Source organism: Mytilus galloprovincialis, chromosome 5 (genome assembly GCF_965363235.1).
Source record: "Mytilus galloprovincialis chromosome 5, xbMytGall1.hap1.1, whole genome shotgun sequence".
Lineage (NCBI taxonomy): Eukaryota > Metazoa > Mollusca > Bivalvia > Mytilida > Mytilidae > Mytilus > Mytilus galloprovincialis.
Genome location: NC_134842.1, coordinates 43,218,324 through 43,290,412, shown reverse-complemented (window position 1 = coordinate 43,290,412; position 72,089 = coordinate 43,218,324). Strand labels below are relative to the sequence as shown.

General features: G+C 32.9%; 2 protein-coding genes across 4 annotated transcripts; both read right to left on the bottom strand.

Annotated features, from left to right (window-relative positions):
• Positions 1 to 14,760: 14,760 nt before the first annotated feature.
• On the bottom strand, positions 14,761 to 31,886 carry LOC143075861 (uncharacterized). The gene is made up of 3 exons (XM_076251449.1): positions 31,729 to 31,886; positions 19,530 to 20,538; positions 14,761 to 16,578 (listed from the first exon to the last, which is right to left on the bottom strand). Exons 2-3 carry the CDS (start codon positions 20,526 to 20,528, stop codon positions 14,845 to 14,847), a joined length of 2,733 nt encoding a protein of 910 aa, XP_076107564.1. The 5' UTR covers positions 20,529 to 20,538; positions 31,729 to 31,886; the 3' UTR covers positions 14,761 to 14,844.
• Positions 31,887 to 34,928: 3,042 nt separating this feature from the next.
• Positions 34,929 to 64,877, bottom strand: LOC143075860 (uncharacterized). Of its 3 annotated transcripts, none has more exons than XM_076251447.1 (3): positions 64,761 to 64,877; positions 55,863 to 56,895; positions 41,928 to 44,390 (listed from the first exon to the last, which is right to left on the bottom strand). In XM_076251447.1, the coding sequence occupies exons 2-3, from the start codon at positions 56,883 to 56,885 to the stop codon at positions 42,327 to 42,329; spliced, it is 3,087 nt and encodes a 1,028-aa protein (XP_076107562.1). In that variant the 5' UTR covers positions 56,886 to 56,895; positions 64,761 to 64,877; the 3' UTR covers positions 41,928 to 42,326. The 3 variants fall into 3 exon arrangements, 2 of the variants coding, with proteins under 2 accessions (XP_076107562.1, XP_076107563.1); XM_076251448.1 differs by lacking the exon at positions 41,928 to 44,390 and adding an exon at positions 48,413 to 50,904; XR_012978436.1 differs by lacking the exons at positions 41,928 to 44,390; positions 64,761 to 64,877 and adding an exon at positions 34,929 to 36,349 and having other exon boundaries at positions 55,863 to 56,001.
• Between the last annotated feature and the right edge of the window lie 7,212 nt (positions 64,878 to 72,089).

Sequence of the window (72,089 nt, the reverse complement as noted above, 5' to 3'; positions counted from 1 at the left end):
CCGATATCATCTGTGAAACGGTCATTCCATAACGGTCAACCAACTCGTGATGGCGTCTGTAAAAATTACGACGGGATGATTTTAACTTCACCATTTGAACTCTAGTTACATTCTTCTAGAAATATACTATAATGTCACACATATTTATATTACTACAACATCATATACCGGTATAGTAGTTACTATAAAGCATCTTTATTGACTTATGCAAATACCAATTGAAGTGCAGGCAAGATAATACAACTACCCGACAAGTAACAGAATGCACGACCAGCAATGAATTAATGAAGGAACCACAAATATTCACTAGTAAACAATATAAACCAGTGAGATGGCAGACATGTTGTGAAAAATATTATAACCCTACTGCAATGATAAAAAAACCCAGCAAAAACAACAAAAAAACTAATTAAAATAAAACAAAATCATAGCTTACTTACATTTATGATGCAACCGCAAGAGGTATACACTATAAGTATCTTGCATATTATTGAGAATATAACAAAAGTACATAAATATATCTTAAAGTTCATTTAAGTATATGAACATAAATGAATATATTTATTGAAACACACTTAAAAATACATGCTACTTTGTAAATAAATTTATATATACTCCTAAGGTAGCAATTCACAGTAAGGAGTTCAGTTTGGCGTTTTGGCAATGGTGAACTTTTTGGATATAACAGTTTTTGTGCAATAAGATTGATATTAGGATAGCTGAAGCATACTATAGCCTTCAAGTGGGTTTATGTGACCTTCAAGATTATTTTGTGCATGTTTTATAGACCGTTTTTGCTCATTCGTATCGCCAATGGGTCAAGGAATTATTGTAGTGTTTTTTAACAAATAATTGACACTCGAAATATTCAATTGAATTTTATGGAAAATGAGGTGAAATGTATATGACATCTTAATAGATAAATGTAATATAGTTTCAGCTTTAGTACTGTTGAACAGACAATTTTCTACTGTGTTTCCATTTACATCCGTGTAATCTGCAAAGAGTTTAATTGAAAAAGTTGGTAAAAACTTCTGTATTGTATAGATAAAAATTGAGGGATCAGCTTTGTTTTCACCTATAAATCCTCCTGACCACCCTTCTGTAAAGAGGTCGTCCTTTGCACCTGAGGAATCACAGCATACGGTTGTCCAGTAGTGATCAGGTACATTCACTCTTCCATCACTAATGGACCTACTATTGCTTGGTAGAGCGCCAGTGATAAAATAACGTCTTGCTTCTACAAAATTGCAATCCCTTTCTGTGATGCCATACAGAGTGGTTTCAATAACATTCCATATTTCTTGATTAAATTAAGAGACTTGAGGTGCGATATTGGTTAAAGTATTTGTCGCGTTTCTACTGCCTTCCGTTTCGCAATGGTATAGCTGTGGATTTAAATGTCCCCTATCAAAACCGCTACCCGTGTAATCGACATTTACTGCTTGTTTACTCCCGAAAGTTGCTACATTATTGTTTGCTTTGTTGATTTCTATCATATTTCGATTTTTTTTTGCCGGCTAGTTGAGGCTCAACAAACCATGCCTTATACCGGTTGCCGCACTTGTCAAACGACAATGTGTATGCGCTATAGTGCGGAATTCTGTTAGTTGTGTCATATTCAGTAGCGTAATAATATCGGTTTTGGAGTCGTTGACAGATTTGGGTTGAACCGATCAGTCCTTTCAACATTGTGCAGTCTTCTGGTAGAAAAACTCATCAATACATTTTGCAAAATTGTGCGATACTTCTAGTTTTACAAAATGAAAAGATAGGAAAATAACAACGGATCCAAATATATTCATCATTGTGAACAATGTATCGCCTGAAAAGAACAACAAGAATTATTAATATTGGAAGAATGGTACATGGAAATTAATCAGTATCTAGTTTTCTTATTATTTATGTGTATATACCTTTTGGTTTCGGAGTGTCTATTCGTCCGGCTAGCCGGACGAATAGTTAAAAATCTCTATTCGTCCGGCCATCCGTCTGCGGATGCGCAAATATTCAATATCAATAAAAGTGTCATGTGTGTCGAGAATACCGCGGGAGTCAAGACGTCGCAATTTACCGTTATGTATCTAGGGTTGACGTCAGTGTGCGACGTCGCCTTAGCTGTTGTTATAATGAAGTAAACGTCAAACTGTATGGTTGTATTGTTTTCTATATACGATATTAGAAGTTAGCCTCGACATTTATGGTGCCGTGACCAAAAGGGAAAATGGATACAAAGCTGAAAGCCGTTCGTTCTGGACATAAAGGAGCAATTACAAGACTTTGGAAGAATTTTGGAGACATACGAGACACTTCCGAGATAGAAATTGAGGACGTCACAGCTATTTTAGATTCCGTGTTACAGAAAAAGAATATTCTTAAAGATCTGAATGATAAAATTGTGGACGCAAGCTCGGATGAAGACGTGGTGGATGAAATTCAACAAACAGATGAGTACATGTTCGATTTAGATTAAAAAATTCGTCAAATTAGAAAACTCATTAATCCTTCCCAGTCGAAAAGTCATAGTTTACCCGTCAATACTACCGTTTTTCAAGCTAGTAACGTTACTCCCTCTGATACACCCATGCATACCTTGATTTCACCTACAGCAAATAGTATACCCGCAAGCGACTCCTCTCAATTGAACCCGCACGCCAATTGTTTCACGTCGACATCTCATGTACAATCGACAAAACTGAAACTTACGTACGAGGTCTAGAGTCACTCGGACAGACTACAGACACTTATGGTTCACTACTAATACCCGTTATTCTGAACAAGTTGCCCGCAGAAATACGCCAAAACCTAGCAAGACAACACGGACCGTCAAGTTGGAATTTGAATGATTTGAGGAAGAGTATACTGAACGAAATTCAAATCATGGAGGCAGGACAAAATACAGGTACTTATCTTGATTCTATAGACCACCAGTTTGCAAACTCATCTATAAGTACATTTCACACAGGAAATAATTCACCACAAGGAAACACAACACACAACGCGAAGAAAAGCCAGCCCCGGAATATTAAGGAGAGACCATGTGTTTTTTGTAAAGACATACATCCACCAACATACTGTACCAAGGTTAGTGATCCTAAATCCCGCATATCTATAGTCAAACGAGACAATTTGTGCTTTAATTGTTTAGGAAATCATCATGCTAATGAGTGTAAATCTAAAAGAACGTGTAGACACTGTGACAAGAGACATCATTCCAGCTTATGTAATGTAAGTAACCATGGTAACAGGGAAACTCAAAACAACCCAGATATACAGAATAATCAAAGTCAGAATCAATCTACATCTGTAAGTCTCATCAATACCACTGAAAACAAGGAAGATACGAACATTTTACATTCATCGACACAGATGCGCACAACTGTACTATTGAAGACGGCTGTAGCTCCTGTATGGTCAGGTAGTATATGCACGGATACGAATATTTTATTTGACGAAGGTGCACAAAGATCTTTTTTAACAGATGATCTAGCGAAAAAATTGAATTTGAAAACTGAAGGAGTTGAAGTTGTACACCTATCGGCATTTGGAAAGGACAACACTAGCACGAGAGAACTACGTAAATCCACCGTACACATTGAAACAGGAAATAGACGTAAATTTCCAATTGAAGTTCTAATTGTACCTACAATAGCAGTCCCACTTCAGAATCACATGCACAACGTTAACCGAGATATGAACTATCTAAAAGGATTGAGACTCGCTCATCCAGTTACCAAAGAAGATTCTTTTGAAATTTCTTTACTTATTGGTGCCGACTATTATTGGGATTTTATTGAAGACGAGGTTATACGAGGAGATGGACCGACCGCGGTAAGATCAAAGCTTGGGTATTTGCTATCAGGACCCTTACAGTCAGGTATAGCACGTTCGTCTACGACAGCTGGCATCTTTAACTTACTAGTTTCGCACAAATCAGAAGAATTTAACTTGGAAGCGTTCTGGAAACTTGAATCGATAGGCATAGATTCATCCGAAAATCAAGAGAAAGAGACAAATTATTTGAAAGACTATCAGGAGTCATCAATTGAATTTCTAGGAGATAGGTATTCGGCGAAATTACCATGGAAACAAGATTACGAAGAATTACCGTCAAATTATGATGTCGCAAAAAGGAGAACGGAAAATGTTATCAGAAGAATAGGCAAAGATGCGACCATGTTAAAGAAATACGGAGATATTATAAAGGAACAGGAACTTCGCGGATTTATTGAGAGGGTTGATGAATGAGAACCGACAATTAACAAGGTACATTATATACCACACCATGCCGTTGTTAAGAAAGATTCCAGTACAACACCAATACGCATAGTGTATGACTGCAGTTGTAAGATGTATCAAAATCAACCTAGTCTGAATGATTGCTTAATGAAGACTCCTCCAGAGTTAAACGACTTATCCAAGATCTTGGTAAGATTTAGACTTCATCGTTATGCTATCACTACCGACATTGAGAAGGCTTTTTTACATGTAGGACTCAACAAAGACGACCGAGATGTAACACGATTTCTATGGTTAAGTAACCCATCAGACGTAACCAGTCCGTTAATGACGTATAGATTTAAAGTGGTACTATTTGGAGCAACTTGCTCACCATTTATCTTGAGCGCTACTCTCTTAAAACATTTACAGCAAACCGACAGTCATTTTAATTTTTTTTCTTGATTGTAATTTAAATTTGATATTTACTTTTCGCCGCTCGGAGAATGTCGAGAATACCGCGGGAGTCAAGACGTCGCAATTTACCGTTATGTATCTAGGGTTGACGTCAGTGTGCGACGTCGCCTTAGCTGTTGTTATAATGAAGTAAACGTCAAACTGTATGGTTGTATTGTTTTCTATATACGATATTAGAAGTTAGCCTCGACAATGTGACGTGGAAAGTGTCCCGGATGAGGTGTCGGATAACACACGCGCGTATGCAATGGACGTGTTGAGAATTGGAGATCGTGATTCATATTTAAAGATGTCATAGAGAAAACCAGAGAGAATGTGATTGTTTTAAACAAATGTATATAGGAGTGATTCCAGAGCAATCGCGTATACATGTTATTTAAACTGTGAGTATGATAAGCCTGAAATTAAGGTGAAATTGAAGATTTACCCCCATTTACCTTATGGAGGCAAAACGCATTCGGAAAAAATACTAGATCAAACTTGCTTGGATGCATTATTTTTTAGTTATACTACAACGCATATCTATGAACATACTGATATGCCCGGACTGGGAATAAGACACCAGGGTTTAGGTATCCCCTTTTTCTGTTGTATCTTATATATATTTTTTTTCTTAAAAAATCTTATCGAAAACACAATCCTACTTTTGAGGACAGGTTACACGTGCCTGCCCTTCTCAAATTTCATATGAATTAAAATCCCGAACAATTTAAATGAAGAATCGTGCATAATCATATGAGGACCTTACTTTAACCAAACTTCACTGAAACTATAAATTCAGGATCTTTTGAAATCATAGATGAAGCCAATAATGATTGGCCCGACTATTTACCTTACAGGAACTTCAATACCCAAGCTCCTTTAGAATATTAGAATAAAAAAAAATCTGAATCAAATGTATAGTTTATTTTTTTTATTAGAATGAGTTTTTTTTTCATAAAACGAGGTTAGACAACATATTTTAAAACAACCCGTGCTTCATTCAAAACCTTTACAACACGATGTTATATCTTCATCATTATATATTTGGCCTGACAAATAGCGAAAAACCGTAAAAATGCTATTTGTCCGGCTTGCCGGATGAATAGACATTTTTAACTATTTGTCCGGCTAGCCGGACGAACAGCCACTGCCTTTTGGTTTTGTATGATCTCGAACAGTTTTTGTAATTTTGAGACTCACCGCTCTTTAATCTTAAACATTTCTTTGTAAGGACTGTTTTTCTTACCATATCTTCTCGTCAGTTCCCAAATCTAAAGTGTTTGTGTTGTCCTTATAATACTTTGGTCAGTTTTGACTAGAACGATCAAGCGACATTTTATAGGAGTTAACCCCCCTCTCACATTCTACGAAGCGATAACCGTATGTAGGTTTTATTAATATCAAGGTTATAGGCCAAGAAAAATGTTCAAAAGTCATACTTTTACTTGTTATCGCATCCATGTCCTCTGTCTATCAGCAATTTCCTTGTTAGATGCATAGTAAAATCCTTGTGAGATGCATTTCATGTTCCTTCACTAATTTTCCAGAACTTTAATAGGATGCCAACTTTGTTACATACTCTCAAAACATATAAAAATAAACTTTTATAATACTTCAATTTGATTTTGGATTATAATATAAAATATGAAATAAACTACAGTCTCCTTAATTATCGTGAAAGGTTGTAACTGTACGATTTCATAGATCTGTATGATTTTTGCAAGCCTCTAGACCATGTTTAACTGCATATGAATGTCGGCAAAAATATATAAGTGATTTTATGTGTCTACTTCGGTAGATCACATTCGGGAAAAGTGGACGGGATTATAGAAGATGATGCAAATTGAATAGAAAAAAAAATAGAAATACGAACAGATGTATACATTGTACGTAAATATCACAAAATATATTAAATAATTTAACTTCAAATTTGTATTTTTATCAAAACCTTTCAATCGATATTTATTTGAAAATATAACCACTCGTTGAAGACTTCTTTCATTAGTATAAAAGTTTTCAAGGGTAGCCGATTTAGTTTTTGTTATACATGTTATATGAATCATAATTATTCAAGTGTATATGTAATGTTTAAAAGCGTCGAAAACAAAGTTTTGGTGTTACTTTTGATGTTGGTTTTTCTGGGTTTTTTTTAGAGCTGTTCTATTTAACTGCTACTACGTTAAAAATCTAGTAATCCCTTACAAATTGTAAATCAATAAACAGAATTTTCAGTAGATATAACATGTATAGTATAGCATCTTGAAAAAAAAGGATTTCGGGATATACTATGTTTGTACTTGTTATGACATGACAATTGGAATTTTAATTTAAACGAAAACTATTGTAATAACAATATTCCCGATCTATGATGATCTATGATGATTGGAAAACCATTTTACAGACAAGACTTTTACAGCATTTATTGTTTAAGGTGGTACCTAACACTTTCACTAAAATCAATTTGGCTCGTTTAATTTTCATAAACATTTGCCAAAATTGAAAGTATTTACCACCTTAATATCCCTTTTACCTGATTCGACATACTTTGAAAAATTGGAAATACGTTTTCAAGAATTTTTGTTTTATTCATATTTAAGCCATGTACATATTTAAATTATTGCTTTTCAACGAAAATACTAATTGCATAATTATGTTGAACATTGTACATGTCATGTTTCTCAATATAGTATTGACTTTAGAAACAGTAAAATTAATTTGCTTACCCCTATGATAGCATGGATAAACTGTGTCACTACATTCACTCTGTTTTAAAACGAGATAAATTGTGGTACATTGTAAGAAAGCACCGTCTCTTCTTATAGTTTAACCGAGAGTCACATGCCTAGAATGAGAGTTATTAATCTTATTTTTTTGGAGGCAGATTATTAAATCCTGTTGTGAATGTTTACGTACATTCAAGGAAAATAGTTCTACGAAAACAAGAGTGCTTCCTTGAACTTGGCTTCTGGGAATTTAATTGCTTTAAACGGTAAAACGATTTTTTCTCAACCTGATATGATTTAAATATCAGGAAACTTTGGACAATTTAAAGAAGACACAAAACAGCATTGATTGTTTGGCTATTCCAGCGCATTCTTTATGTAAGTACAGGTCCGTCATTGCATTTACCAGGACAATGTTACCCACATGACTTTGCTATAATGATTAAGATATAGGTTGAAACGAATTAAAAAATGGACTAATTCAAGTACACCTTCTAGGGTGCGCTCGACTTTAGTGACTCAGAACGAGGTTTTGGGAAATTTAAAGGTTGTGAAGGTCTTTTCTAAACAATAAACGTTAGCACATCATCGAAAACCAATACAAGTGAGTATCTATCTGGAAAATTGTATTACAAAAATCTCTGTATAAAAGTCTGTGGATTTTCTACAAAAATCTTGGTTTATTTGCCACGGCTTCCCTATTTCTTTTAATAGAATGCAATGAAATCATATGAAATAACACATCGCTGATTGGATGATAGAGCAAAATATAACCCCGTGAAAACATTGTCAATTGCGGAGAAGCCCAGTTAGATTATGTTTTTTTCGAGATAATAATCCTTTGATTACCCTCTCAGCTATGTGTTGTTTAATTTATTATACTGAATGTCCTATATATACATGATATATATATATATATATATCCAACGCAATCATAGTTTTGAAAATAGTTTTCAATTTAGACTCGTTTATATTTTTTCGTTTGGGCTTGTATCATATTTTCCCTCCGGCTTATATGATCCGTTCATCCTATATTGACTCTTAAAATTCAATTACGTACATGTAGAACTCTCAAGAGTATAAACCCCTTATACATGCTAAAGTAAACACAGAGTAAGCTCACATTATTAACACGTGAAATAAATAGTAAGGCAGACTTCTTCGGATGACATAGTCTATAGTTGTGGGGATATGTTGAACATACACATTTCAATGAGTGTTCCTGGTTATAATGCATGATTCAGACCAAATAGTTTATTGGTTTTTACAAAATGCCTAAATTTTGAAAATGCCTGTAACATATATATGTGCTAGCTCAAAAAGCTTTTGACATAAAAGCTCGTTGACTTTGTTTTTGAAACCACTGATATGATACAGTTTAACTCGCACAAGTGTTGTTGTTTTATCGAAATTTTCGTGTCAAGTGTTCTTTCTGTGGAAAAAAATACAAATTGTTAAACGGATTTTGCGGGAAATCTTTACCTTGACGTGAAATTCTGTGTTGAAAAAAAAATTCTATTTATAACCTTTTCAGAAGGCAATATATTTCTTTAAATACTTGAATAAGAAAGAGACCTAAATTTTTGGAATTCTGGAAAAATATTTCACTTTTGCATATCAATCCTGGCACGTATGCTGCACATTTTTACTGTTAAAAAGTTAAAACACATACGGATGTACATACATTTGCTAAAACCTTTCGTTATTTTAGATCCTCAATGCAGTTCAACTTCGTTCATTATTTTGCCTTTTAATCTTTTTATTTAAGCATCACTGATGAGTTATTTGTTAACTGCGCACCTGTCGTACACAATTATAATCCTGGTACCCATGGTGAGTTCATTTAGAGTCTTGAATTGCTAGACCCAAAACGTTTTTTATTCACCCTCGTAATGCTAAAAATGACATCTTTGTCTTTAAGCGTATATGCCAAAAATGACATAAATTGAATGCAGAGGTTTAATACTAAAACTAGTTTTCTATGTTGTGTTATGTGTACTTTTGTTTGTCTGTTTGTCCTTTTCATTTTTAGCCAAGGCGTTGTCAGTTTGTTGTCGATTTGTGAGTTTTACTGTCCCTCTGGTATCTTTCGTCCCTCTTGCGCGTCTGGCGTATTAAATTATAATCCTGATAACTATTATAAAAGGATAAATCAGATTACCCTTTCATTTACTTTTATTTTAAAAATGTCATGCTCATTGTTAATGCAATGTTTATGTAGTCACATTTATCATTGAAATAAGTTTACTGAATTTTATTTTTTTTCTTGTCTTTTACTATCATGCATATAACATGTATAAATAGTAGACCGCAATAATTTAAGTATCTGGGATCGGTTTATTTTTAACAATGTGTAATATATGTCAGCATTTACCTAAACAGGTATGTCATGTATGTCCGTGCAACGGTAATGCAGTTCTGTTTCAGAATTTGAATTGTTGGAATAACATAAATAAAATGTAGTTTTATTACAATTCTTGATTATTTAGGTTTTTATGAAACCACAGTAAATCTGTTGTTCCCAACGTTACAATATAACAATGCCACGGAATACTACCTATACCACAGAGCAATATATTAAAAGATTGCAACTAATTACTAAGAAGTATCGATAAATATCTCATATCATGACCATCGGTCATTCAACATGTTCAATTTATGTTGAGGTTTTGACATTTTATGTATAACGTCATTGTAACGTTATCACTGTAAACATAAAATTCAAAATGAATTTTCTCCAAGAAATATCGTCTCTGGTAGACGGAAAGAGTGCTTTCTATATTTTCTACGCAAGTGAAACAAGTGCAGAGAATTTAGACATTGAAGGGGACACATTTGGTTATAACAAATGACGTTGCAGAGAAGGATAATGAAGATCGAATTATCTGGTAACTTAACCAAATTACTTTTAGTACTTTTTTTTTTCTTTAAAACTTTTTATTAATCTCTTAATGAGAATGAAGGCGTCAGAGCAAATACAATGTGATTGCCTTAATAATTAAGCAGAAAAAATCCGTGCGAGCGCGGTTAGAAGACTACTTGAAATATTTATGGTGTACGTTACACAGCTGGGGTTCGTATTCCAAAACTTTTTTTATGCACTAATGAATGTTTTTATTAGTTTGTCAGTTCTTCCATAGGAGTTTGAATGTCCAATTAGTAGCTTTAAGTAGTCTTAACTCCTGTACAAAAAGTAAAATTTGATCTTAGAAGTTTTACTTATTTATGTTTAGTATGTGTCTGTAGTATGTAATTTCACGTTTCATCATGAAAAAAAAAGAAGAAAAATAAAAGTTTATATATGCTCATTGTGCACCGATGACACTGATGGTGTAGGTTTCCTCCAAGAGGGTTTCACTCCCTTGTTAACATATATATTGATATTGCTATGGTCAAAATTATAAATCAACTGTTTTTTAAAATTTTGAATTTTTCAGAAACTAATGATATTCAACACAAGGAGTGGATAACCATGCAGAGCTGTACTTGGCAAAACATTTCGGAATTTTTGGGTCTTCATTGCTCTCCAACTGCGTACTTTGTTTGGTATTTTTACCATCTTTGATTCTAGCTTCACTGACGTGTTCTTTGTTACCAAAAAGAACGTCTGGTATACAAAATTCTGATCCTGGTATCTATGAAGAGATTATTTAATACCAATTGTTGAATGACACTGCTGATGGAGGTTATCACCAGGCTAGTAATCACACCACGGTTGGCAATGGCAATTATGTGAAAGACTCTCACTTGACACAGATTCCATATATATATGTAACAATAACATCTTCATGCCTTATATATCATGTACTGTAGTACGCCGCTAGATTAAAACTTACGTGGAAAGGTAACACATGGCCAGCGAAAGCTCTTTTTTGAGAGCCCAGGTGGTCGTGTGGTCTAGCGGGACGGCTGCAGTGCAGGCGATTTGGTGTCACGATATCACAGTAGCATGGGTTCGAATCCCGGCGAGGGAAGAACCAAAAATTTGCGAAAGCAAATTTACAGATCTAACATTGTTGGGTTGATGTTTAGACGAGTTGTATATATATATATATATATATATACGTATATATATCAAGTTGATTAGTCTTTTCATTTAAACAAGGAACTCATAAGATACTGTTGGGTTGAGATAGTCAGTTCGAATGTCAACTACGGTGTTGACATGAAGTGTTGGCAGGAATTACTATTATTATTTTTAAGGTCATAATTATAAATAAACTGTTTACATAACTTTTTTTTTTCGAAAAACTAATGATTTTCTACTTAAGAATAGATGATTTAAGCCGTACTTATCAAAACCTTCTCGGAATCGTTAGTTCTCAATGCTTTCCAACTTCTTTCTTTATTTGTGTTTTTAACTGCTTTGATTCGAGCGTTACTGGCGAGTCTTGTTAACAAAACACGCGTCAGGCCTACATAATTTTAATTCTGGTATTATGTTGAGTCTATTTACAACAAATAAGACGATGCCACTGCAGTGCTGGTAGAGGTTTCCTCCACAAAAGATCGCCAGACAAGTAGTCAGCATTTTTGTGTGGAGATGAATGTATCATTGCTTGATCATAATTATAAATTAACTGTTTCCAAAACTTTTTTTTAAATGCTAAGGATTGTCTACCCGAGGAACAGATCACCTAAGATGCATTTGACAAAATCTTTCAAAATTTTTAGTCCTACATCCTCTTTCACTTCGTACTTTATTTGAACCTTTTAACGTATGAACCAGTAAAGACCCTTTTTCTAATTTAAAACAGGATGTGAATACTACACAGGAGTCACGATTAGAAAAATATAAATTGCTTTGTGACAAACAAGAGAAAAAATATGTTTAACTTTTATCACATGATATAGGTATGTCGGTTAACCAGAGGAACATGACTGTCAGATAATGTGCACAATGGTATTTTAAAGCATGTCGTCAAGTGACTTCCATACAGGATTAAACCTTCTAAAACATTCTGATTTGATGTGAATTCCGAATTTATTTACATACAAAATGATTTCATCTACTATGTGTTACTAGTAATTACTGTTCACGTGGGAAAATGTCTTAGTTCTAAACATAATGTAAATTAATCCCAGACTATTGTGTATTTTTAAAAAAATCCACTTTGCCAAACAGATAAAAATCCTGAACATTTTTTTTGTTTAAATCTTACATAATGTCAAGCGATTGTACTTTATATTGGCTAAAGAAAGTGCAATCATGCCAATTCATTTCTGTGTGAATCGAGTATATTTTGGACATTCCGAATTCGAAAGTACTTTGAATTTCTTCACATGTAAATGCGTGTTGGTATGCAACTGAAACAGCTTTGAATAAAGCAGATCTTTCCAACTGCGAACCTGACAGACTAGTTTTAAAGTTGTCAGTAAACATGCGTTCAAAAGCACTTAAACAATCAACTTGTAATTGCTGAATGGTCTTGTTTTCGTCTGCTGAAAATTAAAGTTACTTGGTAACAGTTTTGTTTTATCCATTCCAAAATTTCAACAAATACAAACAGGTCATGTCCGTCCATAAGAAGAATTTTCTGATCCCGTAGTAGGGTGTGCCAAACGAAATGAGTTTTCAGATATCGATATTTTAAAACATTCTCTGATAGAAGAAATTTTTTTTCTGCTGGTAAACCATAACCTGATATACAATCTTCTTGTCGACGTTTTATTTCCAACTTTGATTGTGCCTCGGGAAAAACATAACACGATTGGATACCTTTTGAAAGCTCCATTTGCACAAATAAACAAAGCAAAGTGATGGCTTCTTTATGTGAAGGGGCCTCTCTGGTAGCTTTAGGCCATGAGCATTATGAGTAAGACAATGCTGTAAAGCTAAAACTATAAATTAAACAAGACTTCTCGGATAAGTCATGTTTGTTCACACAAGAAGACAGATATGAAATAAACTTGAGACACGTGTCAAATCACGTGTTTGGGTTCTAAACGTTTGTGCAAGTTTATCACTAAATTCTTTAAGTTTAGGAAAGTTTTCACTCAACAAATAAAACCATCTTGAAAAAAATTAAACCATCTTGGCTGCTAAAAGCGAATAAAATATTTCATATTTTCACTTTTAAAATAATTGAACCAAACAATATCACATGTGGTTTTTTTTTATCTCGAAGCTTGTGCCCTTACACCCTGCACAATGAAACTGAGGTCAAAGTCAGATAGACACAGAAATAGTTGAATAGGGTCAAATAAATAATACGAAATTGAACAGCTTTGTACGCCAATTGGACAAGATCAACTAACAACCATTCCTTACACCAAATATAGAAGACCTGAACTACTAACATACGGACAAATGACAGACGGAATCTTTATAATATAAGAATTATATCTACAAAAAATGACGAATTTAAAAGGTCTTATACCTCTATTTCGACCATTTTACCTATCATGTCTGTTTTGTTCACACATCATTGTAAATTTTATGGAATTTGATGTGACTGTCGTAAAAGTGAGAGTTGTAGCGTCATAAAACCAAGTTGAATCCACCATTTTCTACATTTGAAAATGCTTCTTCCAAGTCAGTAATGTGACAGTTGTTGTCCATTCGTTAACATTTGATTTTGTCATTTGATTAAGGACTTTCAGTTTTAAATTTTCCACGGAATTCCCTATTTTTGGGATTTAACTCAATACCTTCGGAAATATCAAGTCCTTGAAAAGTTTGTTAAACTGCCGTGCCCCCACTTCTGCCAGATAACTCTCCATATGCCTGACAAGGTTTCTATGACATTAGTCGCAGACTAGACAAAAAATGTTAATACATTTAAACATACGTCATAGAATTTGAACTACATGTATCTTTGGTTTTTTTTTTGGTTTGTTTTGTGTGTCTATACTCTATATATACTTCAAATTAATAAATGTCATTAAGTACAGTCACTAATATCTACATTTTGCTACTGTAAATTACAATATTATGGCGTGCATTTATTATTGAAATTTGCAATTTAGATTAAAATGGGATCTAAATTTTTGCGATATTTAGAAAAAAATCGTTTTTAGTTCAAATAACAAGTTTCAAATTGCGAGTTTACATTAATGCAATTACAAACAACCCTTTCGCATTTTTCGCAATAATAAAAACATCGCAATAATTTCTGAATTTACAGTATATCAGAGAGTAATTCATACAATGCTGATGTTAAGCAATTCACTTTAATTTTCTTTACTGTTCAATATTACTTCACCCCCTTAATCACCAAACGGCATGTCAAAATTCCTAAATGACATCTAACTTATTTTATGTTGTTTTTCTACCTTTAATATCACCATTTGATGACACTTCTTCCTGAATCGATGTTAAATTATGAAAATCTGCAATATAAGCATGTTCTATAAAATGTATAACACACTCTTTATTTCCATTATTCAGATACTTTTTTTATTGCTTCATTACTTTTCAAATTATACTTTGCATAATTCAACTTTAATATGTGCTATCTTCCATTTCATCTGAATCTGTACTATCTGCACTCTCCTCGGAAACCTCTTTTTCACAATGAGATTTAACATGTTTAAGCATAGGACCATTATGACATTTTTTATGCTGATTAAGATTTTTAATACTGTCAAATGTTTTTCCACAAAAGCAATCCAACAGTCCATCATTATGTTTTCTCATGTGCACTACCAATTCATTTTTTCTCCAAAACTGTTTTCCACATAAGTGACACTGCGTTTTTTTATTTGCTGTCATATTCCTTATGCATTTATCTTCATGATAGGTTAGCTGAGATTTAAAAAGAAATTTCTTGTTACATTTCTTGCATGTCAAAAGACCTCTTTTTCTATGATTCAATATGTGTTTTTCTAATTGCTGTTTATACTTAAATACGCCAATGCAGGATTTAACCTTACATTTATAAAACTTTTCCGAATGGGTAGTAAGCTCATGTCTTTTCAGTCCTTGTATGTGTCTGTAGTGCAACCCACAATATCTACAAATATGTATCTGTGTTTCCTTCCGTTCTAAAGAATGATGGAGGCGTGTATGTTTTTCATAATCCTTATAATCTTTCATTGAAAAGTTACATTTCTCACATTTATAAACTTTTGCCTTTTTTTTCTTATTTATAGCCTTATTTAACGTTTTGTCAATACCATCAATCTCCCCATCCTCCCCCTCCTTCTCATCATCAACATACTCGTCATCTTCATCATCATTATCATTATCAATGTCATCATAAGTAACATCACCAACACCAAAAATATTTGATTGGAGTTCTGCAGTCTTTTGCTTGTTTATAAGGTAAGAATGGTGTTTTCTATGTTTAATATACTGTGTCTTATCTTTTGTTGAGAATTCACATTTTTTACATCTGTAAACGTCTTGTGTCTGCCTTATTTTTTTCTCATTCTCTTGAGTAAGTAAAATTGCATTCACTCGTTCAACAAATTCCTCAACATTATCAGTATTAAACTCTTCCATCGTGGTTTCTAAACCTGTTTTCTCAACTGGTAAATTTGCTTCTTTATTCTGATCAACTTCAGATTCCCTGTAATTGAATCCTTTAACCTCCTGAAAATGAACTTTTTTAATATGTTTGGAAAGAGTTTCTTTGGCTTTATACATGTTATTACAAATGTCACATCGAAACATTAATCTTTTGACACAATAATCCTCGTGTATTTTCAGTGAACCTTTTAGTACAAATACCTGTGCACATTTCCTACATTTCAGGACACCTTGTGATTTGTGCCATAACAAATGTTTTTGTAAAGCAGATTCTTCCACGAAACGTGATTTACATCCTCTAAGTACACATCTCAATATAGGCTTATCCGAATGTGCTAATTTTTTATGTTGAATCAAACCACATTCAGTTTTATATTCATTTCCACAGTCATCACACGGGTATTTTTTATGTTTACATAGTTTAGACATTCTGAGTTTTTGTTCGAGGTAAGAGTGGCGTTTTCGGTGTCTCTCTTGTTCTTTACTATCACCTGTAGAAAATTCACACTTTTTACAATGCCATAACTTTTCTTGATAGGTCTCATCAGATATTTCATCGTTTATTTCATTGACTATCTGTTCTTGTAACCATGGTAATGGATCACAGTCACCTTCTTCTAAGGAAATGTGGTCTGGAAGTGGTGATCCTTCTTCACAAGTTGTGATTAAGCATTCCTTTTCCATATCAACACTACCATGACTACCCTATAATCAGATAAAAACTCGAAAATTTTAAATATTTCAAATACAATTTATTCTTGAAGATCTTAAATGTTAGTGATGTTTTTTCAATTTAAACAAGTGAAACTGCGAGCTACTGCTCACTGATGATACCCCCGCCGCAAGTGGATAATATTAATGGAGTAAAAATATGCAAGTGTTCGGTAAACAGGAAGTTGTCGAGTGATGAATCTGAAAACGCATCACAGGGTATAGCTGACTTATATAAATCCTGAAACCAAATTTCAGAAATCCTTGTATTGTAGTTCCTGAGAAAAATGTGACGAAAATTTTCAACTTGGCTATCATGTGTAAAATCATACAAGTGTTCGGTAAACAGGAAGTTGTCAAGTGATCAATCTGAAAACGCATCACACGGTATAGCTGACTTAGATAAACCCTGAAACCAAATTTCAGAAATCCTTGTATTGTAGTTCCTGAGAAAAATGTGACGAAAAATATTCATGGGACGGACGGACTGACGGAAGGACAGACAGAGGTAAAACAGTATACCCCCCTTTTTTTAAAGCGGGGGTATATAACAAATGAACGTTTAAAGCTATTATTGCAATGTCAGGAAATAAGCCCAATTTAAGTCATTAATATTTGTCAACTATCTCAAATGACTACTTTATCTTTTTACAATTTATGTCATTCTTCGTAATAGTGCACACGTGAATAATAAGGCGTTTATACGGCCCTTAAAGCTTTGTAAAAAAAGTGCTATCTCTCATGTGATAATTTATCACATCACTTTCATCCAAGGGCAGTTTTTTATATAACAGGTTTCCTCACTGGTAAAACTCATTTTTAAAAGTGGAAAGAAGGAATAAACTCAAACTTGATTAAAAATAAACTAGATGCCCCAAGGAGCCTGTCGCTCTGTTAAGGCTGACCATAAATAAATTTGAGAAAGTGATTTCATTAGTTTTTTTTAAAGGTAATTTGTAGTTACCTACCTGCTTTTAAAAACAAGACTATTTTATAATTATCATGAAAGGAGTAGGTCCGGTAAGGGCCGATTTTGGCCTCAAATTTCAGGTTCCTCTGAAGAATGATTTTGACCACTTTTTAAACACTTAAGTGTCTATTTCATTTGAATCAATACGTTTATGTGAAAGATTTTAACTGATTTAGTCTTTAAAAACGATCCGATTCAAGCTCAAATACGAAAAATCTACCAAATATGGCGAAAAATGTTAATTTTCCGATGGTTTTTGTCAAAAATGAAAGTGGCCGCATCCGTGTTCATCCTCAACCTTTATATATGTTATGTATTATCATACAATACAACTTACATTTCAATATTAAGGATGAACACGAATGCGGCCACTTTGGTTTTACACGAAAACCGTCTAAAATTTAACTAAAATGTTAGAATTGTGAAGATTTCAGTAATTTAGCATGACTTAATGGTGCTAGTACCCGATATATACCCATTGTATTATCAAAAAGAGCCCATATGTATTTAGTAGAAGCATTGTACTGTCCAATACATAACTAAAAGTTAACATTTTAACAATTTGTAAAACTGCTATATTTTGGGGCCAAAAAGTGGTCTTACTTTCCTTGGATGGCATGGAAGATTTTAGAAGGATTTATTTTGGTCTCGAATTTTTTTTTAAAATCTTACCATTGAAACATGTTTGATGCAAATGAAAATGTGAACAAAGCAAGTCCAAACGAAAATTTTAATCTCAATCACAATCTCTTTCCGTTCTAATTCGAAAGCAAATTAAATTGCCCCTTCCTTATTGTGTTAACATAATTAACAAACATGGTTTCTAACTGCGTATAGGCAATATATAATATGCATTTCCATTAGATAAATGATTAACACATTTGTTTAACATCAGCTTAAATATAGTGTTCAAATGTGCCTCAACTGTTCAGGTTTTGATATATGCGGTCGTATCATACTCAGCAAAGCATTTTCATGGCGTTTAACTTGTTTAATTTATTAATCTTCTATTTCATGTATTTGTTATGTTTGAAATTGTTCAAAAGTAGTCATTGAATTTTGTTGAACAAGAATAACAAACAAACAAAGAAAGTACATGTGTCGTCCCTGAGGGTATCACCAGTCCGGTAGTCAACACTTTTTTATTTTTATTATTTATTTTTATTTTTATTTCTGTGTTGAAATGAATATCAATAATGCGGTCATTTTTATAAATTTCCTGTTTACATAACTTTGAATTTTCGAAAAACTAAGGATTTTCTGATCCCAGGTATTGATTACCTTAGCCGTATTTGGCACAACTTTTTGGAATTTTGGATCCTCAATGCTCTTTAACTTTGTTCTCGTTTGGCTTTATAAATATTTTGATGTGAGCGTATTTGATGAGTCTTATGTAGACGAAACGCGCATCTGGCGTTCTAAATTATAATCCTGGTACCTTTGATAACTATTGTACAGAGATGAAAACTTCCTATAACCATTTTTTCTTCTTCTTAGTATTAACGTGTACATACAGTAAAATATATTACAATTTATTTCTTGTGAACATGGTCATGATGGTAAATAACTGAATGCTCCTTTTTTTACAATAACCTACTGGCTTTTTTTCTAATTCCATTCTTTTAGGGCAATTAAATTCTTTATTACATGACGATGACCACAGGGACGAGTGAACGTGATACCAATTAAAGACTGCAAAAATATTTTTTTTGTTATTTAAAAATGCTTGTTTTTGACATCTCATTCCTAAACTGTTAGTACCATAACCCCCAAAATCAATCCCAACCTGCATTGTGTGGTATGTATTAAACATTCTGGTCAAAGTTCATAGAGGTCAATTCACTTAAACTTAAGTTATTGTACAAAAAACTAATGAATCTTCTGAGGATAACACCCATGATGACATGATGAAGGTAAATGCTTTGAGGTCAAATAAAATTATATAAAAAATAGTTTGAATTATCATTACTGTTACCTTTTCACTGTCTTCTCCAGCATCTTCATAGTTGTTACTTTGTGTTTGGTCTGGTTTAGTTTCCATCTCTTGGTCATGATTTGTCTCTCCACTACATAAAACCATACATTCTATACAAACTGTCTTGCTTAGATCTGTAACATTTTCCCCTTCATTGACAAATTCTTTTTTACATAGATAACATAAACTGGATTTAGTTTGATCTAGACAAGAAGAAGCAAGTTCATCTATTCCAGACAATTGTTTTGCAATGGTCAATATTTCTGCCACGTTAGCTGAGGTGGCATTGTCTTTTGCTTGTGAAGTGTTATCAGGGTGGTAAATTTTTCTTCTCTTGTTGCTTCTGGTTTCTCTTATTTTAGGCGGACCCAAAGATTTGTTAGCCTCCCTTTCGACCTTCGAATCTTGACTTCCTTTAACTGTATCACCATCAACTTTAACATCACTGCTGCCATAGTTGAGATCTTCTAAACTATCATCTGTGTTTGTACTGTCTACTAAGTTGTCATCTGGTCCATGATTGACAGATGCCACCAGTGCTGTGATCCCATCCTGGGATTCTATTATTTCCTTTTCAACTTGAACAGCACAAAATTGGTTTATGCTTTTGACATCATAAATATTTTGGTCTTGCTGATTAACATTTTCAGCAGCAGATTTTATATTGTCAAGCCCTATTGTCTCACACAAAAGTCTAAAATTTAATTCAATCTCCTGGGAAACATTTAATTGTCCTGTATAAAGGATCTGCACCAAACAGCATACTGTTTTTAATGAATAATTCTTAAGACTGACATAAACTCTTGTACCTTGACTTTCAGACGCCAATTGATTCCTCAAGTATGGACTTCTACATGCCATTAGAACAAGTTTATGAACAAATATGACGCCATCTTTGCACTCAAGGCCTGCATCACAGAATGTACCATCCTGTTGTAGTTCATACATACATTTTGTCAGGTCCTCTGCGTGTCGAGGAATGGTTAAGCTGCCTTTCATGTTTCAGCACCTATTTAAAATGATAATGTGAGAAATCATTATTAATAATGTTACCATATATAGATAGATATAGGAAGATAGCATGTTTCAGTACACACAGACAGGATATAATCTCATACTCCAAACTCTGTGTAAAAACTTGGTGTCACACCAAGAAACTAAAGCAACTATCACCAAATCTTTGGAGGATATTGGGAGAAAATTGGAGTAATTCTCCCTAAAGCTCCTAAATTGTATATTACCTTGGTGTCTTTCTTACCAACACTGTCAGAGGCGGATTTAGGGTGGAGGCTCAGGGGGGCCGGGCTCCCTTATTTGGGGAAAAAATTTGGTTGCTTATATAAGTATTCACTGAAGCAAGACTGAAGCGGGCCCCCTCTTAGGCAGTCAGTGGGCCCCCACTTATGAAAATTTCTAGATCCGCCAGTGGCCATGATTTTAAATGCTATAATTACTTTTGAAGTGTGCCAGTAGTTGTTGACTACAATAAACATTTCTTGTGTTTCCCCGTCATGAAATGGCAATCACATTGAATAATTGTACTGAATTTATTCAATCTTTCTTTTATATATTAATGAAAACTAAAGGAAGAAATCTATATTGAATTTCTAATTTTGTTACATACATTTTTATTCATGTTATTTATTCTTATCATTACATATTTTTTTATTCCGACTATAAATCAAACTAAACATTTTTGATAATTAACAAATGATGTTAGAAGGTATATGATTTTACTATCTAATAATCATGCTTTGTTGATTTTTATATATAATTACCTGCAATCAAAAAGTCATAATATCCTTCCAGATTAGAGTAATTACTTGGTGTTTCTATGAGAGAAAAATGTGCTTCACAGAGAGACACTGTGTTACACTAGAATTTGTGTTGGGAGTATGAGATTATGTCCTCCCTCTGTGAACTGTACATGTAATATACTGAGCCAAAAAAGTTTAGCAACACTTTCTAAAAAAAAAAAATTTGTTGTTTCTGGAGAAAAAAATAATTAAACATCATTGATATAATCCTTAGTTTTACTTGTACTTTAAAACAGTAGTACTTTATTCCTTGTGATGGATTTCGCGCCATTTCAGGTTTGCACGTGTAATTGATGTTTTACCTTCTGTACCTTTGCTTAACTTTTAAAACGATATCAAAAATTTCTTTTTCCCTTACGTTCAGAAACACACCATTTGTAAGAAAAAAAACATACACCTTTGAAAAAATTGCAAGGCGCATCTACCAGGCCTCCCTGAAAATGACCGGCAGGAAGCTCTTTGAATGGTTGATGCCGGAATGAGTGTTGCTAACATCGTGGCTCGATTTAATGTGCATTATGCAACAGTTTAGAGACTAGCAAACAGATTTCGATAAATTACAACTGCACAGGATAGGTAGATATTTTTTAGACCAAAAAAAAATATTGTCAAGGGAGGAGCGCTACCTTCGCTTTACGTCAACATGTGACAAGTTTTTTCCGGCCACATGAGTAGTGCATTGACTAAGGGCAGCTGCTGGTGTGCCTGCCAATCCATTATTGGTGCACTTAGGGCATGGCTGAGAAATGGATTTTGAATAACACTATACTCATTCCCGCATTTTGACCCTCCCGCGCTCCATACAAAGAAAATCCTAATGAATATGAGTTATAAACATTCATGTTGTTTTTGACATGTCATAATTCCATTTTTTTATTATCAAAATTATTTGTTGTTATGATTTTGTAATAAAGTAAAATTTCACATTTTTGTTGCTAAACTTTTTTGGCTTAATATATAAGAATAACCTAAAACATCATTCAGATTATGATCATGTACTCATGGTACTTATAGATTATTACATTGCATTTTCCATATGGCCCTGGTATCAGCCCTAGACTCCCATATCAAGCCAGAGGGCTTAAGCTCGAGGGCTTGATATGGGTCGTGGGCTGATACCATGGACCATATGGAAATTACATGTTATAATCTATTTATCACATATTTTCAAGGAGGAGAAAACAAATAGCTTACACCAAATTATGTTTGATATTTCATCAAAAATCAAAAAGATATTTAACGAAAAAAATAAATAAATGTATAACTGTGAGTTAAAAAAAAAGTTCGTATCACAGTAGGTTTACAACGTTTTGTGAAAAGTTTCAGAAATAATTAACAATAATATATTAAATTCCAGTGTGTCGACATATATTTTCTAAATTCTTCATGACATCAAAATTTTACGGGAACTTTTGTGATTTTCATTGTTGATTTTTACTTTTTTTTTCTTCTACAGCACATTTGTAACTTTCTAAATTTCTTTTCATTGTGTTCAACTTGTTTACAAATAGCCTTTGATTGACAGGTTACCGGAAGTTAAACTCGGGGGCTTGATATGAATTTCGAGGGCAGATATCGATATCGGCCCCGAGGGCTGATAACCAACATTGACTTCCGGCTATTATTGGCCATGCAAAAACGTACATATCAGTACAAAATATGTGATAATAGTTCATAAACAATTTACACTTCAATATAATCAAATATAATTTTTAACATTTATATATGTATCATGTGAACAGAGTTTTAGAAAGGTGGTGAGTCCTAGGGATTTGAGTCATTATCATTTGACCAACAAAATTTGCACAGGACAGCACAGTTGTACGTGTTTTGTAACCTGGTATAAAAGTGAGAACCACCATATTTTTCTCGGGGACCACCAGGATAAAGAGATTTCAAAAACGCTCTGTGTATCATATTATGCATTAATCGATAAGAATTCAAAGTGTTTTATATAATATCATGAATATTGGACATGTTAAAACAAATAAATAGTGTATATTTTTCATTTATTTGGTAAAAATGCTTGACTTTGCCAGACAATCTGACACTGATATAATTTTCTGAAAAACTAAATTATAGCCATTTCTGACAATGATTATAACATTGCATTAAAATATGGATAAGTTGGCAAGTTCAAATTTTAAAACTCGCCAAGCTGGCAATTGGATTTTGAATTTCATATGTTGAAATGTGAAAAGTTCCAAGAAAAACGTTTTGACACATGCACTGTACATTTCAGTTAATTCCTTTAAAGAGGCACTAGCTGTCAAATTCATGTTCACTGATTTTGATTAAATTCTCGATTTATAACAATGTAAAACATTTATCCTAACTATTAAGAGTCTTAAATTAACAATTAAGAGGGCACATGCATGAACATCGGTAGCTTGGTTTCGTGTGTATTTTTGTCTGAGCGACATCTAATTAATTATCTAGTTGACCTCTAAAGTCATCTGATGACCATTTATTATGCGATGTAAACATAATTATAGATATTAATAGATTAAGCAAACTCGTGGTAAAGGATTATTTCAGGTCTATTTAATTTAATATTATAGATAAACAATAAAATGTTTATTATCATTTTTACCTGTATAAGAATGATTTTTTGTCTATTGAATCAGTCAATCAAATGATTTATCTTTGTTCCACTTTCAATGTTGACATTCTTTTCCTTTAAATAACTTAACACATACTAATCACAAGTTATTCACTTGCAGGTGAATAATTCTTAAATCAATGTTTTGGTTTTTTTTTTAGCTTTTTTTGACAAAATTGAACCAAACTGGCTGATAAAATCATATTATTATTTTACTACATGTATACGCATTTCATTAAGGATTGAGCCAAAATAATAATATATTAGATTATTTTTATATCTTGTAGCTAGTGTCCATTTAAAATAAGTTCATAACTGTATGTTACCCGAATCAAGTGTACAGTGACATAACCATTATCTGTAATCTATTATCATGACCATCATTGATGGCGATCCGATGGATACATCTGTTGTAGGGTTGTCACTGACTCAGACGTACTTATGAATATAATTATTTTCTGTGACTGTATCTTACATTAATTTGTAGGATCCTTTACTATAGATAATTTAGCTGATCTGTAACAATAACATCTTCATGCCTTATATATCATGTACTGTAGTACGCCGCTAGATTAAAACTGACGTGGAAAGGTAACACATTCCCACCGAAAGCTCTTTTTTTTAGAGCCCAGGTGGTCGTGTGGTCTAGCGGGACGGCTGCAATGCAGGCGATTTGGTGTCACTATATCACAGTAGCATAGGTTCGAATCCCGGCGAGGGAAGAACCAAAAATATGCGAAATCAAATTTACAGATCTAACATTGTTGGGTTGATGTTTAGACGAGATGTATATATATATATATATAGACAAGGCCGTTAGTTGTCTGGTTAGAATTGTTTACATTGTCGTTTTGGGGTCTTTTATAGCGGACTATGCCATATGGGATTTGCTTATTGTTGATGGCCGTACGGTGACCTATTGTTGTTAATTATTTCTGTGTCATTTTGGTCTCTAGTGGACAGTTGTCTGATTGGCAATCATACCACATCTTCTTTTTGTCGAGCCTTCGACTTAAGTCGAAAAAGCGAGACTAAGCGATCCTACTTTCCGGTGTCGTCGGCGTCCAAAAATATTCACTCTGTGGTTATCTTGTTTATGATCATAAGATAGTATCCAGAAGTACAGTTTTCAAAAATAAAATTTCAATTTTTTTTTTAACTTATAAATGGACTTAGTTTTTCTGCAGGAAAACATTACATGTACATTCACTCTGTGGTTAAAGTTTTTAAAATTTTAATTACTTTCTTTAACTATCCTGGGTTTGTACCAAACTAGGACAGAAGCTTGTTTTTGATCATAAGATAATATCCAGAAGTAAATTTTGTAAAAAAATAAATCCATTTTTTTCCGTATTATACTTTTAAATGGACTTAGGTTTTCTGCCAGGAAACAACACATTCACTCTGTGGTTAAATTTCCAAAAAAAATAATAACTTTCTTACACTATTTTAAATGTGTACCAAACTTGGACAGAAGCTTGTTAATAGTGATCAAAAGCTAGTATCTAGACAGGAAATTTTGTTAATATTTGGTACCTGTGTATCTGTATTTTACTTATAAATGGACTTATAGTTTTTCTTCCAGTTAACATTACATACAGTCTGCAGTTAAAGTTATTAAAACATTTATTCGATTCATAAACTATCCTGTAATTTTTACCAAACTTGGGAAGAAGCTTCTTACAATCACAAGATAGTATCAAGAGGAATATTTTTATTGATTGTTTTCCTCAATTTTGTTGAGTCTTGGAGTTACAGCAAAAGAAGGCGAGACACTGCATGCACTGGGTTCCGCGGAACCCTTACAAATTTTATTTATATTTTATGTCTATATATTTTTTTACTTCTTTAAGTAAATAAAAGTTACTTGTACAAGTAGTACCACTGACTGAATAAAAATACATTGTAATTAACCATGATATAAGTCTGAGCAAATGCTTTGGAGTGATATAGAAAAGCTGTGATAACACCCTTTAGTTATCATGGTTGTTACAGGCATATTTTTTTCTGTAATAATACAGGTGTACTATGCAAAATTGGCAAGCTTTATCCAGCCCAAAATCGATCAAGCTCAAGTGGATCCGGCCCATCATGCCCATGTGAATCCGGCCCCATATCTAAAGTGGATCCGGCCCCATATCTAAAGTGGATCCAGCCCATTATAAAAAATATAATAATGAAGATATATTTTGTATGAATTGTAAATCACTGATAAAAGTTTATGAAATTAATAAGATTATAATTGGTGACAGTGAACGGTAAAAAAAAAGTTTGCCTTTGACGAATATTTTCATTAGATAAGTTTGAAACAACTACAAATGTATATGTTGAATTGATTATGTTTCCATTACAAGTTTTCAAGCCTATTGATTATATATGCATGATATGTATGAGTTGTTGTCCAAATGTTTGGTGTTGTTATAAAGCATTTGATTTTTAACCCCATCTGATGGCATCAGAAACTAGAGGCTCTAAAGAGCCTGTGACGCTCACCTTGGTCTATGTGAATATTAAACAAAGGACACAGATGGATTCATGACAAAATTGTGTTTTGGTGATGGTGATGTGTTTTTTTTTCATTTTGGTCATGTTGACTTATTTTTAGGTCATACCACTGGGATTTTCACCGGTTAACTCAACCGCTGGTTAACTCAACCGCCGGTCAACCCAACCGCCGTTTAACTCAACCGCCGGTTAACTCGACCGCCTGTTAACTCAACCGCCGGTTAATTACCATATCTATATAAATAGGGTGCAAACATTAATCCACTATTCTGCCTCTGATGAAGGTCCTTTATGGGCCGAAACCGGTCAGGCTATAAAACATCACCAGACGCTGTTAATTATGTGTATTGGTATATATATACTATATTTTTATGCTTTTACATTTTTCTCACTGATACACATAGTTAATATGGCTTCTACTAACGAAAACTCCATTTGGAGTTGATGTGTTTCGAGACTACTTATGTCAGTACACCTTTCCTATATTGCTTATTTTTAGGTCATACTTTGCTGTACATTATTGCTGTTATCTATAATAATATTCAAGATAATAACAAAAACAGCAAAATTTCCTTAAAATTATCAATTGAGAGGCAGCAACCTAACAACGGGTTGTCCGATTCATCTGAAAATTTTAGGGCAGATAGATCTTCATCTGATAAACAATTACCTCATGTCAGATTTGCTCTAAATGCTTTGGTATTTGAGTTATAAGCCAAAAAACTGTATTTAACCCCTATGTTCTATTTTAAGCCATGGCGGCCATCTTGTTTGGGTGGCCGCAAGTGATGAGAAAAGCTCACTTGGCCCTTAGGGCTAGGTGAGCAAAAAATAGAAAGATACCTTTTCAAAATGTAATTTGCACAAATTGATTCTGTCCATATAGATTATTCATTATTTTATTGTTTGGCTGAATCGACATTGGGCCGGATCGACTTGGGCCAGATTGACTTTTGGCCAGAACAACATGGGGTCACATACATGTAGGTTTGGGGCCAAAACAACCAAATACAAATTAGCAAATTATGAACTGTTATATCTTTCTATAGTTACAAACAAAATGTAAGTAAACATTTTTACATAAACATAAAGACAATATTATCAGATTAATACATGGCATTTTTTCATATATCACACATGTATTATCAGCCCTAGGTTCAATATCAGCCCAAGAGCCACATAACTCGAAGGCTGATAATATATGCGATATGAAAAATGACATGTTATGATCTTTTTATAGTATGCTTCAACAATTGCGAAAAATAACAGATTGATATATATTGGTCCTTTTACGTGGTTCCGAAATAGAAGTTCAAAGAGTGAAACATCGGTTCACTGATGTTGGACCCCAAATTTAGTACATACGATATAAAATCTTTCTATCATATGCCTCAACAGAGAAGAAAAAAACATTTTAATATGGACAAATCGACAAAAAAAAATAACAATACATAATGAACACTTTTTGGAAAAGTCCACTTTTTTTAATGTAACCTTCTAAATTATGTTTGAAACTTAAAAGATAGATTTTATTTATGATTTAAAAAAAAAAAATTTTTTAATCATTTAATGCAATATACTTTTCAATATCCAAATAATTGTTAAGTACACTTGATAGATCCGTGTTTTACTTGCTCGGATACTAATAATAATAATTAATAACTATATTATATTTCCTATCTATTCTATATTCTCAAAACTACATATGTACAGTTATGCTACAAATCTACAACTCTCAGTTTAGACTACACGTGCTGTTCTTATCTATAGTCATGCATATTCATTATCTATGAAGGCGTGTCAATATCGTATCATACGCGATAATGACCAGCCAGTACACACTGTAATGATTTCATTAACCAGTATTAAATAGATAAACATAACACACTACTTTGTAATGTTTTTCACTGAAAATGTAGCATTGAGTTGTACATTGTATTTTCCACAATTTGCCCAGTATCACTGGAATGCAATGCGATAAAGTTACAGAAAGGCATGTGATAACAATCGAAGCATGTGATAAACTTTTCATATCAGCCCGCTAAGCAAAAATTTGAAAAATATGGAATTTACCTTAATCAAATGCTATTATCATACAGTAAAAATCATATGTCATTTAGTCTAAGTATATGATAGTTAGTAATATCATTAGAACTTGTAACTAATTATATATTGAAACATGTAACATGTAAAAAAGAAGATGTGGTATGATTGCCAATGAGACAACTATCCACAAAAGACCAAAATGACACAAACATTAACAATTATAGGTCACCGTACGGCCTTCAACAATGAGCAAAGCTCATACTGCATATAGTCAGCTATAAAAGGCCCCGATAAGACAATGTAAAACAATTCAAGCGAGAAAAATAACGGCCTTATTTTAATATGTAAATAAATGACAAAAAACAAATATGTAACACATAAACAAACGACAACCACTGAATTACACTACAGGCTCCTGACTTGGGACAGGCACATACATAAATAATTTGGCGGGGTTAAACATGTTAGTGGGATCCCAACCCTCCCCCTAACCTGGGACAGTGGTATAACAGTACAACATAAGAAACACAACATACACAGTTCTTTGATTTTTGAGTCCACAATAAGAAATGTATGTTATTTTTCTGTGATAACCCGTAAGACCTACTAATAACGTATATTTACGTAAATATACGTTGATAGTGGTTCTTCAAATGGACAGAAACAATCCTGTAATGCATATATAATATACTGCAACTTCTGGGTTCTTAACTTCATCCTCACTTTTTTTTATTTTAAGGGTCAGGGCACAGTGTATTAAATTTTGTATTATATTTCGGCGTTTATATTTGGACTATCCTACCCTCATGATGCTGATAGATGAAGTCTACAGCATGTACAGGAAGAATAAAATAAAAGCGGTCTCACTAATTAGCGACAACAAGAATTTTAGCGACAACAAGCGTCAACATGGTCAACAAGCGACAACAAGAATTATTTTAGCGACAACAAGCGACAAGAAACTATTTAGCGACAATTACGTATATTTAAATATTGGATTAAAGTATTAAATAATAACAATTGTATATTACATGGTTGTTACAATTATTTATATGATATGTGTTTAAAGAATCCAAACGACAAAAATAACTGGGTTTGTAATATACGAAAGGAATTGTTCCATCTTGGTTTAAATGATTTGTGGTATTCACAAAATTCTTTATGTAAAGATCATATTATTGTTATTAAACAGAGACTTTGTGATATTGTCAAACAAGAGTTTGATGCTACTCTAGAAAGTTCATGATATATGATATCCAATTTTTCTTTGCAGTCATATTTGTGTAAACCCATACCCGAAATTTATAAAAAGTGTATTGTTAAATTTAGATTGTCATCACATAATCTAGCTATAGAGAAGGGAAGGTATTCCAATGTTAGTAGAAATCTTAGAACCTGTACATTGTGTATTGATGATATTGAAGATGAAATGCATTTTATAAAATATCCCATAAATATGCATAAAATAAAATTGAGAATGGAAATGGGGAATGTGTCAAAGAGACCACAACCCGACCAAATAAAAAACAACAGCAGAAGGTCACCAACAGGTCTTCAATGTAGCGAGAAATTCCCGCACCCGGAGGCGTCCTTCAGCTGGCCCCTAAACAAATATATACTAGTTTAGTGATAATGAACATGTCCATTATATTCTTATTTGCGTGAATGTTTGATTAAACCATATTATTGGCGTAAGCCATCTGTTTATAAACTTTTACAATTATTAAGCACATGTAAAAGACCTGTGCAACTTGGGAAAATATATATTTAGAGCACTGAAGCTCAGAAATGACTGTCTTCAGTAAAATGATTTTTAATTCATTTGTTACAAATATTTGCTATTTGGAATTATATTTATATGTTTTTATTTTTTGTGTATTTAAAACTTCTGTCTGTTTTGTCACGAGGCCGAGAAAAAAAAGAGCTGTGTTTCCGGTAACCCGACCGACCCTGTTTTTTAGCCCCGACCCTAACTTTTTTATTGGATCTTCCAAAAAAAAAAAAAAAAAATTATCAACCGACCCTGTTTTTGACACAAGCTTCTGATAGATGACATAATATTTTTTCTCTCTTGCTTCCTCTTGCATAGAAAGCCAGTAAAACATTTTATTAATGTCAAAAGGTGTTCCAATTAGGTTAAAATCCAAGAAATTTGCACAGCAGGTGCTTCAAAAACATTGAATTTCGACCTACCGACCCTATTTTTCAAAAAGAGGTTACCGGAAACGCATATCTTTTTTTTAGGCCTGATCTTATATTTTTGTAATATATATTTAGTATATATTGATTATACATGTACCTATATGTTGTAAAACATTTGGTTAATAAAGAATTGAAATATTTACAATGATTGTATATTCTGGCGCGTGTAATTGTATAGTCTGACGCGTGTACAAAGTTGAAGGTGTTAATTGGATGTTATTGCAGCAATAAAACAGGGGACACGCGCGTCGTTAATCTCAGATCATTTCATTTGATGTTCCACATTGTGTGTACTGTTATTACCTTAATGTTGTTAATTCCTATCAAGAACAATGAATTATACTGTTAGAAAGGAAAAAAATATTTCATGTTTTTGTTTCAATAAATCCTTCAAAGGAAAGTTGACCTTTTTTTGTTTTTGTTTCAATTTTATAGAGTGTACATTTCCTTTGCTCTACCAAGCTGACTGAAGTCATTCAACTTTGATGTTTAGTATAAAGTAAATTGTCAGCATTTCAGTATTATTCTCGCAAAAGTACGTTTATTCATACTTTGACTTTGATGAAAACAGATAAATCCATTATCTTATACATATTCTTCATATTTAGAAATAAAAAAAGAAGCTCAATCTCTTTCTTCTTCACAAATGTTTAATTTCTTCATCTACCAATATACTAATATAAACTTCGCAATCTCTTTCTTCCTCACAAATGTTTCATTTCTTTGTCTATCTATATAATAAAACATTTTAATTAGACAGATCTGCTCGTAAATTTAGAAAAAAACATTACATACAAATTTATTTATATTTAATATCTAATATTTAATAATAATAAAAAATGTTTTCTTGTCGCTAAATAGTCTTCTTGTCGCTTGTTGTCGCTAAAATAATTCTTGTTGTCGCTTGTTGTCGCTTGTTGACGCTTGTTGTCGCTCTTGACGCTTGTTGTCGCTTCTTGACGCTTGTTGTCGCTAATTAGTGAGACCCAATAAAACAAGTTCAAAAATGTCTGTGATTTTAAGTTACCTTGTCCTAGAAAACAAATGGTAAACAGGAGCTCATAAAAAATTTCTTTGTTTCCTTGTACCTTATCTTCATTAGCATGATTAGACTGTTATTATAGTGTTAAAAACGATAGAGTAATGCAGTTTAGCCATGACACTACCTTCGGATCAGTTTTTCGGTTTTAGCTTAGAACTATCCTTAAAAATCCTACATTTCCGGTTTACAGACTCATATCACTTAGAAGTCAGTAACTTCATAGAATCATTTAGACGTAAAACTAATTATGAACCCAAAAGAAATTAATATAATAATTGTACAACGTACGTTAATTATTTACTTAAACAAATTTAGAAAAAATCATGTCACGTGAGAGTACCCAAACTTCACCTATTCTGTTGGTTTATTTTGTACTTTTATCAAAATTTACTATTTACTTACATCGATTTAATTTGGGATCCATATTATTTGAATCATAGAAAAATGAGTATGAATTGACCTCCAATCGAACCGTGGTCCTGTAATTGGGGGTACCCAAATTCAAGAATTTGTATAGTATCACTATACAAATCCTTGCCAAATTGCATCAATTCTTAAAATCGCATCCTTACTTAAAAATTGTACAACACAACAGATGCTTTGTTCTATTTCTTCAAAGTTTAAAACGATTTGACATTAGTCCATGTTTTATACTTTTCGTTGTTTTATGGATTCGTAACATTTTTTATTTGCTCATTTAAAAAAGATGACCTTTTATGAACATCGTTCCCATAAATTTTACTTTTTATAATTACTTTATCTGTTGATATTTACTGTAAAATTGAGAATGGAAATGGGGAATATGTCAAAGAGACAACAACCCGACCATAGAAAAAAACAACAGCCGAAGGTCACCAACAGATCTTCAATGTAGCGAGAATTTTTTTCCCGCACCCGGAGGCGTCCTTCAGCTGGCCCCTAAATAAATATATACTAGTCTAGTGATAATGAACGCCATACTAATTTCCAAATTGTACATAAGAAACTACAAGAGGCTGTCACAACGACAGCAAACCGGATTTATTAACATTTAGTTGTGTCCTGGCAATATCACAAGAACCATTACTGATGAATGGTGATAGTCAAAATCATCATTATTGAACTTGACCTCTATTTTGTCATTAGGGAGCTACCATTTGATTTTTATGGGGGGGGGGGGGAAAGGGGGGGGGGGCGGGGGGCTAGGAAGAAAAATTTTGTCCTGCATTTTTTTTAGCTGTAATCTCTGTCCTGCCTCTTTATTTTTCACTTTGTTCGGTCCTGCTTTTTTTTTTTAGTTTATCCTGACTTTTTTTTACCTAAATTGTCGTCCTGACTTTTTTTTTGCAAGTGTCTCATCCTGCCTTTTATTTTTACTCAAAACTCCTGTCCTGCCTATTTTTTTCAAATTTCATCCTAGACCCCCCCCCCCCCCCCCCCCCCCAATCCCATAAAAATCAAATGGTAGCTCCCTTAGTAACAACATATAAAAATTTCATAAGCTTTGGTTGAATGGTTCATGAGAAAATGCACGGACACGACTGGAAACATCATTTTTCAATCTTTCAAAAACCATAACTCCTGAACGGTAAAAGTCAAAATCGTCATTATTGAACTTGACCTCCAATTTGCAATCAGTAACAACATATTAAAATTTGGAAAGCTTTGGTAGAACAGTTCCTGTGTGAATGCACGGACACGACTGGAAACTCCATTTTTCAATCTTTCAAAAACCATAACTCCTGAACGGTAAAAGTCAAAATCGTCATTATTGAACTTGACCTCCATTTTGTCATCAGTAACAACATATTAAAATTTGGGAAGCTTTGGTAGAACAGTTCATGCGTACATGCACGGACACGACTGGAAACTCCATTTTTCAATCTTTCAAGAACCTTAACTCCTGAATGGTAAAAGTCAAAATCGCCATTATTGAACTTGACCTTCATTAAGTTGTCAGTAACAACATATTAAAATTTTAAAAGCTCTGGTTGAACGGTTCATGAGTTAATGCACGGGCAACATTTGATTGCCGCCCGCGCGCTCGCCCGCCCGCCCGCCGTACATCCCCAAATCAATAACCGACATTTTTGTCACAAAAATCCGGTTAAAAATGAAATAATACAAGACTAATAAAGGCCAGAGGCTCCTGACTTGGGACAGGTGAACGTTTTGATCATATATAAATATATTCACTTATGCTAAAATATGGGTATAATGACAAATCATACAAATTCAAATTGTTTAACTAGTTTAAATGAAACTTTTAAGATTTCCTCAGATATTTTTGTTCAGTAGACTTTGTTGACATAAAATATCATTCATATGATCATAAAAAATTAACTATATCAACAAATCAAAGCACCAAAGGGTGCTATAGGCAGTTAATCAAAAACCTATAGGCAAACTTGGCCAAGTTCAGATGAATAGTGTAAAGAATTAGTCAAAATATTTATCTCGGACATTGTTCTCAGCTATCTCGTAAGTATCAAATAATGCTTGTACAGTAATGTTTACGTTATGCAATCCTACCACTTTCAAAAGTTATTCCCAATTTATATTTATAAAGATTCAATGTCTGACATTATGCACATGCACTGTCCTCTGTTAGGGATAGTTTTGTGCCAGTTAAGATGCTTAAACCGCAACATTATATGTGTACCCGTGACAGTGTCAATAGTGAGGACCCACTAATGTGGTGATTGTTGCTGTATATCATATTTATTTCTCATAATTGTTTTGTACATTTTTTTTAAATTTTAATTTCTTGTGTATTTTTCTGATTTTAGTATGATGTCCAAGTTATTGTAAATGCTCTTTTGTTCCGACGTTGGAAAGTTCCGGGCGGAAAGAACTAATTAGGCGAAAAGTTTCTGAGGAACTTATTAACTAGTTACTTTGCTCTTCCTCTGGTTTAAAAGTTCCACCGGAACAAAGTGACTAGTTGACATAGTATACATTTTTGTTATTATGTTAAGAAGCCAGCAAAAGCAATCCTTGAGTGTAGGAGTTTCTCCCTGCATTAAAAATCCATTGTTAACCTTCGACTGTTGTCTGCTCTTAGATCAGGTTATTGTCTCTATGACACATTCCCCATTTTCATTCTCAATTTTATTAACGTCTCAAATTATAAATGAATTAAAATATCTTGATTACGGTTTAACTGACTTCCATTACTAATATCATTATAATAAAAAAAATATTGATTGAAGCGTACATTTATTTGAAAAACTATGAAATATAATTCCTCTTTTTATACGTTTATGTACAAAATGATTTCAACATACAATGTGTTACTAGTTTCTGTTCATTTGGAATTATGTTATGGCTTTAAATAAAGTTTGTAAATTGATCAGAACGTATTTATATTACTTTTCTTCTTTGATAAACACATAAAAATCATTCTAATGTAAATACACTGACATTTCTTCAATGTATCTTACTCTTTACAATTTCTAGTTTTAATTCTTAACAGCGATTGTATTTGATATTAGCTACATAAAGTGCAATTCTGTCAAATCATTTCCGTAGGAATCGGGAATATTTTTGACATTCTAAAAGAACGCTGAATTTCTTCACTTGTAAATGCTTGTTGGTATGCATCTGAAACAGCTTTACACAAAGCAGATCTTTCTAACTGCGAACCTGACATGCTAGCTTTACAGTTCTCCGTCAATAAACGCTCAAAAGAACTTAAACAATCAACTTGTAATGGCTGAATAGTCTTGTATTCGTCTGCAGGAAGAACAATTAAAGTAATTTGGTTTTGTTCTGCCCATTCCAATATTTCAACAGAGACATACAGGTCATGTCCGTCAACGAGAAGAATCTTATGATCCTGAGGTAGCGTGTGGCGAAGGAAATGAGTTGTCAGATATTTTAAAAATATCTCCGATGGAAACAATCTCTCTTCTGCTAGAAACCCGAAGCCTGGTTTACAATCTTCCTGTAGACGATTTATATCCAAATTTGATTTACCCTCGGGAAAAACATACCAAGGAGGGATAACGTTGCCAGCGCCATTTGCACAAATAAACAAAGTGATTGCTTCTTCATGAGAAGGGACCTCTCTGATTGCATAAGGCCATGAGTAAGATAATTCTGTAGAGCTTAAACTATAAATTGAACAAGGCCTCTCGGATAAGTCATGTTTGTTAACACAAGAAGACAAATATGAGAAAAAACTTGAGACACGTGTCAAATCCCGTGTTTGAGTTCTATCCATTTGTGTAAGTTTAATCCTCAACTCTTTAAGCTTAGGAAAGTTCTCACACAACAAATAAAACCAATGTTTTGTGACTGGTTTATCGTGCTTACGCTTGCCAATGCTTACAACATATTGACTTGATAACGTACACAGTTCATCGATTGTGTAATTATATCCCTGTTTCATCAGCATCATTATACAGTTGGTCAATTTTTCTGATTCATTTTGATCCAGGGTTGCATTTTTTCCTCTTCTTCCTTTCGTAGGATTTCCTTTTTTCACTCTATCTCGTAGTGTGCTATCAGGAATCTTGAATTTCGTGCATGCTTCCTTAAACGACATTTTCTTTGATACAACTGCCTCGTATGCTATAATCATTTTTTCTTCATAATTCATCTCCGTAACCTCTCCTTGATTGTCCTACAAAATAATTATAATAATATAAACAACAGTTCATTAGTCTTTTCTTTAAACTAGGAGATGAAAACACACTTCCCGATTAACATAGTCATGTCGAATATAGTCTCACGTTGTAGTACTTTACTTTTTCCGAAACAATATACAATTTCTAGGTCATTTCATTTAAGAGGACATATGGTTTGCGTGTTTTCATAGATGGTTTCTATTGGGTGTGAATAAGAAATAATTGATAAAGATATTAGAAGATGTGGTAGGAGTGCCAATGAGACAACTCTTCATCCAAGTCACAATTTGTAAAGTAAACCATTTTATGCCAAAGTATGGTATTCAACACTGAATTGGAATTGATATGTTTTGGGTATTAGACATGCAAATTCAGTAGTTGTAGAGATATTCAAGCAATCAACTACTAAAACTAGAGGCTCTAAAGAGCCTGTGTCGCTCACCTTGGTCTATGAGAATATTAAACAAAGGAAGCAGATTGAAAATTGACTTCAAAGGGCAATAACTCCTAAAGGGGTCAACTGACCGTTTCGGTCATGTTGACTTATTTGTAAATCTTACTTTGCGTCGCAAGTAAACTTAATTTGCGACCATCAAATCCGCAATTGATGCCGTCGGAGCTTTAAATACAATAAAGTTATCTCCTAAATATAATAACCAAAAACAGCAAAATTTCCTTAAAATTAACGATTGCCATTGTTTTCATTGACACATGCATACATGTGGCTGGATAATATTATTTTCAAAACTAATTCAACTGTACATGTGAAATGTAATTTACGTAATCTGAATAGTTGCAAAATAGTTAAACCCGGATACAAGTGTATGAACAATGTACTTTCTTATGGAGGGGTGTTGAAGTTACACCTTTACGATGTTGACTACATTTATTTTAATCTAAATGATGCATGTGAATTAAAATTATGCAACAATGACCCTCAATAGCAGGCATACATAGAAAGGCCTTAGGGTCCCATGAGTTTCAAATTAATCAATGGAGTGGGGAATCCAAAACAACCATTCAATCTAATACTCCTTGAAGTTAAGAAGACTATACGCATGCGCATGAATACCGAAACAAAACCTGGAGCAAGAGCGTATATTTTCACCAAGGTTAATTAAACGACCTAGATGATTCTCTATTTCTTTATGGAAGTACAATATCAAATATTAGTTTCATAACGGTGACATATAAGAAAAACTTCACTTCAGTTCTTATATGACAGAAAAAGCTTTATCGGAATTCAGAGAACTCTCACATTTTATCAAAACTGGGGAATTCCGTTTGACGGGTTTCTAAATTTATAAAAACACTTAATATTAATACTGCTTAATTCCGATTTCCCGTATTATTAAAAGCACGCATATAAGTCAATGGAAATATCATGAAGATAATGAGAACATTATAGGAATGTTGTTTAAGTTCAATCCTTTTGTATGCTTTTACATTTTAAAACAATACAATCATAAGTATCTGAGATGTTTCTTAATGTTTGAATAAAACGATTGACGTGAGGGTATGGCCCTGAGCCAATGGTTAATGTCTACAGATTGCTAGCAAGCAATCGTATCCAAAAATGTGTGTTCGTCCTAATCCTATCTACCCAGAAAATTGCTGTCTACTCGAAAACTTTTATTGTTCTGATGTAAGCTATTTTTTAATCAGATACTAGGTAATACTAACGATACATTCATTTCTTTTTTCGAAAAAAAGAAAATGTGTACCTACCTACCCTCAGTCGCTTCTTTATGGTATGATCTTAGCCTTCCTGAGCAACTAAGATAACCTAGTTTTTTGTGAGGTAGTATTGTTCATAGTCCTTAGTTTTCTATGTTGTTTCTTGTGTACTATTATTTGTATGTTTGTCTTTATCTGTTTAGTCAAATGGCGTTGTCAGTTTAATTTCGACTTCGACAGTTTGACTATGGTATATGTCGGTCCTTTTTTGTGTAGGGTTTGGGTACACCAAAATATTTTGATGTGTTGTTCCATGTGCCACATAAAAAGATTCTACATTTAGATCAAAAGTAAAACCCTTTTCGATTTTTTCATATAAATTTTAAAACAATTATGAATATGTTTAATTTGATGTAAAATGTTTGGTTGTTTAACGTTACTATTAATATCATTGTCAGTTTTAATAATGGAGGAAGTTGGTGTATCGGCAAATGGTAATGCAAAGTTGCTTTCCGAATATGTTGGTACATGTATTTTTTTAAAGAGTGGTGAAGGAAACGGACATTCAAACTCATGAGATGATGAGTCGAAAATAAACTCACAACGCTATTGCTAAAGAAGAAAAGACAAAGAGACAAGCAACAATACACCAATCACCACATAAAAAACTAAACTACACGAACCCACTAAAATAATGGGATGATCTCATATGCTCCGAAAGCAGGTTTAAGTTGAAATGTTCCCCTTTTACGTAAACACACATATATCTGCAATGGATGCCAAAGACTGACTGATGTATGACCAGATTTATCTAGCTGAAGTCACTTTGAGTAAATTATGTCAGCATTTTTACTGATCTCTTGATCGCCAGCAGAAAATATTACATCAAAGTATCTAGTACTGCTGTTGAGAATCAAATATTTTTATTTCACTCAAATTGATGAAAAAAGACTCATAACAAGGTAAAAGAGCGATTGACAATCACAGCTGCAGTGGATTTTTTTTATCCTATGAGATTTTGACAGCTTTGTGATTCATAAGAAAAAACCAAAGGCTATTGACATGATATTGATCAGCGGCGGATCCGCCCCCCCCTTTTTTGGAAAAAAAATGGTTGCTTATATAGGGAATCACTGAAGCGTGACAGGAGTGGGCCCCTACTTATGAAAATTCCTGGATCCGCCACTGTTGATAGTATACATGGCTTAGTGGAGGTTATCTCTTTAATGTACTATGTACATCAACCTCGAGAAGTGTTTTCTTCGTTATCATAAACAAGATAAACTATTGTAATCTTCAGTTTCCAGGAAAATATCTTGTTTCACAGAATGGTTCAACCACAAATTATCATTATGACAACAAAAGCAATGAAACATATCATACCTATGTCTCTTTATGCAACTTCCCAATAACGCTTGCACAAAATATTAAAACCATTAAACTCAGGGATTTGTCGCACCTATTTTTTTATTTTGATGCAAATGTTAAATTAAAATAGCAATACTTTAACATGCACGTTTTGCAAATATTCAAAGTCAATGAACCATGACTGTAGGTCAAGGGTTGGATATAACTTCCAAGGAATCAGATGTGCCAATGCTAATACAAATGCATACCAAATACCCTTGTATTTTCATAAGTTAATCCCCTAAAATTTAACACAATCATTAACTATGTAAAAGTTTTGTAGTATGGGAACCCATATTGAAAGGTTTCATGGATAATATAATCTCTTTGGAAATTATGCCGGTAAATTTGCATACTTAAAATCAATGACTTGACATAGATGGACTTAAAATGACATACTCACAAACTAAAACATACAAAATAAGCAAAAGTTTCGAAGTCAAGAAATCATGAATGAGGGGGAATAGTAAATTATGCTCCATTGTAGTGAGAAGAGCCAATGCTAATACATATACAGATCAAATATAATGACCTATCACTAGTGGTTCACCATAAACTAGACCAAATCACAAACTTATACTTTTTTGACACTGGAAACAGCATGCACATGTCTTGCTAATTGACTCCGTTAAGGCGAGACAAAATTTTTTTCCTCATGTTTCATATTGAGCCTGTCATTTGCGCTTATATTCCTTTATGCATTAATTGGAATAAAAATCACAATGCTTATACAAGTTAATTATACAAATCAATATTTTATTAACAACTCACCATGCTCACCTTTTGTAAAATATATACACACCACCATGATTACAATTTAAAAAAAAACCATTATTTTACTATAAAATAAACTAGAGGGTCTCAGTAATCTGTGTCGCTCACCTTGATCTATGTGCACATTAAACATAGGACATACATTATAGTTCTGTTTTGGTGATGATGACTTGTTTGTAAATCTTACTTAACTGAACATTCTTGCTATTTACAACTATCTCTATCTATAAGTAGTTTCAGAGGAAAGGATTTTTGTAATAATGTACAAACAATTCATGAAAAATTATGAAAAAAAAAGACTTTTAAAAAGGGCAATTATTCTTTATGGGGATTGGTTATTTGGTTCATGACGACTTATTTGTAAGTCTTAGTTTGCTAAACCATTTAGCTATCTTCAGTTTATCTATATAACCAAAAATAAATAAATTCCATAAAATTACAAATGCATATGCAGCTACTCAACAATGGGTTATTTGAAGCGTCTGAAAATTGTAAGCAAGATAGATCTGCATAAAAAAAAATGTTTACGCCTCATTAGATTTGATCCAATAGACATGTTAACATTTAAACCCCTCGTCAGATTTGATCTAAAAGCTTTTTTAAAGAGAAATAAGCCAAAAAACTGCATTTTGCCCCCATGTCTGTTTTGTGCCATGTAGGCCATCTTGGTGTATGGTCGAGGTCACTGGATACATATTTTAAAGTAGATACCACAAGGAAGACTTATGCCAAGTATGGTTTTTTTGGAGAAGTAGTTTCTGAGAAGATTTTTTGTAAAAATACAGAAAATGATTGAGAAATTGTGATTTTTTTCAGTAAAGAGCAATCAATTTTTATAAGAACAATTGACAATTTTGGTCGTGTTGACTATTTGTAGATCTAACTTTGATTTACACCTTTGCTGTTTACAGTTTATCTATATCTTTTATGCTATTCGAGATTATAACAGAAAGCAACTTATAAATTTTCTTTAAATTACCAATAATGGTGGAGAAACATTACAATGGTTTGTCTGATGCTTCTGAAAATTTTTAGCCGGATAGATCTCCATCTAAATTTTTTAAACCCCTCGTGATATATTATCTAAATACTGTAATTTTAAAGATATAAGCCAAAACACTGCATAATCCATACCAACACCTCCATGTTCTATTTTTAGCCATGTTGGCCATCTAGCTTTCTAGCCAGGGTCATCAGATACATTTTTATAACTAGATAACCTTAGTTAGATTTTTGTATAAAAAATGTATGAAAATTTTTCATTTAAGAGCTGTAACTCTATGAGTCAATTGGCAATTTTGGTCATGTTGACTTATTTGTAAATCTTCCTTTGCGTAGCACTTTAGCCTTTTACAGTTTATCTATATCTATTATACTATTCAAGATAATAACCTACAAGAATGTGTCCATAGTACACGAATACCTGATTCGCACTATCGTTTTCCATGTTCGATGGACCGTGAAATTGGAGTAAAAACAATAATTGGGACAAGTATGGACACTTCATTCAAGATTGATACAGCTCTGAATTTTTTTTGTGATTAAATATTTGACACATCATAAGTTTCTGACGTAGAATGAATGTGATCTAATTGAACTTAAAACAAATACATCAACACAGTATGGTCCAATGTCCAAAATCTTCATGGATTGATTCAGCATATCAAAGAACCCCCCCCCCCCCCCTCCCCCAAAAAAAAAAAAAAACAACAAAAAAACAAAAACAAAACAAACCCGATTTTTAATGAAATCAAACAAAATTGAATTTTAGGATTCTTTTGACCTTAGCATAATCAATTTGGAAAACGGGACTCAAAATAAAATAATATCGTCATTTTACAACATTAGAGAAAACTTTATTCAATACCAATGTTTAGCATGTCACTATCATTCAATATCAACGTATCCCCTTTTTCACCAAACCCTTTTATATTCCTTTCTCACATCTTACTCACTTGTTTCATAATTTTGTTGCCATTCCATGATCACAATTGGTGTCAAATTGTGACAATCTGCGATATAAACATGTTCTATAACCAATTCTTCAATTCCATTATTCAAGTACCTTTTGCTTTTTTTGAAGTACTTTTTCAAATTATACTATGCACTTGCACTTTAAGATGTGTCCATTCCATCTGAATTTGAATCTGTACTATCATCACTCCCCTCGGATACCTCTTTTTCACAAAATCGTTCAAGCATAGGATCATTATGACATTTTGTATGCTGATTAAGATTTCTAATACTGTCAATGTTTCTTCCACTAAAGCAATCACGCACTCCATCATTATGTTTCTTCATGTGCCTTAACAATCCTGATTTGCTCCCAAACTGTTTTCCGCATAAGTGACAGTGTTCGTTTGCTGTCATATTCCTTATGCATTTATCTTCATGTGGTGTTAGCTTATCTTTAAAAACAAATTTCTTTTTGCAATTCTTGCATTTCAAGAGACCCATATTTTTATGCTTTGACATGTGTTGTTCTAACTGTAGTTTATACTTAAATACACTTGTGCAGGATTTCGCCTTGCATTTATAAAATTGATCCGAATGAAAGGTGACCTCATGTTTACTCAGTTCTGGTATGGTCCTGAAGGTCAATCCACAATATCTACAATTGTGTTTCTGTGTTTCCATGTCTTTTAAATAACGATGGCGGCGTCTATGCCTTTCATTCTCCTTAGAATCTTTTGTTGAAAATTTACATTTCTTACATTTATAAACCTTCGACTTCTTTTGCTTATCAATAGCCTTATTCAACGTTTTAACAATACCCTCAATATCATCACCCCCACCACCATCATTATCATCATCATTACCATCTATGTCATCATTATCAACTTCACCATTACCTGTTTCATCGTTTTTGGAAGAAGCATCACATTGTACTGTTTTTATAGGAATGCAGATAGCATCATGTTTGTTCAAATCATGTTGTGAATCAAAGGATTTTTCACACTTCCCACATTTTATTAAAATAATTTCTTCATGATTTAATAAATGTTCGTTTAACTGGTGTTCATCCGGAAAGCATTTAAAACAACCTTTCTCGGGGCATTCAAATACCAAAGAATGTACTTTTTCCGTATGAACTTTCGAGGAAAGCGTAGTTTTATGATCTGTTTCACATTTATCACAGGAACGAGGTTGTGGTTCTGCACTCTTTTGCTTTTGCTTTAGTTTTAAGTAATCATGGTGTTTTCTATGTTTAGTATACTGTGTCTTATCTTCTGTTGAGAACTCACAATGTAAACAACGATAAACGTCTTGAGTCTGTCTTAATTTTTTTTCATTCTGTTGGGCGAGTAAAATTGAATTCATCCCTTCAACAAATTCCTCAACATTATCAGAATTAAACTCTTCCATCGTGGTTTCTAAACTTATATTCCCGACTGTTAAACTTGCGCCTTTATTCTGATCAACTCCATAAGTCGCACTGTTGATATTATTACTAAATTGTAAAGATTCCCTATAATTGAAGCCTTTACCCCCCTCACAATGAATTTTACTCATGTGTTCAGAAAGATTTCTTTGGGCTTTATATACTTTTTTACAAATTTCACATTGAAACCTTAATCTTTTGACACAATAATCCTCGTGTCTTTTCAGTGCACCCTTTTGTACAAATACCTGTGCACATTTCCTACATTTCAGGACACCTTGTGATTTGTGCCATAACAAATGTTTTTGTAGAGCAGATTCTTCTACAAAACGTGATTTACACCCTCTAAGTACACATCTCAATATAGGCTTATCCGAATGTGCTAATTTTCTATGTATAACCAACCCATTTTCTGTTTTATATTCATTTCCACATTCATCACATGAATATTTTGGAGGTTTACATAAGTTAGACATTCTGAGTTTTCGTTCGATGTACTGGTGACGTTTATAGTGTCTCTTATGTTCCTTCTTATCACCTGTTGAAAATTCACACTTTTTACAATGCCACACCTTTTCTTGATTGGTCTCACCTGATCCCTTCTCTCCTTTTTCTGATTGGCTCTTATTTCTAAGCTTTCTGTCAGAGATTTCATTTGTTTCACATCCATCAACTTCTATCTGTTCTTGTAACCATTGTAATGGATCACAGTCATCTTCTTCTAAGGAAATGTTATATGGAAGTGGCGATCTTTCTTCACAAGTCTTCTTTAAACATTCCTCCAAATCAACACTATCCTATAAGCAGATTGAAATTCTTGGTTTTTCATTTAGAATTTCAAATTCAATAAATACCTGCAGAGCTTACGTTTTAGAAATTAAATTTTTACCGGATTTGTAATAACATGAGCAATAAGACGGGTGTCACATATGGCGCAAGATTTACTTACCATTCCTGAGCACCTACGATCACCCCCATTTTTTGGTGGTGTTCATGTTGCTTAGTCTTTAACTTTTATGTTGTGTCTTGTGTTGTTCTTTTGTTTGTCTGGTTTTTTTTTCTTTCTTAGCCATGGCGTTGTCAGTCTATTTTCGATCTAGAGTTTTAATGACTCTCCGGTATCTTCAGTCCATCTTTCAACGATTGTTTTTTTCAATTTAAATAACAATGAATTTTTAAAAGCGGTTATTGCATTGTTAAGAAATACGCTCAATAAACAATGATTTAAGTCAGTGGAGTTATCAGTCAACTATCTTAATTCACCATTTTATCTTTTAACAATTGTCCTTCCTATAAAAGATGGACGAAAGATACCAGAGGGACAGTCAAACTCATAAATCGAAAATAAACTGACAATACCATGGCTAAAAATGAAAAAGACAAACAGACAAACAATAGTACACATGACACAACATAGCAGGCATGGGGTAATCGTAATCAGTAATCGTAATCAGCTGTAATCGATTACATTTTGCAGTGTAATCCTATGTAATCAGTAATCATGCCATTTCTGATTACAAGAAATCATAATGTAATCGATTACATTGCAAAAAACAGGTGTAATCATGATAACTTTTAGATTACTTTAAGATTACATTCATATGATTACTTGCTGATTACAAATCTTGTATATGTATGAAAATAGTTTTTGATAGACAAGATGAAAATAAGAAAATGTAAAGCTTGAATGAAAATCATAAAACTAGTATTTACAACGATGGGACTTTGTTTAATGTGATAAATTGTATCATCTAAGTATATATTGTTAATGTCTGTGTCATTTTGGTCTCTTGTGGTCAGTTGTCTTATTGGCAATCATCTCACATCTTCTTTTTTATATATAAAAAATTTGTATAACCAAATGTTTTATTTTGTTAACAGTTAACTAAAGGAAATTGCCTCTCCAATATTTTGTTGTGAGATTGAGCTCTTAATTATGATACAAGAATATGCCTTGAAAGCTTTTTTTTCCTTGTTTGAAAACTTCTGATATTAACTCCAATTTCATATAAGTTTATCCAATATTTTACATAACTGTTAAACTACATTGAAATTCAAATGCAGAAAACATTTAGTTCCAATTTGACTTTGATGGTTGACATAAATACATGTATTTGAGCCCACTTTATTCAAAATGGAAGTTAAACCCAGATTTCATTTATTGACAAATTGAATAAACTTTGTTTTGCATAAATTCGTGTATAATATGTGCTTTCTAGTTTTTTATTCTTTATTAACTTTAAGCCTTATGGGGGTCCCTTATGGCTCATCAGTATAAACAAGTACATGTACAGTATATACATATGGCATAATATTACAAACAAAAGGTGACGTCAGAAGTTTCATGAATACAAAATACCTTTTATTACAATAAATTGTTTTTAATTTAAAGAGAAATGTATATACTTTCCTAAGTTAAAACGCTGTTTTGTGCTTTCACCTGACAATAATTCTAGTAATTATTGATTAGATCAAGTATTATGGTGACTTGAATAAAACCGGTATCACTCAGATTACAATTCTACCTTGACAGGTAAGTTTGTATTTAGCCTATAAAATACTTATTTAGCCTTGAGAATTGAAAGGTCAGTTTATCCCATTCATACAATAGAAGTTTACCTATAAGGGTCAGAATGGGGTTTACAGAATAGAGAATAAATGTAATAGCAACAAAAAAATAGAGAATAGAGAAAATGAACAACAAAATAAAGAATAGAGAATAATGCGGTGCAAAAGTATAAAGAATAAATGTGCAAAATAAAAAGGAAACTTAGGTAACTGTAATGCAATACCGATAATAAAATGATCAATGTGCATAATTGATAAATAATCTTGTAACAGAAAGACTATATAGTAAAATCATTTTCATGAGAATTTGCTTTACAGAATGAGAGTTATTTTTAAGGCTATTAGAAGAAAAATGCCCTAAAAATTTAAAGAATACAGATATTAAAAAACCCATGCAGGTCCTCATGTCATTTACATTGTCAAAATATAGGACACATCTAGTCAAACTGGTTTTAAACTAGACATCTAGTCAAACTGGTTTGGTATAACTGACTGTTTCTTGCCCTAGATGTCTATTTCACAGTGACCTTATGTGTTTGTGCTAAGAGTACATTGTACTGTCAAATTCATTGATTTTCTGTTGGGACATGACCTACATTGTAAACATGCAAAATAGTGGCTTGAGATTTCAACTGATATAAGTATAATAAATTAAAATTTGGAATATTATATCCTGGTTGATGATGTTTTTTTTTGGGACCAAGATGTTTTCTTCATTCTTGTTCACATTATGATTATTTTAACCTTCAACATTGTTCAATGCACATTTAAAGATAGAAAAAATTTCAGCTCTCATTTAAAATATTTTGCAACTTAATAATAATCTGTCAGATTTGGTGTAAACAAAAAACAGGACCCTGCAAGCATAGTCTATTTCTATAACAGTCAAGCAGATAGTTTTTTTTTATATCTGAAAAAAGACTACCATGTAAAGAAATATGCAATTAAAAGGCCTAAAATAACCCCTAACTTCAACATTAACAGATTTTTAACAATTAAATCAAGATGCACAAAGTTTTAAGTATTGGTCAGAATATAGGGTTCTTTTGTACTTTAACAATATCACAATAACAATAAAGTGACCTTAATTTTGGACAAGGTAAATGGCATGAAGCCAAATTTATCAACTCTATTGTATGAATGGGAAACTGACCTTTCAATTCTCAAGGCTAAATAAGTATTTTATAGGCTAAATACAAACTTACCTGTCAAGGTAGAATTGTAATCTGAGTGATACCGGTGTTTTTCAAGTCACCATAAATATTTTCAAACAAAAAATGACAATCAACCACTTTTAACTTTATTGAAATTGTTATATGACAATAAAATTTTAATACCCAAGCTCACCTATTGATTGTTAAAAAAAAATTTAAGAAGGGATTAACACCTGTAAAAACATTAATGGATGTGCCAATTATGTCCCAACAGACAATAAAACCATACTTAATTAATTTTTCCTTATTTCTTCAGTTTTTTTGTTAATTAGGCTCTTGGTTAAAATTTGTAGAGTAAAATAAAGTTATATCTTTAACATGGAGAAAGGACACTTGTCTATAGGTATTTTATCAAATTACACATGTTACACTGTACTTGTCTATAAATTCTTTTAAATAAGATGAATAAATTAAGGCTTTTCAAAAAATCACCAAAAGTAGCTTTTTTGTGAGGATATAAAGTTATAAAAAAAACTTTGATATTGCAATATACAATGTAATCATATTAAGTAATCTAAAGTAATCATGATTACTTCAAAGAAAAATAATCTAATGTAATGGATTACATATGAAATAGGGTGTAATTGAATTTGTAATGTAATCGATTACATTTTATTAGCAAAGTAATTGTAATTCAATCGATTACATTTTTTAAAGTAATCGACCCCATCCCTGCAACCTAGATAACAAAAGAATAAGCAACACGAACCCCACCAAGTACTATAGGTATTACATTTTCCCAGCATTAGGTTGGCCTTTTGTGTACCCAAGACAGGTGAAGGAAGTCAAATTAGGAACGCTGTGATTGGATGTAAGGGTACAATACATTTTTTGATTTATCTATGAATAACTGCAGTGTGTAAATTTATAATATAAATTTTAAAACTATTGAAATATTTTCTGGAGAATTATTCGAAACTTTTGACATTTTACTTCTAGCCAAACTTTTAGGAAGTATGTGACAGCTTTTCCCCTATTTTTGAAATATTTCATAGCAAATAAATGCAGATTTTTGTCATGGGTACAACTAAAAGAAATTATATTTTACCATTTTATTTACCGAATATTCGATTTAAGGGAGATTCTGATTACATACATATCCACATTATACATGTTATATGACACAAAACAGTTAGCTTAATATTGCAAGAAAGCAATGAAAAGTGGATGGTAAAATTTATGAGTGCTAATTTAAAACATTTCCTAACTGTTTATTGCTACCATATACATGTAGCTATTCCGCATAACACTAAAGTATGTAACTTAACTTTGACAACATGTCAGAACTCTTTTATCAAAAGTAAGTCCAAACTTACTATAACCTGGTATACACACAAGACAAGGACACAAAATACCTACAAGGTCTGAATTATCGTGTTGTCTGGCCTTTTAATAACCAAACGAGTATATACCAATATGGTCAAGGTCATACACGTATGGTCAAAATACTTAAATGGTCTAAAACATCTACATATTATTTATACTGATCAATGTCACTACGTAGTCACTAATATATTCATTTTGCCATATACCAGTGGAAGATTCATTCAGTGTTAATGTTAGCATCCTCTTCACTGCAAGAGGTCATGTCGGACTCTTTACTCCCATCGGACTCATTGTCTTCTTCATTTTCTGATGACAAAAACTGCTTTTCGCATATGTGGCACTGAGCCTGTTCATATGTAGTCATATTCCTTATGCAGGAGTCTTCATGTCGCGTTAGCCTACTTTTATCAACATATTTCTTGTCACATTTTGTGCATTTCAAAAGACCGCTATGTTTATGCTTCAATGTGTGTTCTTTTAACTGCTGTTTTTCCTTATAAACACATCTGCATGATTCAACCTTGCATCTTAAAAATTGGTCTGAATGATAATTGAGCTCATGTCTACTCAATCCTGATTTGGACCTGAATGTCAATCCACAATAACTACAAATATACATCTTCGGTACAGAAACACCTGTTCTCTGCTTCCTATCTAAATACATGTGGTGATCCAAATGCTTTGAATAATACTTTTTATCTTTTGCTGAAAAATTACATCTTTTACATTTAAAAACTTTCTTCTGTACACTTTTCTTATTAATGGCTTTATTTAACGTTTTAACAATATTCTCAATATCATCATCATCGTCATCATCCTCCTCCTCATCATCATCATCATCATCATTATCATCATCACGATCATCACCAGAAATGATTTCACCACTATTTTCAGGAGCAGTATCACATGGTACTATTCTATTAGGAGTGCAGCTATCCTCATGTTCTTTTAAGTTATGCTTAGTAATAAATGATTTTGCACACTTTACACATTTGAATAAACCAGATTCTTCATACTCTAATACATGGTCCTTTAACGTGTGTTGATTTGTAAAATGTTTAAAACAACCTTTCTGTGGGCATTCAAATATTACAGTACCGGTATGAACTTTTTTTGTATGACTTTTCAAAGCAACTGAAGTTTTATACTCTTTTTTACACTTATCACAAGTATATGTTTGAGGTTCTGCACTTCTTTGCTTGTGAATTTCGTAATTATGGTGCCCTCTATGACTGTTATATTTTCTCTTATCATCTGTTGCGAAATCACATTTCGTACATCTGTAAACGTCTTTAGTCTGGCTTAATTTTTTTTTATTCTTCTGGGTGAGTATTATTGAATTCATCTCTTTTACAAATTCGTCAACATTATCAACATCACCTTCAGGCTTAGTTGTTTTATCATTTATATTTATTCCTTCTATCTTACTAGGTACTTGTGCTTCACTGTAGGTGACTGCATCGTTATAATCATGCTCTTGGTCATGTTGTTCTAAGTGTACAGATTTCCAATATTTGAAGCCTTTAACTTTACCATGTAATTTTCTCACATGGTCAGCAAGATCTTTTTGGCCTTTATACACTTTATTACAAATATCACATCTGAACATTACTCTTTTGATACAATAATCCTCGTGTCTTTCTAATGCACCCTTAAGAACAAATACCTTTGCACATTTTCTACACTTCAGAACACCTTGACAATTGTGCCATACCATATGCTTTTGTAAGGCAGATTCTTCCACAAAACGTGTTTTACATCCTGTCAGCAAACATCTCAATATAGGCTTATTTGAATGCGCTATTTTTTTATGATGAATCAAACCACATTTAGTTTTGTATTCATTTCTACACTCATCACATGAATATTTTGGAGGTTTACATAGTTTAGATATTCTATTTTTTCTTTCGATATAAGTGTGACGTTTTCTGTGTCTCTCATGTTCCTTCTTATCACATGTTGAAAATTCACACTTTTTACAATGCCACATCTTTTCTTGAATGGTCTCACCTGTTTCTGTCTTTCCTTTATCTGATTGGCTCTTATATCTAAGCTTTCTGTCAGAAATTACATTTTTTTCACATCCATCAATGTCTACCTTATCTTGTAACCATGGTAATGGTTCACTATCAGCTTCTTCTGGAAGTGGTGATCCTTCTTCACAAGTCTTCTTTAAACATTCCTCTTCCAAAGCAACACTATCCTATAATCAGATTGAAATTCTTTGTTTTTCATTCAGAATTTCAAATGCACTTTATTATTTAAATCTACATGTATACATGTTATACAATTTAGACTACATGTATATCTTAAATTATTACATATATTACAACATACAAATTTTATCATGTTCTTACACATTTTTGTAAACATGTGTATCTATTTACATTTTTAAACAATGTTAAATACATGTACAAACAAAAATCTTCCACAAAATGACCATTTTAAACAATTCTAGCATGAAATACCATAGGCAGATTGATGAAGACAAGTCTAGCGCATACAAACTCATTACTGGACATGATTATTTAAGATTATAAAACATGTAATTTTTTTTTTCAAATTCAGATGTTTCACTTATGGGTCAACATGTTCAAGTGTCCCAAGATAATAAATATTCTGCCATTTCTCTTGTAACAACAGCACTAAGACAATTGTTAGAGGGCTATTAGAAAATATATGATGCCTAAGTGTGACAAACACAGAGTTGGCAAAGTATTACCCGCCCAGGAAAACCCAGGTGGGAAAACCCGGGTTTTCCCGGGCTGGGCAATACTCCCTAAAACAGGTATTACTGGGTAATATGATTTTTTAAGCTTATTTCAACACAAAAGAGTCAGACTTTTGGTAGTTTCATAGTGTTATAGCTAAATATATACATTTTATACAGATAACCATTGGGAGTCATTGCTAAAATTTTCTTTTATTCTCTTCTCCACTATGTAGGCAAAATACAAAATTTGCACATTTTAGGATACCTTATTTTAAAATTTCCTAGCTTTGTTTCAATAATTCATACTTTGCAAAAAAAATACATTTTATTGCAGTGTGGTAAATTCAAATAGAAATACAATCACATTTACTAAATAAACACCCTACAGGGTCATGTCATTAACACTTATACATGTTCATGATGTTAGGCCAACATTAAAAATATCTTTGTTTCCCCTCACCCGACTGACAAATGACTGAGGTTGTTAGGGTATGGGTAGGTAGGTAGGCAAATTATTTTATTTTATTCCTTGATATGGTTTTCTATATTGAATTTGTATAAAATTCAACAGGTAAGGCTCAAGTCAAGAAAAGTGGGGTATTCCCGGTATTCTAATTCAGTGTACACCCCAGTTTTCTGGTGTTAAAAAAAACCAGTAAACAGGGATCTCCTTATTTTCCTATTCATTTAATGTAATGAAATCTACAAAAGCACACATTCTACTTGTGATAACAATGCTTAATGATAGCAAGTGTTTTTTTAGTTAAAAAAAATCTAGCTTATTTCAAGTCTAATTTGATGCATAACTCACAACAAAACAATTCCTTTGTTCACCAATTCATACCTTGATCATCAATTATGAGATGACAAAAAGATACATGTATCATATGTTAATCACTTGGGAATTAAAATTCAATGAATAAACATTTTAAATAGAAGTGAACATAATTTAGTTATGTTCAGTTACACCTGGATCATGCAGCTTGGTCAATTGATTCCTAAACAAAGATTTGTATGTTTTTTTCGAGTTCTAGAAGAAACAAGGCTTCACTTTATATTCATGTTTTGTATTTCCTAAAATACTTTTAATAAGTATTTACGAATTCTACTGATGCAGTTATAACGTTAAAACGTGCCCTTTTGTAATTTTCATGCCATAAATTGAAAAAGGAAATCACATTTAAACTGGTTTTTTTTACACCAGAAAACAGGGACGTTCCCAGAAAGCAGGGAATACATGTACCCCACATTTCCTGACTTGGTGCCCAACCTGTTCAAAGACAAAGTAGATAGATTTTAAAGCATGATTCAGACCATTTTTACTCAAAGTCTTAAAAGATTTTATCCTTTAAACAGGAACAGAGGTTAGGCACAAAGCAAATCAAGATGCACTCAGCGGGTTGAAAGATGCTTCAGGTTTATTTCATTTTTAAAAAAGATCACCCTTGCACACAAACAAATCGTGTGGCAGAGCATTTTCTTTGTTTCCTTGATTCTGAATCATGTAGACGCTTCTTTGCAAAAATACCTTGATTAAAAGCACTCGTTGACTTAAGCATCAGAAAGGTATCACCAAAAACCAACGCTCGTTGACTACAGCATCGGAAAGATAACACCAATAACCAACATAGCAAAAAAAAAAAAAAATAGTGGACAAGAATGGCCAATAAAAATTTTTGGGTCGTGGTGATTTTACCAGGTCGGTCGTGTGAGGGGAAACAAACAATATTTAATTTTTGGCCTTATAGAAATGAAAAGGCTGATAATTGTTATATAAACATACCCGTGTTCTAATCTGAATAATTCAGGCCATTCATTAGGAGGCGGTACCCGGTACTTTTACCCTCCTATGCTATTGACAAGTACCGCCTAAATGTAGTAATTTTTATAAAAGATATTCATGGAATAAATTGAAAAGTACCACCTAGAAAGTGGAAAGTACCAGTCAACATGAAAGATAATGAAACCCCTGATAATTACTAACTAATCATGCTAATTAGCTTTCTTCATTTAAAAAAAATCCCTTTTTATGAAGGAAAAAAAGGCAGGTATCAGTTGAATTTTCTGCCTTTTTTTCCTTCATATAATGGTGTTTTATTTTAAATACGTAAATTTCACCAATTTTTAGTGTATTTTTTAATATTATATAACAAAAGTTTTTATATCTCTTTGCAAAACCTTAAACTTTATATAAAAATTACAAGAAATCAAACATATATGATCTCATTACATCCTCAGAAAATTCCACACCAATTGCTTCAGTCAATTTTAAGCTTTCTTCATTTAAAAAATACAAACATATGTTTTTGATGCTTTCGTTAACCTCCTGACATATTTTTCAGTTACTATAAGCAGTCAGGGGACTTACTTAAATAAGTGATTTTCTAAATCACTGATTCAAGTAACATTATTTCCATAAAGGTTGGAAGTTAGAGTTGTCTTTCTTTAATAATCACCTATTTAAGTAGTACAAATTAATCACTAGAAGAAGTGATTTAATTTTATTGTAGCTTTAAATATAGAATACTAATGATCCAGGGACTAATTATGTTTCTAAACTTATCAGAACCAACATCTGTGTTGTCTAGGATGACCAGGTCATTTCAGGTGATGACCTTGTACTGAATCTAGGATAATGACATAAAAATCACTTGTTTAAGTATCAGACCTCAATTTCCTTTCCAAAAATCACTTCTTTAAGTATCATTCTTTTAATAACCCCCACTAATTTCAACAGCCCCGAACAGTTAAATTTTTATCGCGGAACAGTAGAATTTTATTACATAATTTGAAAGATGAAACCTTGAACTTCACAGGAAAAATACTCCCACTGCTGGAAAAAATCTTTTAAGAAAATATCAGTTCATTATGTTAAGACATTATTATAGCATTTTTTCAACTAAAATAGAATTTTCAACTAAATGATAGCATCAAAGGCATAAACCTTGCTACTTAAAAGAAGCAAGAAGTTCATTTTTTTTAAATTTTACTAATTAAAATACATTATTTAAACCTATGTGTTTAAAATTTTTAAAAAAATACAAAATCCCAATTTGTGACAAAACCTCAAATTTGCTACTCAAATAAGTGATTTAAAATTAAAATCACTTATTTGAGTAAGTCCCCTGACTGATAAGGCTGTTTAAATAAAGAATGTTAGAAAATCAGTAGTGACATCAATTCTAAATTTACAATCTCATAAAAAAATAATGAAAACAGTGAAAGACATTTTTGGACATAATTTTTTATTCATAGCACATACAGCTACCATCTTTGGTAGTCATGGTATTAAGAACTAACTTATCATAATACATTATCTGACATAAAAATATCACATATAGTATCACACAAGAGACTGCCAACGGTTCAAAGAAGAAGGCATCATTTATTTAAATAGCCCAACATGTCTTATATAATATACATGTTTATTGGTCTAAACAAAGTTTAGGAAAGATTGACTAGTCCCAATAAAATGATACTAGTCCAGGGCATGGGACTTGTGGGTGACAGTCATTACAATGCAGACTGTTTAACTTTACACTAAGCAATGCAGAGACATTAAGGTGTCAGGGAGAGCATTTAATTTCATCTTTTACCATGTTAAGGATGTTCGCTGTTCAGTTTTAAAATAAATAACTTTTCATAAAACTAGTATGTATTGATAGGGAATAAACTGAGGAATCAAAAAAGCCAAAAAAATATAGCGGTCAATGTGCTCGTTTTTGAGATATTAGCCATTGGAGTTTTGGCGGGAAAATGTTCTCTCTTGATTTTTCCTAGCTTTATCATTGACCAGTTAAAGTTCTCAAATACTATTAAAAAATAAATAAAATTTTATAAGACTTTTACAAATGACTTATAATTATACATGTAAAAGATTTATGAAAAGAAAAATGGGGGTTCATGGGGAAATTTTTTTAATGCATTCAAATGGATAAAACCAGAGGATTCTGAAAATCTGACAAAAATTCCAAAACATGACAAGCAGACATCCTTAACTAATCATGCTAATTCAGAACATGAAAAGACCTATATTAATTAATTGATGAACAGATATATACTGGTAAATGTTACATAGATTACATGTGGATAAATTATGTATGAATTAATTTAATTGCATATCAGATGAAAACTTCCAATAACCATGGCAACTTTTATTTATTTTTTGTTTTTAGATTCCCTTCTGTAGAATTATCTTACAATACATCATGTACATTCAGTGTATTTATTTCCTGTGAACATGATGATAGACCAAACTGATAACTTATTTTATTGCAAGAATCTGCTGGTAAACTTAAATAGAGACCCATTCGCTTTAACTAAAGTTATTATTGGGAAACCATATGTGTCTTCAGACAACGACATGAATGACATGAGAGCATTGTAAGAACACAGTTTTTTGTGGTCATATTGAAATTGTATATGAAGAAGTTTATCATTACTAGTACCTTTTTGCTGTCTCCTCCACCATCTTCACTGTTGTCACTTTGTGTTTGGTCTGACTTAGTTCCCATCTCTTGGTCATCATTGGTTTCTCCACTAAATAAAACCATACATTCTGTACAAACTGGTTTGCCTGGATCTGTTACATTTTCCCCTTTATTGACAAATTCTTTTGTACATAGAGAACATAAACTGGATTTAGTTTGATCTAGATAAGAAGAAGCAGATTTAGATGGCTGGGCTTCATCTATTCCAGACAACTGTTTTGCAATGGTCAATATCTCAGCCATATTAGATGATGTGGCATTGTCTTTTGCTTGTGAAGGGTTTTCATTATGGAAAATTTTTCTTCTTTTGTTGCTTCTGGTTTCTCTTCCTGTGGCCATGGTGGGTGGATCCAAAGATTTGTTGGTCTCCCTTTCTCCTTCTGAATCTTGATTTCTTTCAACTGTATCACCACCAACTTTTACATCACTGATGTCATTGTTGAGATACTCTACATTATCAACAGTGTTTGTACTGTCAACTAAGTTGTCATCTGGTCCATGATTGACAGATGCCACCAGTGCTGTGATCCCATCCTGGGATTCTATTATTTCCTCTTCAACTTGAACAGCACAAAATTGGTTTACGCTTTCCACCTCATAAATAATTTGGTCCTGCTGAATAAAATTTTCAGCAGCAGATTTTATATTGTCAAGCTCTATCGTCTCACACAAATGTCTAAAATCTACTTCATTCTCTTGAGAAATATTTAACTGTCCAGTATATAGGGTCTGCACCAAACGGCAAACTGTTTTTAATGAATAATTCTTAAGACTGACATAAACTCTTTCACCTTGACTTTCACACATCAATTGATTCCTTAAATATGGACTTCTACATGCCATAAGAACAAGTTTATGAACAAATATGACGCCATCTTTACATTCGAGGCCTGCATCACAGAATGTCCCATCCTGCTGTAGTTCATACATACATTTCGTCAGGTCCTCTGCATGACTAGGAATGGAATAGCTGCCTTCCATGTTTCAGCACCTATTTAAAAATACATTAATAATCATGTTAATCTGTAGTATGTAACATGTTATATTATTCTATACAATTTAAACAGAAAACATCATTCAGAATTTCAGACTATACTCATGATACTAGTTAACTAACAATTTGGTCAAACCAATTTTCAATTTGCTTTTGACTTATTTCTGTATCATTTTTATAACTAATGGAAATTATTACATGTATTATGTATTATAATTTATATGGCATGAATAGACAAGAGTTCAAAGTGTTTTAAGGATGATGTACAAATTGTACCTTTGTGTTGAATCAATGTTAAATATATATATATATATATGGAAATTTTATAGTAAATTCTCATTATTTCCCATTGTACTCTCATATTTGGCAATTTGGTACTTGATTGACAGTCAGGGGTACTACTTGTACAAGTAATTTTTATTTACTTGAAGAAGTAAAAAATATATAATATAAAAATAAATTAAATATTTATAAGTATATTTGTAGGATATTTATACAAGTGAATTTTATTTACTTCTATACATGCAAAGGTAAAAAAATTAACTAAGTTATCATGGTTATGTCCCTTAGACTTTCAGATTTTTTTACTTGTATGTTAAAAATTCATCTTATCATCATTTCTAAAATTCTCAGGATTTCGTTGCTCTAATAGAATTTTTATTTGTCTGCCCATTGCAGATGTCTTTACTAATCATTTTTAAGTGTAATTTCATGGACAATGAAAATCCCATTTGTCTGTTATCTTTAGAACACTGGTTATTTACAAGCCCCAAAGGAGCAACTTTTGAAGGCTTTCGGCAAATACTTCATTTTGTACTTTTAAGATCTTTGGGCAATCAGTTTCTTTGTTGAATTAATGAGATGAAACATTGTACTCTAATCGAAAAATTATGAGCTAACCTGGGAAAAATCATTAAAGGCATGATTTTACATCTCAAAACTTGAGAATTTTGGTGGGATTGTAAATTGCTTTTACTAGAATAAGTAAATTTTGCGAAAACTAAGGGGAGATTATTCAAACATTATAATTTATTTACATGTATGTATGTATATTTTTATTTACTTCTTCAAGTAAATAAAAATAACTTGTATAAGTAGTACCCCTGATTGATAGATAGAGGATTATTGCATGCAGTGCTAGCAATGATTTCCTTAAACAAGTGTATTAATTTAGTTATTGCTGAAAACAAATATAAATATATTTTAGGGTGCACTCAACGTTAGCGAATCAGCACGAGGTTTTTTGGAACTTAAAGATTGTTTAGAACTTTTTGTGTAAATAAACACTACCACATCATTGAAAAGTAAGTGAGTAATCTATGTTTGAAATTTTATAACAAAAATCTCTGTATTAAAGGCTGTGGATTTTATATAAAAATCTTGGTTTTGTTTTGTCACAAAGTCCACTTTTTCTATTAAATGCAATAAAACAGAAAATAATAATGCTTTGCACAAAGTTTCCCTTGGTCATGTTGGTATATATGTACAAAATGGCCTTCTAGTTGCATATCAGAAAGATGAAATAGTTTTTGGATTTTGATGTGCATTTTTTCCCTTCATGCAGAATGTGTAAAAATTAACAAAGTTGGTATACACTTTGAGATGCTCCTTCTCAGGTAAAAACAGGTTTGTATTGTCATGATTGTATTGATTGTTCTTGATTGGCATGGACAACAGATATATACATTGTAGATCTACACATCTACATGTATTGGTCATTTTGGTTAGTTAAAGGTTGAGCCTGAGTGGACAGTATCAAATGTTATTCAGGTGTTTGTTTATTTTTACAGCTTCTGCAGGAAGGGAAAATAATGCCCATCAAAATCCAAAAGCTGTATCATCATTCTGCTATGCATAATGCATTTTTAACTTTTATATATCTAGTGGACATGGTGGATGTCAGTCCTTAAAACTTTTCAAACTGCACAGGTAAGTCTGTATACAGGCTAGTTTTTGAGGTGAAAATCCTGCCATATTTGTCCATTTAATATGAAAAATTTAGCATGATTTGCTGTTGATGGTAGGGATCCCATATAGCACTGGCATACTCGAGGACAGGCCTCACTAAAGTTGTGTAGGCTTGGCTTTTAACTTCCTGAGGACAACTCCTGAGGTTCCTACGTAGGAATCCAACAGATCTGGAAGCTTTTGATGTGGTCTGGTTTATATGTTCTCGCCTTGCTAATGATGCTAATGTATAACCCAAGGTATTTTCCACCTGGGACGCTTTCAAGACTTGCAAAGCATGTGTTGTCCTCAGCATAATAAAGTATTTGTTGAGACGACGAAAATTAATGTTGTCACATTCCCTCCGTTTTAATATTCCAAGACGTATATATAAAACAGTAAGTTAACAGAATCAACGTGATAACTAAGCAACAAAGTTTTATTTAACATGTTTAAGTTCTATAACTAAAATAATTGTGACAGTGTAGTTGTGTTTTTTTAAAACTATTTCTTTGATAATTGAGGTTCAAAAACATCCCCAACTCACTTTCCAATGAAGTATGTGGAAGTGTAACAGCCACTGTGTTTCGTCAGTTACTTTGTTCCAGCGGAACTTTTCAACTAGTTATTTCATTCCGATGGAACTTTCCAACTAGTTGTTTTATTCTGAATGAAGTCGAAAAGTTCTGGAAAAAGGAGCTAGAACAATGTACATGATGTAGCTAAATGAATAGTTCTGGCTGAACAGAGCAACTAGTTAGCAAAATTTAAGTTGTATTTCATAGCTCAAATAAAACGGAATACAAATTTATCGGACGCTGGACTTTTTCTGCAGCGTTTTGTTAAAAAATAAACAATGAAACACAACAACATTAATAGATGACGTCACCATTAACGCGTCATGAACCCCATATGAAAATTACTAACCCCATACAGTCTCATAGGGGGTCACCACGTGACGGCATTTAACCAATCACAACGTGATAATTCATCTGTGGTCCGATAAGTTGCATTATCATGCAAATTTAGTATTCATATAGTACTCTCAAGAGATGGAAGAATACCCCCTCCTCATGTGGATACTTTTAAAAATATCAATTTCAGATTAATGTATAACAATAACTGAGGCCCGTAGCAAGGAACTTCCAAGGGGGGGGGGGGGGTTATATGGACTCACAAACTGGACTTTAACAGTCACAATTCGAACAGAACGTTGACTTTAACAGTGCTTATTTGTTTTCAAGGAGGTTTGTCCGCCAAACCCCCCCCTGGCTACGGGTATGAATAAATTATAACTTATATTCTGTTTTTTTACTTTGCATCAATTCTCCATATGGAACTTTGTGACTGGTTGATAAGTTCTGTTGGAACTTTTGGGCTAGTTTGTTGGTTCTGGTTATGACTAATTTGTCAAAGAGGAACTTTGTGACTAGTTGATAAGTTAATTTTGACTTTTGTAATCAGTATCTTGGTTTCCCTTTGAACAATATTGAAAGGTTCAATTATAATATGTTGCCCTTTTACTTTGCGTCAATTCTCCAAATGGATCTTTGTGACTGGTTGATAAGTTCTGTTGGAACTTTTAGGTTAGTTTGTTAGTTCCGCATGTTCCGTTTTTGACTACCGGTAATTTGGCAAAAAGGAACTTTTTAACTAGTTGATATGTTCCGTTGGAACTTTTCAACTAGTCACTTTGTTCCGGTGGAACTTTTAAACCAGAGGAAGAACAAAGTAACTAGGTAATAAGTTCCTCTGGAACTTTTCCGCTAGTTAGTTCTTTCCGCCCGGAACTTTCCAACGTCGGAACAAAAGAGCATTTACATAAGTTGGTTATTTCATCATGGCTCGGCCAAGAAAACAGTCTAGGTAAGATTTTTCCTATAAATGAAAGATAGAAATACTGGTTCAAGCGAAAGCTTAGTTTATTAATTTGTACTTTTATTCAATATCTCTGTGTCGATATATTTTTCTCACTTGCATGACTAATAACCTATAAATTTTGCCAAGGCATGAGGTTGGTGCAACGATAACTGTTCAAATGAGAAAATTTCAGGGATTGAATGTTCTGCTCTCCCTTGACAGTCACAAGTATGGTCTTGAGAAATGATGATAGTCCGTTGGAAGGTAACAATAACATGGCTGACCTGTGTTAAGAGAGAGCACTATCTCTTGCAATTCAAATAAAATCCTTGTAGATTTCGAAAAAGAGCATGCTAGTATGCCGCTACAAGTCAGCACTTGCACCCGTAAAGTGGAAAGGAATTGATGTAAGTTGCAACAGAGACATATTATATCTCTTGTTGTAATAACTTGTTTCCCAATCCACTATAAATAAACCTGTTTAAACTAAACGGTCAAGACCCCAACACCAAGAATATATTCGATTGACTAATAGTATGCAAAACCAGTAATCTAGCAACCATTTACGTTTCTTACTAATGTGGATGTTGGTAAATTTCTAGCCGGTAATCAGGGTGAACGAACTCGATAACATCTTGCCATGGGTCTTAGATGAAAACAAGTCAGTAGACAGTACCCCCTGCCATCATGGCCATAGTCCAAATAATTATGATGTCTGGCAAGGCTATATTTTGTTTGTTTCTGGGAAGCCTTCTGGCCTGTGTACTTATCCCCGCATATGGGGTCTTTAAACACTGTCTTTAAAATAAAACAATAAAGCAAGTTCAAAGCTAGTCCAAATATATATGACGTCTTGAAAGGCTATTCGAAGTAAGGCGTCAAAGAAAAAAATTATAATAGCCTTTCAAGATGTCATAATTATTTGGACTAGTTCAAAGCTAATATGAAAAAGATGCGGTATGATTGCCAATGAGACAACTATCCACAAAAGACCAAAAAGATACAGACATTAACAACTATAGGTCACTGTACGACCTTCAACAATGAGCAAAGCCCATACCGCATAGTCAGCTATAATAGGCCCCGATAAGACTGTAACGAAAATCGGTCATAGTTCATTTGTTTTGATGTGAAATACCAGTTGCCTTTTCCTGTTAATTGTGTTTCTATATGTTTATAAGTTTCTCCATAGTTGGAGCACCGTCTATTTGTTAAAACACCCCTAAATTTGGTATAGTCTTGATTTTCACCCTTTAAGTATAATGGACCGTTCCATATGGTAGTATATAAACCAGCTCAAGACCGTGCGAGGGCTGTATAGCCAGTCAAGGTCGTTAAACACCACCACATATTTATGAAAATTTGTCAGTCATATATGTGGACCGTTGAAGTGATTACATCAGGGATTATTTTCCAACTGGTAAGTAGAGTGAATTAAGTGATTCCAAAGGATATATAAATAGTGTTCGGATAAATTTATATGTGGATATTGCAATAGTGATTGTGATACAATGTATAAAGTGAATCTGGTTATTGTATTAATGAGAATACAAGGTGATACTTGCTGGTGTTGCAAGTTGTACTATGTTGAAGTGTGAATACTTCATAGATTTGTATTAGTGAGAATACAAGGTGTTTACTTGCTGGTGTTGCAAGTTGTTATATTGTGGAAGTGTATTAGTGAAAGTGCACAGTGTTAAACCTTACCAGTTGGATAATATTCATTGTGTGGGGAACTCAAAGGGATAGTTAGTGCGTGAGTTCAGCTGTGTTATATATATATTCCTTGTGAATTGAAACATTGTGCAAGTGTACTTGTGTCATTGTGTTATTGTGGTTAGTTGCAGACTAACAAGGTTATACTAAATATTGGTGGACGTTGTAAATAGAAGTTGTATATATGTGATTTTGTGTTTATACGTTTTGTGTAATACTTACTTGATGCATGTTGCAAAGTAATCTGTTGGTGACATGGTGTAATAAAGGGCCGTATGCATGTTGCATAATAATCTGTTAGTGACATTGTGAATTAATCGGTCTGATACATGTTGCATAGTGATTGCATAGTGACATTGTGCAAATATATTTTGTTATGATACAGTGTGTTTATATATTGTGAATGAGAAACTTCGCCTTGAATTTTGATTTATGTGCATTGTGCTGTGTACAAAAATGTATATATTTTTCGTTGTAGATCCTTTTATGGATGTGTTGATTGTTTGAATAGGACAACTGGTTGTGGTGAAAAATTGAGTTGAACACTTGAAATCCTGATTTTTTCAGATACAGATCCATTGATCGCCCGGTTACACGTTACAAGACAAATGTAAAACAATTCAAACGAGAAAACTAACGGCCTTATTTATGAAAAAAATGAACGAAAAACAAATATGTAACACATAAACAAACAACAACCACTGAATTACAGGCTCCTGACTTGGGACAGGCACATACATAAATAATGTGGCGGGGTTAAACATGTAAGCGGGATCCCCTCCCTCCCCCTAACCTGGGACAGTGGTATAATATGGGGACGGAGTCCCCAATTACGGTAGAAAAATCAATAAAAAAAAAAAATTAAAAAAAATCGGGGAAAATTTCCCGAATTTTTCATTCTACTAATGAACTCAAAATTGTTAACTTTTTTTTTCAGATCTAGTTCCTGTTCCGGTTTTCCCCGCATTTGCGCAGAAATCTATCATGTTTGCATGAGACTTTGAAAAAAATATATATTTATCAGTCTAGTAAAATATAAGATTGGAACTCAATACAGTTTCATTTTTAATAATTGTTTGATTTGAAAAAAAAACGTTACCTGATGGAAGCGGTTCTTTTGTTTACATTGAATATGACGTCATAACTTAAAGAACGTCACAGCTAAATCCCTAACAACAGAACCAAAATCGGGAACGTTATGGTATTTCCGTATCCTTTATTAACATGTTTGAAGTAAAAAAATAATACATACAGACTTCGTCCCCATTCACAGGTTATGCCTGCCTCATATTAGCACAACATAAGAACGAACTATAAAAATCAGTTGAAAAAGGCTTAACTTCTTCTTCTTCTTTTAGTTTCCGCACTCCATCATAATATTGATGACTATGTGCCGTGCATGCGTGGGTAAAATTTACAATTTTATATTTACATCAACAACAAAAATTTAATAAAGAAATAATAACTTGTTTTTGGTTTTCACTGTACATATAAGATAAAACTATTTACAAGGTGTTACATTACATGGTGTAGTATTGGTTGAGAACAGATATAGGAATCTGTTCTCTGAATGTTTCAACTGTGGTGCATTGGACAGCAGTAACTGGTAAAAGGTTCCATTGGACGATTGTCCTAGGATAGAATGAAAATTTATATGAGTCTTTTTTTGCCTGTATGTGCCTGAATGAGTGACTATGAGTGTATTGTCTTGTTTGACTGTCTGATGGTATTAACAAGTTCGTAGGGTATATTGCTACTTGGTGGTGTATAATTTTGAAGAAAAATATAAGCCTTGTTCTTATTCTTCTAATTTCAAGTGTTGGCCAGTTAAGATGGTTAAGCATGTTTGTCACAGAGCTGGTGTTATGATATCGATTACATATATATCTGGCTGCGCGTCTTTGGACCATTTCTATTTGTGATTTTTGGGATTTTGTATGTGGGTCCCAGATGCAGCTACCATACTCTAGCTTTAACTGACTGCGAGCTGACTTTAAGGTTTCTTTTGATAAAATTTAGTTGTTTAGTTGCATTATGCAACTAAACAACTAAATTATTTTGCTGTGATGTTATTTATGTGTTTGTTAAATTTTAAATCAGTTTGTATGGTTAAGCCAAGATATTTGGTAGATGTTTCTTGTTGCAAAGTGTGCCCATGTAAGATGTAGTCATATGGGAGAGGTGTTTTCTTTGTTGTTACTTGGAGGACTGAACACTTGTCCGGATGGAAGGACATGAGCCAGTCCTCTTCCCACTTTGCTGCTGCTGTTAGGTCTTCTTGTAATTTTTCTGAGTCATTTTCATTTTTGGTGAACAAAAATATGCTTTTCTATACTAACCCTTTACTATAGAGTTTTAGCATGTATAGACTGTCAAAACGATAGTTCATAAATTGTGTTCATGTGTTGGTCAGACATGACGCTACCTCGATTTTTTGGTCTTTTGCTTTCATCTTAATTTTCCGGTGTACAGACGTCGTCACTTAAGAAGTCTGTATCTTCATAGAATCAATTAGACGTACAAAAAGACCCAAAAAGAAAACAGCATAACAGAAGAACAACGGACTTTAATTAATTTTATTCATTACAATTTTAAACATATTTTATTTAAAAAAACTGTGTAAATGACATATTCATAGAAATCTTATCAGATGTATTTACTCATATTCACAATTGCAACAAAGTTGTTCTATTTGTATAAATGATCAGAATTATTGCCCCTTGTTTTGTAATACCAGAGACATATATTATACATGTACACTCATACCACATTTTCCTATATCTATATACGAAATACGTCTCCGGCAAAACGTAAGTAAATTAGCAAACCATCTTGCTACAAAGACTACCAATTTTCTGGGGTTTTTTTTTGACACAGGTATTATTATTATTTCATAAAGAGTGCGGGTACAAAGTACAATATGATTATAGACTCATTTTCAACTTGGCATAAAATAATTGAAATCAGATAGTATAAAAATCTTTCAGGTTCATGAGGGGCCATATATAGAAACAAATGCTTTATTCACAATATACTCAAAACCGGAGTGACAAAAATTGGGAGAAATTTAGAAAACAAAGAAATTTGGTAACAAAGATAAAGAGAAAATCAATAAAAGTATACTTTTTAGAACGTTGCTCTCACGGGTGGGTCAAAATCTTGCGATTTTTGGAAAACAGTCAAACCGTTTTTCTCAAAAAAGGGGAACTGTGGAGAGCAAAAATATTTCTTATGTGAAAATGACAAAATTGTGTAAATTGTAAAAACAAATTAAATAACAGAAAGCATGATCCTGATTTTGAATTCAAAAAAGTATCTAAAGATAATGAAGAATTTTTTAAAAATAAAACAAACAATAAAGAAGGCTACAGGAGCTGATGGTATTCCAGCAAAAATAGTAAAAATTGTAAATCTTATACTGCACAACAGCAGAAAACTCTTGTAAATTTGTCAATTGAAAATAACTGTTTCCCTGATAAACTTAAAGAAGCCCAAGTGACCCCTCTTCATAAAAAGAGTGACACATTATTAAAAACAAATTATATGGGTCATTTTCAAAAAATGTCGAATTTTGAAATTGAAAAATTTATCAAAAGTTACTTATTCAAACAACCCTCTACATAAGCAAATCAAAACAAACAGTACTTTAAGAACAACATATTAAAAGATGCAATCTTAATGATGGCATACAAGAATATCTTGAAACATTTTTTGATCGGTGGTACAATATTTTGTCTATCCTGTTACCATTTTCAAAAGAAATTTTGGGTTATTAAGAAAAGGTTTAGATAAAATGTTAAGCTTGTTTAACGTTACCAATTAGATGGTTTTCAAGAGAATAAACTTCTATATATATTCATTCTGTAAAATAATAGATTAGTTGCCAATTTTCTAGGTTGTACTGAAAAATGGCTCTAAAAATTGGTTTTCAAAGGTTGTAAAAATTACCACCAGTAATGCAAGTCTAAGATAGCAATTTATATTGTTCGGCCTTTTTCCACCCTTTCGAATAAACCCAACATCAAGTAAATCCCTCATAAGTTAATTTACTTTTCTCTTTATTTCGTTGGTAACAGGAACGTACGTTTCTGATATATCACTATATAAAAGTCTATCCTGTTACCGATATCAGTATTGCACCTGCAAATGCTTAATTGGGAAGATTAACATGATTAAGACGTTATAACCTTAAGATGAGTTCAAACAATGAAATATTTCATTCGTTTTCCACCTACATGTTAAGATAAAAAAATTAACGACGTGTTTGTCTATAATTGTCTATCCTGTTACTGTAACCATAGCAACCATAGTAACAGGATAGACATAACAGGATAGACAAATTTCTTCGTTTTTGATTGCTGTTGTGAAATAACTACTCCCTTTGGTGAAGTGATTATGGTTTTCTATTGTGAATTTGGTTTCCAACACGTTATTGCACTTTTTACAACCATACTGTTAGTGTAATTAATCAAAATGGTCGGTAACAGCATAGACATGAAAAAAAGTACGCTCTATTTTTTTCACTAAATGTCTTGAAATTTCTTTTCTCTACACTGTCGTTCAAGAAACGAGGCGTTTTAAATGTAAAGATTACTTTGCATTTTTGAAATCAACACTGACTGATTCAATATTCATAGGGAGAATAATTTAACGACTGATTTAAGTAGCGGTAACAGGATAGACATGAACCTCCTGAACGCTGATTGAATTTAGTTTGTAGATAATCTGTTACATACAATGATAAAGAAGCTACGATTTTTCGTTAGAATTATAATTAACGTTCTTAAAAAGTCTCTTTTGCAGATATCAAGGCGATCAGAAAATCGGAAAAAAATCATTTGAAATGTGTTTTTCTGACAATGTACGCACACAAATACCCCCAAAATCGGCCTTAAATGCAGTTTAATCTTATCAAAATATATGTAAGGTTTGTTTATTATTAATGTTCTGAATCACAAATCCGACAAGCTTTCATTTAAACCATTACAACTGAAATTTCCATTAGAAATAAAACTTTTAGCATGGGTGTACTGAAAATTCGACATTTTTTGAAAATGACCCATATACCAGTTAGTGTCTTACTCATATTTTTTTTAAATCTTGAAATTCAATTAACTGATAATTTTAATAGAATATTTAATCTATTTTTGTGTGCATTTAGAGGTGGACATGGATGTCAGACCACACTTCTCAGAGTGTTAGAAGACTCACTTGAAGCTCTTGATAAAAACCAGTACATTGAAGCGGTATTAATGGATCTTTCTAAGGCTTTTGACTGCCTGCCTCACAATAACATGTAGTAGTAGTCTGTTGTTATTTATGTATTATTGTCATTTTGTTTATTTTCTTTTGTAACATCTTCTGACATCATGCAGACTTGGACTTCTCTTGAACTGAATTTTAATGTGCGTATTGTTATGCATTTACTTTTCTACATTGTCTAAAGGCATGAAAGGTATAGGGGGAGGGTTGAGATCTCATAAACATGTTTAAACCCGCCGCATTTTTGCGCCTGTCCCAAGTCAGGAGCCTCTGGCCTTTGTTAGTCTTGTATTATTTTTAATTTTAGTTTCTTGTGTATAATTTGGAGTTTAGTATTGTAATATTTTAATGTTTTGTAAATATTGACCTCTAGATAGTTTGGCTTTATAACTGTTTATTTTGTGTACAGAGAAAATTAATGACGCAAGGCTAATTTGACAAGTTGCTAGTTTATTATCTGCAGTTAAAGTTGAACTGTCAGATGTGATTAAGACCAGAAACGATGTCCTGGTGTGTAGGATAATAAAATTAGTTATGCCGATTTGTTTGTCTAGAGATGAAGTAATTAAACTCTATGATAAGGTCAGTTGGTCAAGAGACTGGGAGATTGTGTATCAGCTGTGATACTGTAAGGATGTGTATTCCTTGAAGTCTTGAATCAGTTAGATTCTGGGGGACTTGTATTTAAAGTTTATATGTTTAAACTTTGTAGCTTACTTTGTCAATGTGTCTGAAGTAATGTACATTTGTTAATAAACTTGTATATATAAATACCGTATTATTTAGTTACTGGGAATTTACCACAGGATATATTGTCGTGCCATAGATGGCTATGTCCGTCCGTCTGTGTCGGTGTTGACCTCCCCTCGATCACGTTACATTTATTGGTGGCAGCGGTGTGGATATTATTAACATGGATTAATTATATTCAGGGATTGATAGTAATAGTCCGATAATTTTGTGTGAGAGGATTATAGCAAATGGAATAAAATATATTTCTTGTGTGTAAATAAAGTAACTGTAATTAAATTGTTATAAAATGGATAAACGTGATTCTTCTGATAAAGAAATCTATTTCGGAGGTGCAAGACCTAAAGTATCAATGGATACGGGAATAGGATTAAGTTCAACTGTGTTATCATCTTCAACGCCTAGAATGATTGAAACCCAAAGAGAAATTCAGCGTTTAACCAAAGAGTATGAAACTCTTCAGGAAGAAATTTCAAGTGCTCCGACTCCGAGAAGATCGCCGATTCCATCCGTGTTCCAACCTTTTGGTAATCAAGGATTGCATTCATCCAAGCGTATGAAAATTGAAAAGCCAGTTGTACCACCCTCAAAATATGATGGTTCTGTTCCTTGGGAAGATTACGAAATTCAGTTTGAAATGATATCCGAATTAAATTGTTGGACGGATAATCAGAAAGCAATGTTTCTTGCGACAAGTCTAAGTGGGAATGCGCAAAGTGTTTTAGCCGATATTGAACCGATAAAGCGTAAAGATTATCAATCGATCTGTGCTGCATTAACAAGTAGATTTGGAACCGAAAACAGAACAGAGCTTTTCCGTGTGCAGCTTAAGAATATCCGTAAAAGAAGAGATCAAGAATTGCCTGAATTGGCGCAACATATCAAGAGACTAAGCCGTAAAGCATATCCCAAAGCTCAACTTGAACTACAAGAGATGTTGAGCCGAGATCATTTCATTGATGCATTAGATGACGCGGATACACGGTTGCGTATATATCAAGCTCATCCAAAGACACTAGATGATGCAGTTAAGTTGGCTGTTGAGCTTGAGGCTTTTTATATTGCGGATAAACAGAGGGACAAACCTTCAAGTGTTCGAAATTTTGCCATTTCGGATGGTTCAGAAGTGTCTGGTCAAATTAAAACACTCGACTGATGTGGTAGAAGAACTTCGACGTGAGCTTCAGTTTATTAAGCGTGATATGAGTCAACAGAGACGCGGATTTTACAACAATAACAACCAGCCAGGGAAAAGAGGATGTTGGACTTGTGGAGAGACAGGCCATATTAGAAGAAATTGTCCTAACGATGACAAACGTAACGCGAATTATCAACAAAAAGACAGAGTTAGAACAGGTAACGTTGCGAGTGACGGTGGAGAAATGTATATTCCTGGTAAATTTCAAGGTACAAACGTTCAATGTTTAGTAGATACAGGTGCAAATGTGACAATTTTGAACGATAAGGTATACAATTCTCTGTCCGATAAAAACAAAGTAGTGTTGCGTCCAACACAAACAAACATGAAACTTGCCGACGGTCAACCACTAAAAGTCCGAGGAATAGGTCAAATGAACGTTCAAATCGGAAGGACACTTTTAAAACACGATGTGTGGGTAGCTGAAATAGATGCAGATATAGACAGCATAATCGGTTATGACTTCATGAAACAAAATATGTGTTGCATTGATGTGGCTAACAATACAATGACTGTGAACAAAGAACAGATATCTTGTGCAGTATTTAATACACAAGGTGTGCGATGTTGTCGGGTTGCCTTGTCAGAGACAACAGTTATTCCGCCGGGTGTCGACCAGATTATTCCGGGGAAAGTTATGGATATTGGTTATGCTCCAGATTGTAGTATGTTAGTAGCTTCAGATAAATTTGTGGAAAAGCATCAGTTCATGTTGGCTAAAACGGTAGTTAATTCAGCATCAGATGTCGTTCCGATGAAAGTATTGAACGCAACAGATAAGTCTGTTAAGGTGTATGAACAAACTATTGGCAAGCCATGTGAAGTAGTAACAGTACCCAACGAGTCAGCTTATTCTCAAGATTCGCCAAGAGAAGACATTCCAGAACATTTATCCAGTTTCAACACAAACAGTATTAGTGACTTGGTATACCGGATTCAAAAGTTAGAAACGTCAAAACCAAGAGTTGTTTATTACAACAGACGTAAACCGTATCATGGAGATTTTGAAAATTGGTTAATTAAAACTGTAATTCAAAGAGACAGCGAGTCTCACGCTACCGCAATCGAAGAAAATAACATTGAGTCTCACATTGAATTGAGTGAAAATGGACAGTGCGACATGTCTAATTTTCCAACTGACAATATTGAATACAGTCGCGGACATCGTGTGAAACGTCCACCTAGCAGATACGTGCCTGATTAGAACTTTGTTGAAGTTATGAACATTTAAAATTGAAATGAACATTGCATGTTTTCATGATTATGATTGGGTTATTTTAAATTATTTTGTTTGGATGTTGAACTTATTTTTTTTTATATATTTTGATTTTTCGTGTATATATTTTTATTGCGTATTTTTGTTTTATTTTTGAAAAGTAGTTTTCTATACTTTAATAAGTTAAAGTTATTTTTGTTTACATGTGAGACACATGTTTTTCAAAGAAGGAGGCAATGTAATATTTTAATGTTTTGTAAATATTGACCTCTAGATAGTTTGGCTTTATAACTGTTTATTTTGTGTACAGAGAAAATTAATGACGCAAGGCTAATTTGACAAGTTGCTAGTTTATTATCTGCAGTTAAAGTTGAACTGTCAGATGTGATTAAGACCAGAAACGATGTCCTGGTGTGTAGGATAATAAAATTAGTTATGCCGATTTGTTTGTCTAGAGATGAAGTAATTAAACTCTATGATAAGGTCAGTTGGTCAAGAGACTGGGAGATTGTGTATCAGCTGTGATACTGTAAGGATGTGTATTCCTTGAAGTCTTGAATCAGTTAGATTCTGGGGGACTTGTATTTAAAGTTTATATGTTTAAACTTTGTAGCTTACTTTGTCAATGTGTCTGAAGTAATGTACATTTGTTAATAAACTTGTATATATAAATACCGTATTATTTAGTTACTGGGAATTTACCACAGGATATATTGTCGTGCCATAGATGGCTATGTCCGTCCGTCTGTGTCGGTGTTGACCTCCCCTCGATCACGTTACAGTATGGCGGCGTTCATTATCATTGAACTAATATATATATTTATTAAGGGGCCAGCTGAAAGACGCCTCCGGGTGCGAAAATTGCTCGCTGCATTTAAGACCAGTGGTGACCTTCTGTTGTTGTCTGTTCTATGGTCGGGTTGTTGTCTCTTTGACACATTCCCCATTTCTATTCTCATTTTATTATTTTAAGACATTACAAAACTACTATGATATAATAATCTTTATAGCACCATAAGCCTCAGTCACAATCGGAGCCAATGACAAAATAGAAAAAAACTATCACATTAATATCAAATAACAGTCAGTATCAAGACATGTACTACATAATTCAAAACTAACAATATAATCATCATCCCCCCCCCCCCAAAATAGTAAAGTTTTCTTGTGTTAACATCGAAGATTTATCATATTTATCTAACTTTTTAAAGTTATGACATGTGCTAGAAATATGCTGAAAGA

Bases quoted from the DNA above. Each gene is read 5' to 3' on its own strand.
- LOC143075861 (XM_076251449.1), bottom strand. From the start codon at position 20,528: ATGAAAGGCAGCTTAACCATTCCTCGACACGCAGAGGACCTGACAAAA. The intron at 16,579-19,529 runs GTAACAGTAATG...ATCTGATTATAG, and splicing joins CTGGAGAAGACAGTGAAAAG to GGTAGTCATGGTAGTGTTGA.
- LOC143075860 (XM_076251447.1), bottom strand. From the start codon at position 56,885: ATGGAAGGCAGCTATTCCATTCCTAGTCATGCAGAGGACCTGACGAAA. The intron at 44,391-55,862 runs GTACTAGTAATG...ATCTGCTTATAG, and splicing joins GTGGAGGAGACAGCAAAAAG to GATAGTGTTGATTTGGAGGA.